General features: G+C 41.7%; 2 protein-coding genes and 1 long non-coding RNA gene across 17 annotated transcripts in view; 2 read left to right on the forward strand and 1 right to left on the reverse strand.

Moving 5' to 3' along the window:
- The first annotated feature begins 1,038 nt into the window (after positions 1-1,038).
- nedd4l (NEDD4 like E3 ubiquitin protein ligase) lies at positions 1,039-60,118 on the forward strand. Of its 15 annotated transcripts, none has more exons than XM_036140277.1 (33): positions 1,039-1,396; positions 5,211-5,284; positions 11,542-11,623; positions 12,976-13,014; positions 14,602-14,655; positions 25,434-25,469; positions 26,245-26,295; positions 29,263-29,324; positions 29,525-29,645; positions 31,935-32,089; positions 32,288-32,423; positions 32,510-32,701; positions 32,870-32,947; positions 35,570-35,629; positions 38,221-38,358; positions 39,124-39,312; positions 44,781-44,978; positions 45,218-45,295; positions 46,897-46,911; positions 47,941-47,995; positions 49,774-49,832; positions 50,072-50,137; positions 51,553-51,782; positions 52,452-52,573; positions 54,993-55,063; positions 55,184-55,279; positions 55,380-55,453; positions 55,548-55,608; positions 55,726-55,785; positions 55,999-56,106; positions 57,137-57,233; positions 57,946-58,018; positions 58,115-60,118. In XM_036140277.1, exons 1-33 carry the CDS (start codon positions 1,049-1,051, stop codon positions 58,215-58,217), a joined length of 3,381 nt encoding a protein of 1,126 aa, XP_035996170.1. In that variant the 5' UTR covers positions 1,039-1,048; the 3' UTR covers positions 58,218-60,118. The 15 variants fall into 15 exon arrangements, with proteins under 15 accessions (XP_035996170.1, XP_035996171.1, XP_035996172.1 ...); XM_036140278.1 differs by having other exon boundaries at positions 29,543-29,645; XM_036140279.1 differs by lacking the exon at positions 25,434-25,469.
- Positions 60,119-64,144: 4,026 nt separating this feature from the next.
- On the forward strand, positions 64,145-67,321 carry LOC105930643. The gene is made up of 2 exons (XR_001166458.3): positions 64,145-64,588; positions 65,077-67,321. It is a non-coding gene; the product is annotated as an uncharacterized LOC105930643 (long non-coding RNA).
- Positions 66,729-71,633, reverse strand: part of alpk2 (alpha-kinase 2) — a 16,638-nt gene continuing 11,733 nt past the window's right edge. The window contains exons 8-11 of the mRNA XM_021319710.2: positions 68,630-68,718; positions 68,323-68,540; positions 68,199-68,247; positions 66,729-67,693 (exon numbers count right to left, since the gene is read on the reverse strand). Coding sequence (XP_021175385.2) covers positions 67,486-67,693; positions 68,199-68,247; positions 68,323-68,540; positions 68,630-68,718 — 564 coding nt within the window. The 3' untranslated portion in view covers positions 66,729-67,485. The remainder of the gene's footprint in view (positions 67,694-68,198; positions 68,248-68,322; positions 68,541-68,629; positions 68,719-71,633) is intronic.

Genomic DNA, 71,633 nt, shown 5'->3' on the forward strand with positions numbered 1-71,633 from the left:
CTTTTTTTCCCATTTTATTTTATTTGTGTTTGTCTGACATTAAAATTTGTTTGATGATTTGAAACATTTAATGTTGACGGAAAAAAACAACAACTATCTTTTAAGGGGCAAATCATTTTTCATGGTCCTGTACCTGGAGTCCTCACGCCTTTGCCACGGGTTTCTTCTGCAGATCCTCTCCCTTGGCAGTTTGCCAACTTGCAACAATTTACACCTACCTACCCTCCACAACCCTCAGTACATCTCCTCCTGTTGGAGATGTACTCTCTCTCTCTCTCTCTCTCTCTCTCTCTCTCTCTCTCTCTCTCTCTCTCTCTCTCTTCTATAACTACTCTCTATATTATAGACATAAGAGATGATATAGATATATATATTATATATATATATATATAATTACACATATATGAGATATTATATATATATATATAGATATACACATACTACATATAGGTGATATATATATAATATATAATAAATAGGGGAAATATACAGACACAGAAGATCTATGAAGATAGATATATAGATAAGATGATAGGATACATAAGAGAGATATAGAGAGAAGTAGATAAATAGAGTAGAATAGAGAGATATAATATATATAGACATATAGGTAGTAGGTATATATATATATATATATATATTTATTACCATAATCTATATATATATATATATATATATATATTTAGATACATATATATATATATATATGTATATTATATATATATATATATATATATATATATATATATATATATTATTTTAACTTTAAACAGATTTTAGGTTTTACCACATTAATCTGACAAATATGATTTTTTTTTCTTTTTCCTTATTTAACTTACCAAACCTGCGCTATTATACCACTTTAGAAAATTGATAGAAAAGGCTTCACAGGGGCAGCCTCCAGGTCACGCCCTTTTTTATTTAATTGGATGGGCAGGGATTCATTCGGGGATTCTTATTGGCTGATAATTGAAGCAATCAGGTCAACGCGGGCAGGGATTGGCTGCACGGTCAGAGCGAAGTCAAGTGTCACAACATTCGGGCTTTTATGCTTAGAGTTGAGAAAAGCGAACGGTATCAGCTGAAAAGCCCCGAGATATACCTGAATACATCACCCCCACCCCCTGTACGTCTAAATTATGTTTCGGATGAACCACCCTGGCGCGGTTTACGTTGTCCGGCTGTGAATCCGCCTCCCGATCCGTGCCGAGGATTAGATATCGCCGCGGACTTTACCACCGCCTGCACGACAGAGAGAGAGGAAAGTGGGACTTTATTGTCAAAGGCTAGCCAGCTAGCTTTTCAAAGCGGCTCGTTTGTTTGTTTGGGTATACCTGGGACCGCAGGCTATATGGCAACGAATTACGAGCCCATATATGGACTTTCAGAGGACGAGGTAAGCTTCGTTTGTAATTAAGGCGTTATCGGAACGCGGAGTGGACTGGTCGGTTGTTGTGAGGGGCTGAGATGGCTAACCCATTAGCCGTTAGTGGAGCTAACAAGCCGTTACCCACGGCAGCGCTCAGGTAGCTGTCACCCAGACCTACATCTTTTAGCCCACCTACATTTGTTTTAGTTAAACACCAAAACGAGGTGTTTTTTTTTCCTCCTCAAGTTTTAAAACGAAAAGTGTCCCAATTTACAGCCTCACAGCATCCCCCGTTACACCAAAACGTCGCTGCTGGGGTGGGAGAAGAAATAGTCCGTTTTTATCTCCAAGCTTGAAAAAGGGGCGAAGAATACAAGCGAGACCTAAACACACCCTGGCAGGTGGTAATCACCGCTGTTAGGCGGCGAGCTGACCGGAGAGAGGCATTTGCGGTCGTATGAGGTCACCCCCCCGTGGACACGTTATCTTTAACTTTAGAGCTACGTAAATACACAGCGGTCACGTTAAGACGGCGACTAGGCTGTGGTTTTACACGTATAGCTGCATCACGACCACGGGAAGAGCATCGCTCCATGCGCGGAGCAGCTGTCCCGTCACCTGGCTGACATGTGGAGCGGCAGTCACAAGAAGCAGGGAGTTTGGAGGCTTTATATATATATTTTTTGGCACGAAACTCATCAGCCAGTCGGAGTTATCAAATTCCGAGCTGTCGGACATGGTCGGTGCCCCAGGCGACGTGCAGGGATGCTGTTGCATCTATGTGTCAAATGCAGATTTTGGAGGAGGGGGGCGGGGGGTATGGACTTGATTAAAAATGGATCACAGTATTTTATGGAAGTTTTTGCTATGGCAATCAAAGTACACTGCAAAAAGGCAGCTAAAATGAACATTTTCTTGAAATGAGTGTATATGTCCTTGATTTGAGCAGGTAAATTAGCTTGTCTGCCAGTGGAATGAGTATTTTAACCCCTAAGAGAAGGCGATCAGATACACTGCACTTGAAATAAGATGATGGATATGAGTTGTTCCTATTTCAGGAGCAATAATCTTATTCCATTGGCAGATCATTTGAACCTGCCTGCTCTAATCGAGGACCAAAACACTCATTTCAGGATAATCTGACTTACCTTTAGTTCAATTTTTTTTGTTTGCAGGATGGCAATGAAACAAAAGTATTTTAAAACTGTTCGCAGTGTTTCTGTTTTATGTTTATCACTGCTTACAATCAGAGCATCATAAAAAAAAAAGGTCTAAAATTCAACTCACCAATGATCAAAAAGCCGACTCAACTAGAGCAGTTCCATAAACGGTGCACCCCATCCCTGTTGTCAAACCATTGTGAGTTGACCTGTTTAGTGACAATTTTGGAATGGATGGAAAAAGGCTGCTTCCTCTGGGTTCATTTCAGGTAGTAGTGACTTTGATCCATAAACAACTTGGTTTTCTTTATGTCCGTGGCTAAAGCTGCACCACCCACACCACCTTTGGCCTGTTGGAAGGACTTTTCACCTTCCTCGATCCCCATACCGTGTGCATATTTTTACCGGCTGGGACGTTAAACGCTGCGAAGTGGGGTGGAGACTTTATGTCAGACATATCATCATTGCGATACCATTTTTTATTTTTTTTTTTGTAATATTAACATGTCAAAAGGCTGTTTAGATTGCAATGTGTTGTGACTTTTTAAATTCCAAGTGTCATAAATGTAACGTTTCGCATGTTGCAAACCTGGCCGATAAGGGTGGCCAAAATGCTAAAGGCTGCAGAGAAAGATGGAAGCATCGTGTTGGCAGACTGGAGAGAAACGAGCGGGGAAAGCACGGTTTTGCTGCAACTGATATGGTTACGGCAACCTTGAAAAATACCACTGCAGGTCGCATGATTTCCCTATATTGTGCAGGCCAAGGTCAGTTAGATTGGGATCTCTCCCACTTTATACAACAAAGTAGCTCCTGTCTAAATGCTAGCTTCACCAAACACCACAATAGTGTAAAGACATTTTAAAAACAGTATGACAACAGCTTTTTTTTTTTTTTTTTTGTAATTGATAATTCAATAACAATATATACCGACCTATAGACGTATATGGATGATAGAAAAAAGGGTTAATAAAAAGTCCAATGGAATAAGAGTTTTCCTTGCTTATACATTCTAGGCATGTAGGTTAATATTAGCCATTACATCCTCCCGACCAATCACAAACAGAGACCCAGGAACGCTCCGTCACCAAGCTCCGCCCCCATCAAAGAGTTCAGAGAGCACACTTTCTCTTTTTTTTTTCTTTTTTAAAAAATTGTAGTTTTGGTAAAAACTTGGTTGAATAAAGGGTTGAGTTTGAATTCAGTGCTTGTGTGTTCTGCATCTAAAAATAGGTCGCTAAGCAACAGCATAAAATGCCCAGGGCTGAACTTAAAATACATGTTTTGAATTTGTTGATAATTATCGATATCGGCCAATATAATTTCTATTTTATCGATATGCTTTCCCCCCCCCCATATCGTCCAGCCCTAGTTCCACGTTTGACATGAATATCTCCAGGTTCCAAGTTAGAAAAATAAACTGCAAACCCTCCTGATGTCAGCATTTCAAACAGAAATGGACGAAGACCTTTTATCTGCCGCAGTCTCAAAATCCAATATGGCTGCCACGCGTTACTGCGGCTGTAACAAACCATTTATTAGCGCTCTGAGTCATACCTGTTCGAAGCGATGGTCAGAGTCCATGGACTTCTCATCTCTGTGGCTCTTCGGGCTTCTTAGCTCCGCTTTACAGCTAATTTGCTTTCATTTTATCGTGTAAAATGTTGACGCCAGTGTATCCTCTGAGCGCCACCAAAGGAGCAACAGTGGTACTCGTATGAGAACAATTTAATTCCAAAAAATACTTTATTAATCGCAAAAGGGAAATGAAGTGTCGTAACTCTCCCCATTCAGGTTCTGGCAAAGAGTTGTAGATGCTGATGGCAGGAAGGATCTCCTGTAGCGCTCCGTCTTACAGCGGGTCAGAAGAAGCCTCTGTTGCTGTAAAACTGTCTGCTCAGCATCTAATGGGTTCTAACTGTTAACGCAGAGATGGGGGGACATCTCCATCTTCCATCGGGGCAGATTAAAACGTGTTAAAACCCTGCCAGTGCAGAGACGGTAGAATATCGCCTCCCCCTAACATTCTAGCCGTTGCTTTTCTGTGCTGCTGCACATACACATCGGTTTTTACTTTCCTCTTTTTTTTTTTTTTTTTTCCTTTAGTTTCACAAAGTTAACCTGAGCGGAGGTGTGTCTGTTTTAAATGAAGTCCATGTTTGAGTTTGGCAAAACAGCCTGGGTTTGCATCAAGTTCTGGGTACGACAAGAAAATCTCACATGTTGATCAAAACCTGTTCAGGAATCGTCTATGGCCTAAATATTCTGTTATATTACATATTTACACTCTTAATGGACCCTTTATTTGCTCTGGTAAGTGCTTCCTGTGATTAAAATCCTCTTTTTGCCAACGTTCACTACTCCTTTCATCAAAGCCGAGCTGATAAAGAACTCTTTCACTCTTTCTTGGCCGGGATGTGACGAGGCTCTACGGCGCGTAACACAACGCATTGATTGTAGCTTGGAAGCAAACGCTTTAAAATGCAGAACAACAGGTCCGGGCAAACGCCTCAGCCGGCCGGGACTCCCGACTAGCTCGGCCTCGTTTAGAACCGGCAGAGGTTCTGCTAAGTCTGCCGCTGGCCGATTTTGAAGTCCGACACATGGCTCTACCATTAGGTTGTGAGACAATTTCCTCTGCCAATCAAATAAAGGATCTCTGTCGTCTTCTTGTTTTGCAGCATGAAACGCGAGTGCTGCGGGTCAAAGTCATTGCAGGAATCGACCTCGCGAAGAAAGACATCATCGGCGCCAGGTAACTGCCACATCCTGCCCGTCTTTGCCACAGAAGCAGCTGTTTTCAGTGCGAAGCGTTTCTCATGGACCGCACGTTTCGCCTGCTGCTGTTGTTGTTGTTGTTGTTGCCGGTAATCGCTCAAGTTCAACTTGTCCGATTCCTCTTAACTCTTGTCTTTTTGAAATTCAAACCAGTCCTTTACTCTGGCAAGACGAAACAGGTGTTACCTTTGTTACTGTAATAGTGTGAGGGCTATGTCATAACAGAAGTCATGGTTAAAACAAGCTTATCTGTTGTGTTCAGCGTCCCGCTCTTTGACCTGCAGGGGTCTCCTGATTGTTTTGTCTTTTCAACCTTGGACAGTACTTTATGAACCACATTTTTTTTTAATAAATTATTGTTCCAAAGACCTTGAACTCTCCAGTGTTAATCAATGATTACCCACCTCTCTCATCCTATGCATAATCCACCCCAGCTGCACGTTTTCTGGACAGAAGACTTCGACTAATAATTAAACGCGCCACATACTTTCACACATGCAGATGTTAAACTGTCTTTGAGGACGTTCGTCCATCTGTGTCCTCGGTCTGTGATCAAGCTCCATGTAACGTACGATATACCTCTGTGGATTTGCATCTTATCATGGTACAACCACAAGCTTCAACGTGTTTTAAGTGGATTTAAATTCAGCCCAAATGTCTCTGATACCCTTAAAAAAAAAACAGTCCGTATTTGTGCGTAGCGTTATTTCAGCTGTTCTCTGATTGTTGTTTAGGTTTTTTTTAGAGAACATTAGTGAACAAACAGCATCATGAAGATCAAGGAACAGAGCAGGCTGGTGAGGAAAAGGGTTCTGTTTCGAGCGTATTCAGTCAATCATCCAAAACTGGAAAGGTTCTGGTCGCCCGCCTAAGCTAATTTCGGTGCCACCGCGCGTCAGATATGCCCGAGGCATTCCCGCACCATTCTTTTCAAGACAAAAATGCCGGATCCGTGGTGTTGGCCGAGAAACAACGGCGTTGTTTTTCTCACCTTCTAACGCCTGTCGTGGGAAAGGATTTCTGAGCGTCGTTTAACCAGGCTGGCCGCGTGGCGTCTATATAACGTTCGTCGTCATTCCGTCGACTCGAGGCTGTGTCCGCCTCGTTATTTCCACCAAACACATCAAGATGTCAAAGACGTGTCTTGATCCTGCTTGGAAGGGTTCTACCTCTTGAGGAGATGGAGGGATTCGCAGCACAGGTGGGGGAAGCTGTCGACATGAGAGCTGTTAATTGTGTCCTCTTCAAATCGTGTGAAAACCTTAAAAGAAAGACCTGCAGAAGAAGGCGATTTATTTATTTTTACCTTCATTCAAAACGTTAAGTTTTTGACAGCTAACACCTTACATCACTTTGAATGCACCCCCTCCTACCCAGCTGTGGAACATGATGGTGGCACCATCATGCCTTGGGGATGTTTTTTCCTTCAGCTGGTCAGAGTTGAGTAGTTGGGACGATGGAGTTGGGTAAATACGGGCGGTCCTGTGAGAAAACCTGGAAGGGGATGTAAAGAAATGAGACCGAGGCTCACGCTGAAGCACCTTCATGAGTTATAATCTACATTTTTTTTTTTTTTTTTTTTTTTGCTGACCAGATAAAAATCCCAATTGCATACGTTGAAGTTTGTGACAAAATGTGAACCAGTTCAAAGGTATAAAGACTTTTTCAAGACACCAACAATGACTTTGTGCTTTAACCAGCTGCTATCAGTAAAGCTAATGTTTATCTTTTTAATCAAGTAATAATTATAGGTATGATCTCTGTGATGCAGGAAAATGGTGCCATCATTGCAGAACCATTTTAAATAGTCCTTTTATAGGGATTCTTTTGATTGCTTTTTGTTTTATTTGGGTTATACATGTGTGCTTTGTGAAAGCTGTAAACTGTAACTTTAATAGGTGACCAGCGTAACGTTTGAACCGGCAAATGGATTAAAACGAGATTTAAGCTTTTTCAAATCCCGGATTCGTCATCCGAGCTGCGCCTGCAGCGCTGTGGCTGTTCTCCAACTCCCCCGAGAACACATTGAATACAACAGATTCTTAGAGAGCAGCGCGTACATTCCAGCGCTCGAATGCCTGAATAGGTCCGTACACGACGGAGCGATGCAGACACACTCTGCAGTGATCAAAGAATTGCTGAGAGAGTTGGCACTCTTTTTTTACTTTGCCGAAACTGTAAACATGAACTTTGCCAACATAGAATAAGAGACTAGTTACATTAAAATACTCTATTTGAGCAGAATACGCCCCCCTTCTATGGATCTTCTATGCCAGCTCTGGCCTGGCTGAAGGCCGGAGCTGGGCTGCTCTGACAAAACACCGAATCAGGTCTGATGTGTGGCTAGCTCGTGCAGACGGTGCTGACTTGGCAGTCTGTCACCTACTTGAGAGGCTCAAGCAGTGCCAGTTTGTTCTTCTTTTTGCTCCAAAATGTCTTTCTGTACCTGCTGTATTAGACCTACTCTGATTATACAAAGCTCTTCTCAGTTATTTTACTTTTATTGCGTTTTAGAGGCGCTGATAGAGTCTCGATGATGTTATCTTAGCTTCATTTTGAATCCAGCAGCTTTTATTGGGTTCAATTGATGTTTCCAGATTTTCTACGTCTGCAGGGCTTATTTTACATTTTTTGTGAATATAGAAAAGCAGAATAGCTGCCTCCAAAAAGAGTTGAGACACTATAGGCTCACTGCTAATGTTTAGTCACTGCACATGACAGAACCACCCAAACAGGCAATTAGGGACTGCGGGGATCCCGGAGATGGCAATTAGCAATCAGGCAGCAGCATATTTGCTTATAAGGGTACATTTTCCGCTTGTTTCCTTCCATGTCTGTGCTCCTCTTTCCCCCGTTTTTATCTTGTGGATGAGAGGCGGCATTCTTGCGGGCGGGCAGGATATACTTGGACTGGAATTTGATTTCTTTTCAGGTCCAGCTGGGATGGGCAGTCAATCCAGTCGAAACGGATCACGGCAAATCAAATTTGAAGCATATTCCCAATGGTTGTAAAATGCGTCCAAATCAACTTTTGCTGAGCGAATGCCAACCGCAAGCTGTGACTTGGGATCCGGGAAGGAGGCAGCTGGCCTCATTTTGACCTAAAACTGCAGCGAGGATGTTCACCCAGGTCAAGTCAGGATACTGACAAATCACATTTGTGTGACTAAAACCATTTGTAGCCAAAGATACTCTGTTCACAAGCAGTTAGTAGTAGTTTATTTTAGCTTAAAGGAGTAAATGTTTGAAGGACCCAAAGGGTGTAAAATGTGGCCACAGTTACAGGCAGTTAGTGTGTTGACCAAATGTCCCTTCTACAAATGTTATCTTCCCACGCCACAAAAATGCTGTGGGGCGGTGTTTGTGTGTAAATTAGCGCTGCGTCATACTAAATCATGAAGCCACTCTTGCTTGAAGAACAAATGTTGATATGAAGGTTCTCATGTATTGGTGTGATAACAGATTTAGAAGTGACCAACACCCTAAATGACACACTTTACTTCAAAATGAATTTATAGAAATGTTTAATCTTTTCTACATCAAAAAAAGAATATGAGTAGTGATCCTTAAATCCCCAGTGTGTAAGATTTTCACACTTAGTGGTGCACTAAATGAATTACAAATGACCTTGACTTGCCGTTAAGGGTGTAATAACTAATCACAGAAGCTGCGGAGTATCCCAAATGTGACGACTTAAACATGTCCTTCGTGTATTAGTTACTGCTAATCTTGTGAAATGGTTTTTGGCATGGTGGCCAAGTCCGCTTTTTTTTTTTTTTTAAAGTCTTGGGCTCGTTTCTGAGAGTGCAGGCGCTTATTTGGGGTCTATTAAGCAAATATGAACACCAATAAAGAGACTCGCTTCTGCTCTACAGAAAGCGTGAACCGGCCGGCTGAAATATCCCTCCGCCGCTCCGGGTAGACGCACAGGAGAGAGATGAACACACGAGCCGTCTCCATCGGGAGGACAGAGTAGTTGCTGCTCTACGCTGCCCTGTTTCTAACATAAAGCTAGAATAAATGTCACTGTTATATTGAATTAACTTACCTGTCCAGCAGAAGCCTGGTAATAATAGCTGCACTGATATAGCCTCTCATTTTTTCCCGGTTAATACTAGTATGGATAGTTCTCAATTTCAACAGAAAACGTCAAATAGCATGATCTACGGTAGTCTTTTCATGTCTATACTCCTCCACTAACAGCACGTCCTCATATAGAAGGCAGATAGAGAAAACGTGTTTGGCTAAACGTTTGTCCCCTTTCGGCTACGGAAATCAGAAATAGCAACGCAACATGGTGCCTCGCAGTGGGTGCACCGACACCTATGTATTTATAAACGACTAATTCTAAGTAATGGGAAGGCTTTCATTTTTGATGTGAGGTTATTAGACTTTGTCAGAATATATATATTTATAAAATAAATACTTTTATGGATTGGATTCAGGCTTAAGCCCCTTTTTTTTTTGAAGGCTGAAGTCACACATTTTGTCAGAAAGGGGAGAGGGAGGGTAAGAGCAGCAGCAACAGCACTTTCCTATTTGATGGAACATCTTGCGGTATACACAGCACCACTTCGTATTTGAACATGTACGACAAAAATGAAATTGTTTGGATTTAAAGACAGACAAACAGATATAAATATGGTGCGATCAGTTTCTGTATCTTGCGGTCATAATTAATTAATTGAACTTTATTGATCTCACAATGGAGAAATTCACTTCTGCATCTTAACCCAGTGGGCTGCCACTGTGCGGCGCCTGGGGAGCAATTGGGGGTTAAGGGTCTTGCTCATGGACCCAGAATGGCAGCTTGTGGGAGTTGAACTCAGAACCTCTGGGACCGAAGCTCTGTGCTGTATTCACTAGGCCACCACTCCCCTATAGATAGAGTGGTGGCCTGGTGGATCTTTAGGTGGTCATATTAAATGCAGGTATAGGATCCATCAGTATCTCAGTGCATCAAAATACAAGCAAGACTTTTTGGTCAAGCCATGAATTGTTCATAGCCCCCAGAGCTCTAGAACGTTTTCGACGTGTCCAAAAGATGTCTGGCTCTGCTGGTGTCTGACGCACTGGGAGGCAGTGCTGGAACGGTATTTCCTCAAGGCAGTGTATCTTCCTGTTGAAACACAATCCGCACACATGCATTAGTGTGAATGTGGGGGGGAGCTTTTAATTTGCAAGCATTGACATTGATTGTGTCTCACGAGAACAAAAAGTCTGCATTAGTAAAGTGGAAACGCTAAACGCGCAGCAATTCAGAGGTAATCAAAACCTTGGTCGCATGGTGGATCGCACAAGTGATGAACTAGCTCTTTATGTGGAGAACCACCAGCAGTGAGATCCCATCACATGTAGTCCCTGAAAGCTGGTACCGGTACAATAATGGAAACGCTCGCTAGTGGGCTGAGTGGAGTGGAAAGGGGGCATTAGTAAACTGCTTGATGTATGCTATATAGTTCAGCTGAGGGGTAGGTTTTTAACTAACCAATCATAAATTTATTAGTTTTTACAGTTCAGGGCAAGGTTTCGCATTAACTCAAAACGGATTATTTTCTGTGTTTGTGTTGTTTCCCTCCTCCCAGTGTCCAAGCAACCTGGTCAAGCTGGTCTGCCTCTCTACGCAGATCTCACCTGAGGTTTCTGCCCCGTCAGCGCCTTCAAAGTCACATCACTCTCTTCTAACGATTTGTGTTCTCACCTCAAAATATTTTGCCGTTTCTATTTTTAAGCACCCCGCCAATACGACACTAGAGGCTTATCTCGCCGTTCCAAAAGGCCAGCAGTTTTTATCTGCTGGGCAGACTTGGGTTCGGCTTTAGGCGTGGAATAACCTGCGTTATAACACCGGTGTGATCCTCCACTATCTGTACGACGTGTTTGCAGCTAAGATGAAAATGGACAAGGCACAGACAGTTTTAACGCTAGTTATCCTTGCAGCGACTTTAAATATGATCTGACCTCTTCACTTTTTGCACCTTTTCATTATTTTCTTGCACCATTCCCAGCAGAAGTTACCCAATCCTGTAAAATTTTTTTTTTTTTTTTTTTTTACGGCACCCTTCAGTGAAGTGTTTCTGATTCTGATGACGCAAACGCTAAAGGTTCAAGCCTGATGCTTTGTGTTTCGATTATATAATTTCTTGCATAACTTTAAAAACATTTGAGAATGTGTAAAGTGGTAATTAATTGTGCTGTTTTTTTTTGTTTGTTTGTTTGTTTTGTTTTTTACAGTGATCCTTATGTCAAGCTTTCCCTCTATGTTGCCGATGAAAACAAAGAGCTTGCCTTAGTCCAGACGAAAACTATTAAAAAGGTAAGTCCAACAGAGACAAAGGTTAAATCATGTGACACTCTGCTGTCCGGAAGCCTCTTGTCCCTCAGGTTAGATCGTCAGCCCAATTCACTGTGTTCACCATATGCTCCCAAGACACCCGCCTTAAAAACTGCCACTAGCTTTTTGTATGAATCAAGGCACTTGTTTCATTGTATTACAGAAGAAAGCAGAGAAAGGCAGCGGAAAACAGTCCTTCCTTTTTTTTATGTTCAGTGAGCTATTTTGGGGAGGAGATCGTTTTCACAGCAGGGGGGAGCTGTCAGTTGATATTAATTTTAATAGTGTTTAGTGAAGCTTTTAACTGCAAATTAGTTTTTTTTTGTTCATAAAAATAAATTTTTAAATCATTCTTTATTATATTATTAATTTCCAAGCGCAGATATTTCTCAGGATATGTGCTGTAGAATACAAGGGCCAAAGAGTTGATGTAATAGCCCGACTTGGCTGTCAATAACACCAATATTTTTGCCAGTATTTGTCATGTTCTTGTAGCCCGAGTTGGCTAGAAGCAATCCTCAAGCAAAAAGTCTCCGTAGGAGTTGGACAGCTCAGGCCTCCATGCAGGCAGACATATGCTGCCAGTGGCTACGATTTCTTTATGGGATATAAATAGCTTGACAATACTCTGCTGCGTGGAGCAGGAAAAGAAGTATCAGTGCTCGGGCTCTTCTGCAGGTTCTTTGTTTCTTTAAGTGGGACACGTTTGATGGCATCGTTATTGTTGGAGCAAAGTGGATGGCTAGTGGCTGAATGATATGAAGCAAGATGGAAAGTATGCCGCAAAGCGGAAGGACCTGATCCGGCTAACGTCGGTGTCAAGAGTTTGCCCTAAGGATGCAGGGCTTTACACAAAGCCGTGATGATTTAGGATGCTGCCTGCAGATTTTAATTTATTTATTTTTTGTTGCATCAATTTCAAAATAAAAAGATGTCAATTTGCAGGGAGTCCGGTGGTCATTTTTATCACAATATATTTTTTATTGCTGCTGTGAAAATGTTCCGTTACTTAAGCAGAGTAACTCTGGAAAATTCTGGCTTCATTCATGTTTGATTGTTGGAGTCATTTAAGTTACTCAAGGGATTTTAATGGGTGAAATCAGAAATTAAGTCAGAAATATGGAAGGCAGAAGGAGATTCTAGGACATTTGTGTCTGCTCATCTGAGAAATACATGAAGCTCTTTATGACTGATAATTTAGAGCTGAAATGTTCACTAATTTAATTGAATTTGATACCAGTTCCTCCTCTAAAACATTTCAGAATCACTTACATAATACTGTTGCTTGATACGGCAACAAACTGGTCTAATCAGATTCAAACCTTGTATTTCAGACACTAAATCCTAAATGGAATGAAGAATTCTACTTCCGGGTAAGTTCAGCTTTTAAATCTCCAGTGTCCTGTCTTGTTGTGGGATTGGTAAACCCTGTCTTGTATGCTGACGCATAGAAAAAAAATGTGTTATGTGCATCATAATGGGAGAAAGATAGGGGATTGTGTGGAACATAAAGTCCAGTCACATCCTTGTAGTATGCTGTGTCAGGGCATGGTACTGTTTTTTCCTGTTTTTCTGTCAAGTCGTCTGATTTTATGCTTTTTCATACTAAAAGATCAATTGAGAAGGACAATTCAGTGCCTTTAATGGTCATATAATTATTAGCCTAGTTAATAACAAAGTAGAGCAAGCAGTCAGTCTCACTTTGTCTTTCAGGTATCCAGCATGCTGAGTTGAGTGAAGCATCTGGAAGGCGACTACATTGTCATTTTTTGATCATTGCTGAAATGTTTGAGTCGCAGTTGTGCCCAGGGTCCTCACCAGGATTTTTATTTTTTTAATTTTTTGGGGTGGGGGTACGACAACGTTGGAGCATGTATTCATTCATTCATTCATTAATTCATTCATTCATAGAACCCCGTCACTGGGCTGTTCCTCAAGCTAACAACAGCTAACGTTAGCTTATGCTGTCTAGGAGGTTTACAGCTTCGCTGATGCATGTTCAAGAGCTTTATTTACCTTTTTTATGTTGCTCTCAAACTTCCACGTCGAACTGTTAGCTTAGCACGTAGCACCGTCACGCTCCGTTAAAATGGAATTTTAATGGAGCTGAACCCAGGTGCCAATTCTGTTACAGTGGTGGCCATGTCCAGTAGACATGGTGTGTTAAAGCTGCGGTGCTCATATGATTGTACACTCAGTGTTTAGTACGTGGTAAAGTGATCTTGGAGACTTATGTCTCCATGGCATAATTTCTTCTTTTGCCTTTTGAAACAAAATGTAGATGGGCAATAATTGCTAAGGGCATGAGAGCAACTCTTTCACATTTTGTGATGTTACCACCACAAACTTCTATTTTACGTATTTATTATCTATGTATAGAGCAGAGCTTTATTTGATATACCAACACAGACTGAAGCGGAGTTATAAATTAGAAGAAATGATGCATGGCTTTCATGATCTTTTACAAATGGAAATGCAGAGAAAGTGTGGCATATGTTTTCTAGCTCCACTCCCTTGTTTCATTATAGGAGTGGTGTGCAGGTTAATATGTAATATTAGTTTTCCCAGCGTGAGTCAAAAGCTTAAATTTTGCTCTCGTTTGACCAGAGAACATTCTTCCAAATATTGCTTTATTTCCTACATGGTTCAGGGTTCCTGCCAGCGCATTTCAGCGTAACGGGCCGTTATTGTTAAAACATTGAAAACCATGATTCATTTTTCTTCCACGTCACAACTACAGGCAGATTTGTATTGGCCTATCACGTAAAATCCTAACAAAGTACATTAAAGTTTGTGGCGATAAAATGTTAAACATCCCTTGCATGGAATTACAGACAGATGCCTTCAAAGGTTGTTGTCAATCAAAAATGAATTTGTACCTGACGTAAACTACTCCAATGACAATGATAAATGTCATTGGCGTGATGATACTCATCACTGCTATTTTGTTACCAACACAGGTGTGCCCACAGAACCACCGGCTACTGTTCGAGGTGTTTGATGAAAACCGATTGGTAAGATTGACCCTTCTTCCTCATACGTCACTCTATTTTGTGCTACCAGTTTGCTGGAGCTTTAATGTGTTTTGATAGCATCAGAGGCCATAGTTTTGGTAATACTAGACTTTTTGATAGAACAGTCTATTATTCTTTATTGTCAGGTATTCTAATATTTTGACACTAAAATAGAATGACTGTAGAATAATTATGTCTAACATTGATTTCTTGGTTGTTTTTTTTCCCCCGTTTATGTTAACACAAAAATAATGAACCATCTACAATGAACTCTGTTGACATAATCCTTTCCCCCTTGTGTTTTTCTCATTGCTAAATGACACAGATTGAATATGAAGATTTTTAGCACTTTGCAGAGGCGGATTTATGCACCGAACAACTAGCGGCTTGTCTGCTTGTTTTATCGCTACAGCAGCGTCTCGCTTTAACGGCTCCTGCTCGCGTCTGTGGTTAAATAGCAGAGTATTTCCCTCCCGACAAGAGCAGATTGATTTCCTCCACTTGTAAAAATATCCCAACAGTAGGCCCTCAGTTGCCATAACGACTATATAAATGTCTAGTGCCGCGGCAATTAGCATTACAAGTAGGTATCGATGATGAATTTGGTAATTGATGCTACTGTGGAACGCTTGACCTCGCTGAAATGCCGATGAAAGCGGATGGAGCAGTGAAGTGGTTTCTGACATCATGAAAGACTGATCCCAGGGTGTTCCCGAGTGTTTATGTCTCCGGAGCAACTCCCAAGATTTGGATCCGGAGCGTTTTTTTGCTTTGATGAAACAAACGTTACATGCAGCCAAAGTTAATTTTTATGTTCCGTTTCCAGATAACACACCGTGCGCCGTTTGTGCGCTTCTCACAAATCCAGGGCTATTAGAGCACGCAGAAATCACGGCGTAGACCTCCTTATAACGCGATCAAATCAGGCAGTTTTTATGCCTAAATCTCCTTCACCGATTTAGTCGGGTGACAAACTGGGAATCCGTTGGTCTGTGGTGCAGAGGCAACTCGTTGGTAACTCTCGGTAAGCTTTAATTTATTCCTCAGTGCAGCGAGAGCTCGCTGTGTCTCTGGAAAGGGATGACAAGAAAGCACGGCGCAGACAGCCTGAAGCGCAGTTCACTCCTTATAAGTCTGAGGAGGTGCCTTCGGTCTGTCCCGAGGTGCTTGCCAAGGCAGCTCCTCCACCTCTGGCCTGTACTTTTTTTTTTTTTTTAATGGGGCCGCTTGCTGTTTTATATCCATGGATTTACGCTTCTGTTATCAGATGGCTTTAAGTCTGTGCTACATTGAGATAGCAATGTAGCACTTAGGGTCTCGTTATACTAAATGCCATCTATTGTTGGTTGCTGCAAAACAGCACACGTGTGACTTTAAAAGAAAGGTTAAAAGAAAGTGGTTCAATAGATCTACAGTACAGCATAAAGTTTAATTCGAGGAAAGCAGGTTATATCATTTTTTTGCAAGCTGTGCTTGCTGCCATTGGACCACACATTGACATTTCCCTTTCTTTATACAGATCACTCGCCGTAACATTTCACAAACTCATGTATTGACTGTGCCTAACACTGCAGGCAGTGTGTTATCTCTAAGCACGACAGCCTGCCAAGACACAATTTCTTCTTGTACTCTAGCCTCTTTCCCTTTTTTTTTTTTCTGCACTCTTTTCCCTCTTTTTTTGGTTTGTTTTGTTGTAACAGAACATCAGCGGCTAGTTTCCAGAGCAGATTAGCGCCCAGATTGAATGGTCACAGGAGTTAAAAACAAGGCAACTGCTTTCCAGGCATGAATCTCTAAAAAGGTCAAACGATGACTGAGGTTTCGTCGGTTCCCTGTGTTCTCCTCCACTCATGCCAGCTCAGGAAAAGCAGTCCTTTCTTTTCAGCACGCTGATAGATCGGTGAATCACATCGCTGTTGAGCAAAACAAAGCACTCCTTATGAATGTACGGCCTGCTATTAGAGGTGCTTAAGCATTATTTGAGAGTTTTATGTCTTTCAGTATTAGAGACAAGGATCACAGATGAACTGTATACTGGCCGATTCTTATTTTTTATTTTTTGGGATGCAAACAGAGCGGCCTATAAACCAAGGCAGCCAGTTAAGTGTCTGTCTCTGTTCTTGGGAGACTGAGTGTCTTTTCCGTGTTGTGTAGCTGGATCTCCAGAGACAACCACGTTGTTTGTCTTATCAGAGCTGCAATCTGTCAAGATAGTCTCTTTGCTTTCCTGGTGCTCTTTTCTCTGCTCCGTTTTTAGTAACAGTTTCCTAGCAAACCCTTATCTGGTTCCGAGCTACAAAAAAAAAAAAAAAAAAGTTTTATCTCATATTTAATGTTTTGTTTTTGTTAATTTTTTCGGGGTGAAAAGGGCATTTAGTGGGTCAGTTTGTAGGGAAATTGTCTCGTTCTGTTAAAAGAAAAAATGGATTGCGCTTTATGTTGTCTCCTCCTGGCGAATAGAGTGAATTTCTGATAAATTACTCTTTATTTTCTTATCTCTGATCATAGAAGTTTTTCTTTAATTTATCAACTCCTTCTCCTTTGATCTAGCTTCTTAATGAGAAATGGGTGTAAAACGCTGGATGATGTTAGGGATCACGTGTCTGAGGAGAAGCTTGGACAGTTGCTGTAGTGCTGTGGCTTGATGGGCGGGGCCGGGGGGGGGGGGCCTTGGGGGTCAATGTGCTATCGTAACCTGAGGTGGTGGGCCATTTGAAGTCACGTGACTGACAGGCAACCCTCTGTCACCTCGGCAACCAGGAACTGTGCACGCTCTCACCCTATCATGTCAGGAATGCTGGCTGTCACTCGACCAAGGCTATTTCTGCTGTCTGTCGCTAGTGCCTGGTGGTCCTAATAGTTCGCTATACAGGGATCCTCCTTTTTTTTTTTTTTTTTTTTTTTTAAATATATAGTTGCCCTTCCTCTTTCTGAACTCTTATTTTCCACCTCGATTTTTGAGTGTTCTGCTGCTGCTGTTGTGTTTTTGCGGTGAGACGACTCTGGTCTGTGTGCAGTTCATTGTGGGATAGGAAAGTTGTGGAAGAGACTGGGACTGAGGGGTGGGAAGGAAGGGAGGGAGGGGGAAGAAAAAAAAGGGGATAAGTCATCGAGCCAGCCAGCCAGCCAAAGGAGAAGTGGGCGACACAAGGAGAGGAGGGAACCGACAGCAAGTGAGAGTTTTAACAGTGCGTGAGACTGAACAGAAGCTACGGGACATGAGGTGAAAATGGCTCAGCGTCTGCGTTTGTACTTTGGATCTGGCCGCAGCAACACGGCCCCGGAGATGCTGGAAACGGACTCTGAGGATCAGCGAGGAGAGGGCGAAGCGGAGAGGGGGCACTACGTTGGGCCTCCTCCGTTACCCAGGCCTCCTCAGGAGTCGGCAGCGCAACACATCCCGTCTGGAGCTTTTGGCTTGCGCTCGGAGCCTTCACTCAAAAGGAGCTCCTCCATGTTCATACCACAGCTGACCCCCTACCCGGAGCCTCGACCCACCAGGAGCTCGTCTGTGCAGATCTCCCTCCAGCGCTCCAACGGATCGCTTAACAGAGATTCTAGTGGCCTTGCTGATGATGTTCCACCGCCTTGTTATACTCCACCTGGACCTGCGCCTGCATATCCTGAACCACAGGTTCAGGAAGACTTTCCACGGCAGCCGCCTCCTCCATACTACTGTCCCGATTCTTTAAGCTCCCAGTCGTTGCTGAATGAACCAAACCTTCCCAAACGCAGAGTTTTTAGCATTGGCCCCAGTGGCTATACTACATTTAGTGGAGGTCAACCCGGTTTTAGTGTTGGTACCATTTCTATCCAGAGGAGTTCTCCTGAGATGTTTGATGTTCAGCATTTCAGGATTCTTCCTTATGGTCGAGATGGCCAGCAACAGGGTCGAGAGTCATGCCCTGGTGTTAACGGTGCAACGCAGAGACTAGTTTTCCAGCTACAGCAAAACCAGGATCAGACCCAGGATAGTCTGCAGGCTGCGGCGTCCCAGGAGGGCTTCGGCCGAGACAGCCCGAGAGGTATCCGCGCGGTGCGTTACCCCAGAATTCGACTGCACAGGAGCTCCTCTCACCCGAGGCTGCTGCTGGAAAATAAACATCAGAAAAACGGGGCAGATTTCCAGACCATAGAGGAGAATCAGACTGATGTGGAAGTGGAAGCAAAAGATGGATCAAAATGTTGTACTTTCAAAATCAGTGGGGAAAATCCCAGAAGGCAGCCGCATTTCAAGATATTCTTTACCCAGAGTGGAGGCGGAGATCAGGATGTGAGTCTTGGCAAGAAATTTACAACAAATGATCCCAAGGTAAAGATTATTCCAGGCAGACCGTAGCCTGTTTTTTAAAAGTTTGGAGATTACTTTCTTTTTTTTTTTTTTACGTATTGCCTTAGATTGGAGGTTGTTATAGCATTCTGACGAGAAGAGACACAGTGATCACACTCCCTGTTATTTCTTTCTTAACTCAACAACCACAGGCATTTGAAATTTAACCCACATCAGCCAATTAGGCTGTAAAAGAAAACAGCAATAACAGGGAGTTTGTCCCTGTACACTTGCTGTCTCCTATGTCTCAGAAATCTAACACTCAAGTTTTGATAAAACTCCCAATAGCAGTCGGTGTGCTTTAAGTGTCGGCTGTTTCTATCTTTAGCCTCCTCTAAGCGCTGGTGTTGAGTTTAAGAGCAGGCAGATGGTTTTACTTCTCTGGCTCCAAGGCAGTGTGGATCACTGTATGCATCAACTGCTTTGCAAGCGATTGAAGGTGTTGATACAGCCAATTCATCAATCGGGAAATCTCACAAGAGTAATCAGTATTTACCAGAAACCATTTTGTTGAACTTTACCCCAGTGTCTAATTGGCCTCCTTCCTCAAATGTGTTGCTTAGATGTAAGGTGATTGGCGAATGTTTTTTACTGGTTGTGTTGCTTTGCTTTTTAATGATTTTTGCCAAAATCTCTATAGTAAGTACTTCATGCCAGAAAGTGAAGACTAGAATATTCAACTTAGGAGTGAAACAATGTTACAGAGATCATTGAGGATCGTCAACCGTTTTTAAACTGATCGTGTGCCAGTTCATTACCTGCGGGGGGTTTGACAAGAGTTGTTCTATATTTTACTCAGAGTTTACCGTAAGGAAATGAGGGTTATCACAGTTATAAAACAAAATGATATCCTCAGGAGGTAGTTTTGGGACTAACTATTGGCAATACTTGTTTTCTTTCTAATCTAGGAGTCGGTGGGCCCAAGCAGGAGTAATATACGTTGTAGGTTGCCATCTTGTGAGTAGTGGTTTAGGTACACGGTGGGGAATTGTTTGTTTACTGGTTGAAATGGCAGCAGAAATGGGAAAAGTGGCCAAATGTGGGTACACTTGTATAGCGCGTCAAGTCCTGAGTAGCCGAAGCACTTTACACGACAATCAGTCATATTCACTCATTCAGCTGCCCTGGGGTAGACGGACAGAAGAAGGGGTGCCATACAAGCAGCGCCACCGGGCCCTCTGACCACCGGCAGTAGGGAAAAACGGATGACATGTTTAGATTAGAACTGGCAACCCACCAGTTACAGGACAAACCCCTAGCTCCTGCGTCACTATTGCTGCATCTGCAAAGTAGGGAATGAACCTGAACCCCAAATGAGGGTCACCACAGTAGCCAATTTCACTCTGCACAAAAGGCTGTCTATCCAGAAACTGCAATAACAACAGAATAATGACTCCAGTGGGGATATTGTTGCACACTGTTTAAATGTGTGATTTTCTATGCAACTTTACACTCCCATCAGGAAATTTAGTTAATGTCTAATCAAAAATTCAAATGTTGCTGTTTTGGGAGCTGATTCCCTATGCAGGAGGAGATTTTCCTGATCTTCCTCAACTGCTTAGAGTTGGAGGAAGAGAGGAAAAAAAAATAAAAGTTGGATAACAATAGAGCGTGCTTATTGGTTTGTGTATCTGTTCGCCAGACTAACTGGTTGCAGAAGGCTATGCCAGAGACATCTACCCTTATTATGGCTCTGCCGTGACGCCTGCAGAAGCCTATCACAAAGATCTCCTTATGACCAACTGCAAAGGCTATATTTACCTGAGACAAAGAGGGGTGGGGGAGGGTTTTGTCCGTGGCAGGGGTTCTCTTTTTTTATTTTTGGCCTTTGGACTGTTAAAGAGATGCAAATCATTGTTGTTGTGAGGGGCTTTTCTCAGTCAGCTCCCATCTCTCCAGCGGGCATAGCTTTGTAATTCAGTTGTGTCAGCACTGGGACTGTTGAGTATGTGACTTTTGACACCCGAGCCGAAGCCTGACTCATACCAGTTTACCTTGAATGGTGAAGTCTGTTATCACCTCTTTTATGCCATCTAGTCATTTTGGGGAAAACTTTTTCTTTAATCCTTCCTTAAGGCATGTACATACTCTGGGTGTTTTTAATTTATTAGTTTTGTTTCACAGCTGCAAAAGACCTTTAAAGTGTTAGGACATGGACAAGACTATCAAAGACTATTCTGCGTTGTCTACTAGTATTGTCTAGTTAATGTCCAAAATTATTTATACCCTCATTTTTGAATATTGCCAACATATTTCTTCTGACTGGAGGTTATGTTAAGGTTTCTGGGTGTCCCAGGCCGTCCGTCCGTCCGTCCGTCCGTCTTCTTCCGCTTATCCGGGGTCGGGTCGCGGGGGTAGCAGCTTCAGTAGGGAGGCCCAGACGTCCCTCTCCCCGGCCACTTGGGCCAGCTCCTCAGGATGAATCCCAAGGCGTTCCCAGGCCAGCCGGGAGACATAGTCCCTCCAGCGTGTCCTGGGTCTTCCCCTGGGCCTCCTCCCGGTGGGACGTGCCCAGAACACCTCACCAGGGAGGCGTCCAGGAGGCATCCTGACCAGATGCCCGAGCCACCTCAACTGGCTCCTCTCGACGTGGAGGAGCAGCGGCTCTACTCTGAGTCCTCCGTGGATGACTGAGATCCTCACCCTATCTCTAAGGTAGAGCCCAGACACACTACGGAGAAAACTCATTTCAGCCGCTTGTATCCGGGATCTCGTTCTTTCGGTCACGACCCAAAGCTCGTGACCATAGATGAGGGTAGGAACGTAGATCGACCGGTAAATTGAGAGCTTTGTCTTTTGGCTCAGCTCTCTCTTCACCACAACGGATCGGTACAGCGCCCGCTTCACAGCAGACGCTGCACCAATCCGCCTGTCGATCTCCCGCTCCATCTTCCCCTCATTCGTGAACAAGACCCCAAGATACTTGAACTCCTCCACTAGGGGCAGCACACCCTCCCCAACCCGGAGAAGGCACTCTACCCTTTTCCGGTTCAAGACCATGGTCTCGGATTTGGAGGCACTGATTCTCATCCCGGCCGCTTCGCACTCGGCTGCGAACCGCTCCAGTAAGAGCTGTAGATCACGCCCTGATGAAGCCAATAGGACCACGTCATCCGCGAATAGCAGAGACGCAATCCTAAGGCCACCAAAACGGATCCCCTCAACACCTTGGTTGCGCCTAGAAATTCTGTCCATAAAAGTTATGAACAGAATCGGTGACAAAGGGCAGCCTTGGCGGAGTCCAACTCTCACCGGAAACGAGTCCGACTTACTGCCGGCAATGCGGACCAGACTCTGACACCGGTCGTACAGAGACCTGACAGCCCTTATTAAAGGGCCCGGTACTCCATACTCCCGGAGTACCCCCCACAGGATCCCTCGGGGGACACGGTCGAATGCCTTCTCCAGATCCACAAAGCACATGTAGACTGGTTGGGCAAACTCCCATGCCCCCTCTAGAATCCTGCTGAGGGTATAGAGCTGGTCCAGTGTTCCACGGCCAGGACGAAAACCCAGGCCAATTTTGTAGTTTGTCCTGACAGCTAAAGATTAGGGTCATGGGAAGGAGGCCTTTCAACCTCAAAGACTTGGAGCTTGTCAAGATAGATCGTACGAATGCCAGTGGAAACAGGAAAAAAGGTGGTCAGCAGTTAAAGGAGACATTTTTCTATTGATTATTAAGAAACGTACAAATAATTTTCCACTTGTAATTTTTTTAAATAAAATGTAAATGAAAACAAAAGTTCTTCCTTTAAAAATTACTGTCCTTTCATATTTTATAAAACAATATAAAAGGATAGTAATTTCTTAAAGAAAAGGCTACATCACATTGGTATGTTGGGAGTTGGTAAGCCAGGTCAACACCTCGGACAATGTCTTTTACGAGGGATCCTGTTGCTCTATGCAGGCATGTAACTAGTCTGTAGAAAGGTTGGGGTTGGTGGCGAGTGTCAAATTAACAACTGTGTGAATGCCAGCGTGCAGATTTTTCCAACAGAACGCTGGATGAGCAATAGCACACACCTCTACCTTTCAGTGGCTGTGATGTTTTGGGTGATTAGTGTTCTAATCTCTAAAAGCAGACCTACCTGCCCAAAATGGTTGTTAGTGTAAAGATAGTGTTTGGTTAAAGTGATCTGTTTGTTTTATTGTCTGGAGATGGCCACCACAGGTCTCAGACATCTTTGTTCGTCCCTCCTCTACCTCTTGGTTGCTTGAAGCAAACAGCTACTGCTGGTGAAACCAGTTTCTGGTTTCAGTTCAGAAGTGGCCCTTTAATGACACTGCAACTTGATCCTTTGGCAAAGAAATCACCCCTGTGTAAAGTTATTATTATGGTTAAAGTGAAAAAAACAAAACAGCCCTGAATTAATATTTATTCCAGAAGACTCTGTGTGAAGCAATAGAGACACCGTTGGGTAAACGGCAGTATGTTATATCAGATAAAATTCCCTGGTTAAGCTGTCATACATGAGCCACAAATCATTTCATTATAATTTCCTGTATAGTGGACTTGAGACATTTCTCTGTACTTTCTGAACATGTTTGAAGTCTTCTTGCTATTTAAATTGGCGACTAAGTATATATTTAACCCAATTATTTGCTTTTAATTATTTTTCTTATATCCCAGAAGTTTGTTTCTGAAATCCACTGATTTTTATAAAATAATGTAAAAAGGGTATACTTTCTGAATGAAACAAACTTGCGTTTTCTACAAAAATGTATACCCTAATTTAATAACAATATATCTTTTATATTCCTAAATAATAATCAAAAAATTATTCTTTAACATCTTTTTGTGTTTCTTCTGACTTCATCTGTAATCACCTCTCTGCTCCTAAAAATAATTAACTTGTTGTCGTCTTCACTCAGTAACGGCGTCCACACTGAAGAGTGTTGTCGGTGTTGGTAGAGCGTAGGTATGTTTAGTTCGCTGATCAGAAAAAGATCCGATGTCTGAGTTCTTAGTCGGCTGGTCGCAGGTCAGTGGCGGTCCAGCTGAATTATTTCTTAGACAAATGATTGACTTTTTATTTTTAGAGGGGAAAATAAACTGTTTTACTTTGTGAATTGTTATGTTCAGTCTTAGAAGTTGCTGTGGCTCTGGATGTTTCTTTCAGCTATCTCTGTTAATGTCTAACTGTTTTAAATCACGTGAAAGTTGTGTAAGAAGGCAGTTATTGGTCCTGGTGGTTTGGGAATTAAAAGCAAATCCTGATGTCATTTTAGATACTTTTCCAAGAATAGATCACCGGGTGTGCCTGTGTTTGCGTGTGGGCGGAAGTGCGTGCCTGTTTTTATGGGACACACTTACATACAAATTAAAGATTCCAACTTGTGTAAATTGTGGAGGGAGGCCGGTGAGCTCACTCCCCCAAAGGTTGCTCCACTTTTTCCTTCTTATCAAACCAAAATGATGTAGCTGCTTAAAATATTAAGCTCAAACCAGCAGGGAGAACTAGGCCAGTGGTGTTTTTACTCCCAGCCTATGAAAACTATAGGATCTGTTGTATTGGTTTGTTTTTAGATTACCTTTTTTCCCCTTAATTTGCCACGTCACATGACCTTCAACGAAGGGACACCCATTCAAAAATTAACCAAGGACCATTTCACAACTTTTTCTGGCATGTAGACCTCCTTAGATCCGAGCTAGATGTTGGACAAAATAATGGTATAACAGATCTCAAGCTGTGATTTTTAAGGAGTTTTTATTTGCCGTTGAGATAACCCAGTCCAGGTTTAGCATAATAGAGCTGATTCAAGTTTGTCCAGATGATGAAGAAAACTGCAAAGGTCCTCAACTACACTGATGAAACCAACTGATGTTATACTCCAGCAAAGTTAAGGTTTTGTACTCAAACGTCCGGAATGTTATAAAAACTGCCAAAAACAATATAGACCTCAAGTCTGGCATTTTGAAGTGGAACATTTGTAGGAACCCTGTGGATCCAGGTGGAGATGGAAGCAGGCCCAAAGAATGAAAGCAATGATTTTCCACATGCAATACATTTCTTTTTCATATCCCCTTGAATATAAAAGGTTCACCTGGATTAGAGTTGATTTGAACATGTTACCATTTGATGCTTTAAGGGACATTCTTTAGCATTGAAACAGCTTTTATAGATGCTAAAGCATGGAAGTTTAACCTTACAGCTTGAAGAACATAGAACTATTCGTAAAAAGAAAACTTGTTTGAACTTGTAGAGTTTTATTGCAGGCTGTAGGGATGCTTTTCTTTAGTTAACAGGTTATTAAAATTGTTGTTTTGACTTCTTTCTTTCCTTTATCACCCCCATGATCTACATGTTTCGCAAATCAGACTCGGATGAGTTTTTCAAGGATCAGTAAATAGTTTCAGCCCAAGTTCTTTGTCAAATCCCTTACAGCAAACAAACACTTTTGTTAGTCTGTGCCAAGTGTCTAAAAAAAAGTTGTGTCCCACACACAGGCTGCTTCCAAGAATGGGCTTTTTCATCTGGGACAGGTAATCATTGCTCAACCGCGGGCAAATCTGTGGGCCTCTGCAAACCGAAACACAAAACCTTTCCTGAATCTGCCCTGTCGTCACATCTGTCCTTCTCACCCTCCTTCAGTTGACTTGGCTTCTACTTGGTGGCAGTGGATGTTGTTGTTTTTTTCCTTGCTGGGTTCACACGGGTGTTTTTTATTTTTTTATTTTATGCAACTCAGAGGTGGTTCTTAAAAGCCTGTCCATAAATAAAAACCAAATCTGAGCCTTGTTGGACACCTGTGGTATTCTATAAATTTGGAGGAGACTGTAGGCCTCTCATTAGGTTTTCCTGGATATGAATGTCCAGATTTTAGGTAATCTATAGCCAAAATCCTGCAGGTACATTCCATTTTTTTTTACCAGAAATATCATCCAACTAAGAATTATTATTTTTTAAATCAGTGATCAATCGTCATGCAAGATTATAAATTACCTTTATGAACTCTGAAAACCATGTTTTTTTTTTTTTTTCTTCAGATTTCTACAGGTGTTCATACATAAGGCTAGAAATTATTTCTGGATGGCGCTGCCCTTAATGTCAAAACCAATCAGCCTTTATCTCTCTATCCGATTAAAAACACTCAAAAAACATAACTGTTTTGACTCTTTTGGTGCACCAGGCAATTTCTCTCAACATTGTGGTTTCCCCCTTTTTATCCCTGCTGGAAATTTGGGCTTTCAAAAAATAAAAATAAAAACGTGTCATAGACTTCTCTAAAGTTTCTCTTCTATATCCCCCCACCAATAGACAAGAGATGACTTCCTCGGACAGGTCGACGTTCCTCTCAACCATCTGCCGGTGAGTTACACCCGTCTCTGCGTGTATACGTGCACACTGGATGTTTTAACACTACTGAGGACTCAGCTATTTCTTATCGTTCAGCTTTGCTGTGGTGCTTGATTAACCCCCATGAAGCTGTGTGTGTGTGTGTGTGTGTGTGTGTGAGAAAGTGCCTGCCCCGTACCAAGCTTGTTGTTGTAAAGTCAAACAGCACTCTTCTGGGTAGGACTGGAGAGCCGTCACTGGACAGTGTCAACAAAGTGACTTTAAGTTGTGAAACGTCACACAGCCGATGGAAAAAGCTGCACATGTTTTCGCCCTTGAGTCCCAGGATGTTGCTGTTGTTTAAAAACAACGTTTAGAATCACTGGTTGGCACTTTTTCTAGAAATAAATTTGTGAAATTCACGCTGATGACTGTTCATCATTCAAAATCCGTTCACTTAATTAAACTGGCTTTTGAAACATGAGTTAAAACTGTGTTGTTGTTTTTTTCCCCCCACCCTTGTTAGATTAGTTTTAGTTATGCTAGGATATTCTCAATTGAGTCCTGAATTGGATTCTTCATTGATTGCAGATTCTTTTAAACACAGTTCTTATTTTGTGGCAAACATTTATTCTATTTGCTTAATAGTTGCTCATCCATTGCAGTAGTGTAACTGTGCAAAACCAGCCCTGCTTTGCACCATCTTCATTCACTCAGCTGGGAGACGGAACGGTTCTTAATCAATGCATTGTCGTCTTAAATTAAGCATCTACAGAGATGCATATGACTTGTGAAAGTTTAGCCGGAGTTATGTTTTGTAAATTTCCTCGTTATTTGCAAAAGACGCATGGTGTTTGGACATCAATAAATTAAAAGCCCAAATAAAAACACTGTCCAAGCATAACTCAGTTTAGAAATAAATATAAGGAGATCCTTTCCACAGAAGTACAATGATTTTAAAGGGTGTTAAACCACTTACAGTGATGGTGTTTTTATTTATCTTCTCTTGATTTGTGATGTATATGTTGTTTTTATGTGTGTATTTAGTTATTTGTTTATATCGTTTGTCATATTGTATATTATCGATTTGTAATTTTTAAGTCCTAATTAAAACTATATATGGGCTGTTTACCTTCATCAAACTAAACCAACGTTATGGTTTCAAAATGGCAAAAATGTACCCGTCATACCATTTCTACGCTTTATAGATGCTACAGAAAAGTACCAGAGCGACTGGAGTCTTCTGCTTCTGTCAATAAGCACAGAATAATGCAGCATTGCCCCTCCCCCACTTGTTGCTGCACGCTTCCAGGCAGAATAAATGGGAATTGCATGCTTAACCATATAATCTATATAGTTAACTCTATTTCTATATATGAATTGGATGCGTCTGCCTTGTGAAAGTGTCTTAAAACACGCCGGATGTGAATTGTTGCTCTGTAAATGGACTTGATTTGAAGACAAGAAAACTACCAAATGTCGCAGTTGAGAAATATTTCCGGTCATTATAAACTTGGGCCCTCATAGTAAGGAATATAAACGAGCTTTATATCACACTTATGATAAAGTAACACTGTTTTCAAACTACAGCTGGTAAAAGATGACAGGGTGGTAAGGCAGTCAGCTGCAGGTTGGCTGCCCAAGTCTATAAACAACAATATGACTTTAATATTCTGATTAAGAAGTATGTTTACTTGAAAACACTTAATTCAGTGAATATTTACTCTATATTTCTGCTTGAATTTGTTTATCAAAGAAAAAAATCATAACTACAAAAAACAGTGTTATATTACTCACCAGCAGTAGGAATAGTTAATCCGTTTCTTTTTTTTATTTAAGCAGATAGACTTTGGTTTTTAATGTTTTTGTTAATGCTGTTAAATTCAGTGTGGTGATTCTAATCAAGTCTATCAGTGTATGGGAATCTCATACCCGTCCATGCCTAATGCAGACCAGAGACTTATGGGCCTTCTGCATGTTTGACAAGTCTGCTGTCAGCTTTGGTTGTTGCTCACTAGGGTTTTATCTTGCTTGTCAAGCCTGAAAAGCCCATTAGCGGACATTGTTGGGATTAATTATTAATGTCCTAGTTGTGTCCCAGCGGTCCGGGAAATTCTTAGCAGATAAAAGCCACAGCTGACTCACGTTGAAGTGAAGGAAGAGGACGTGTTGCTACAACTCAGCTAATACTGCATCTTTCTTTAGCTGGTTATGTGCGTGAGGCCGACTGAGGGAGTATAGCGCTTCTTCTACCGAGGTGTTTTCATACACTTCATTTATGATATACGTTACTGTAAGCTGTCTTATTCATAGTTCCTGGACTTCTGAAGTCATCGTCTTCAGCTAGTAGTTTGTAACACAGGGTCTGTTATGTGTCATGACATAAAGCTGACTCACGTGTTGTGGTTCGGCAGTACTCCGAGTCACCCACGTTTGCCATATATGCCTTTAGAAACTTCCAGCGCGTCTTTACAGATGGACACACAGCGTTCCATTTTTGAGGAAGTATACTTGTTGAAACCTCCTTCCCTGCAATCTCGTGAGATTTTTATTTACATTTCATTTAAAATATTATCAGGATCCACTTTTTGCGAGTTTGATCACTTTAAAATGTCGTAAAGAACGGTTCTGATTCTGATAGCTTCCTCAGATATCTGGTGATGAATGGGCATTTAACTGTATTATGGACAATCCTTCCAGTTTGGTTACGCAAGCTGACAGTTTGAGTGAGTGGCTCCTTGCAGAGCAGCATATGGTGAGCAGCCAGCGAGGACTGGCTTGGCCCAGTCACGGAGGAGTGTTAGATTGCTGTGAATTATCTGCGACCTTTCTGCTCCTCAGTATGAAACAGGAGAACCTCATTATTACATAATGACCGTGGGATGGGTTCACAGGGAGTGGGGGGGGGGCTGTGGCTACACTTTAAAAAGGTTGATTGTGATGATTTGTTTGTGTCTAAGGTCTTTACCTCCCCCATAAACAATTCTCTCCTCTCTGCAGACTGAGGACCCTGCGATGGAGCGTCCTTACACATTCAAAGACTTCCTGCTTCGGCCAAGAAGGTTAGTTTTTGCTGAAAGAGTGACAAAAACCCACAGAGCTCAGTCAGAGGAATGAAAACTGAGTGGTTTATCAACACTTGTCATTAGCAGTTAACAGCAAGGCTACGGCCATCAGACTCTCATTAGACCACTAAATCTAAAATAACATCGTGGGCTAATGGTGTTATGTGGAAACTGACCTACATTTCCAACATGTCAAGCTCATGTCGTTGTTCCAGTCACAAGTCCAGGGTGAAGGGTTACCTGCGACTGAAGATGGCCTATTTGCCCAAACAAGGAGGACAAGAGGAGGAGGCTGGAGAGATGAGGGAAGAGGCTGAGGTAAGGTCTCAGACACTATTGTTGTTAACTCAAATGGCTGACTCTGCATTACCTAAGACTTTTTTTTTTTATTTTATTTTTAAAACTAACCAGACAGGATCTTAGTTTCTTTCCTTTCTTCCACACAATGACAGCATCTCTCTGAGCTGAGAGTAAATGTCCTGCTTCAGGCCAGTAGGAATGTCTGCTTATGGTGGGAGGAGGAAGGACAAGTCGATTTTTTTTATTCTTTTTCCTGAGAATTTGGGAAACCTCTGGTTGCCAGAATCTGTAAAGTCTTTTCCAGGTTGAGGTCTGGAAAAATCATTTCAAATGTAGACTGATATTTACAGAAACAGGAGCTTTGTCTCTTGTACTTTGAATGTCTGTTCTTCTATGTACTGCGTTTTAAGACGGTGGAAAGTTTTTTTACTAGGTCTACGAAAAAGTATTCACACTCTTGCACCGTTTCACATTTTGTACCTTTTAAAACCAGTTAGTTTCATCAGACTTTAATGTGATAGACCTGTACAAAGTAGTGCATGGCTGTGAAGTAGAAGGAAAAGGAAAAAGGGCTCTCAAAACTTTGCAAATAAAAATCTGAAAAGTGCGGAGGCCATTTGTCTTTAGCCCCTTCTCCCTCAGATACCTGTAAATAAAACCAAGTGCAACAAATTGCCTTCAGAAGACATCTGGCTTGAGTTCACCTAAACTGACTTGCCGAAAATGGAGAGCAGTAGTCAAGACTAGAACGGACCATGGAAACTTGGGAGGGGCTGCAGAAAGCCACAGCTTCCATTTTTGCACTATACAAATCTGTCCTTTTACAGAAAATCCTAGTAGGAAAAAAAAGCCAATTTTTGAAAAAGTCCTCTTTGTCATCTGCTGGAGAAGTTCATTTGGTCAAAGTAGTTGTCAAAAGTTTTGGCCTACATGCAAATTGGCATTTGTGGATGAAAAAATTGAAAACCTCTCTGAAAACCTATGTTAAAAGCTGCTAAAGACTTGAGACTGGGATAGAGATGGGTCCTCCAGCAGGACAAGGCCCTTAAGCATTCGACCAGAGCTAGAATGACCAGGGGTCTGAACCACCAGTCCTGGAAGACATCTGTCCTGCAACTTTTAGATGTGTTCTTGGTCCAACACACACAAATCGTATGACTAAACTGCTTGCACAGCAAGCTATCAAGTTCTACGCAGTCCCCCTAGTCATCTAGTTAACTGATTCAGGTTTGTTGAAGCAAAAATATCATCCAAAAGTACATACTGTTGACTCATTGGAGTTAAATACAAATGCGCTCCAAAGCTTTCCAAATGTTTAAGTCGTCAGAAAAGTTGACACCATGTATTATTTTTCTTTTGTATCACAAGTACGCACGTCTTTGTGTTTCTGTATCACATAAAACCTAAAACGGATGCGTTCACGTTGTAACTTGACACAAGGTTGTAAAGGTGGGGAAAAAAAATCTTTTTATCTTTCTTGTAATTTACCTTTCAGTTAACCTAATATTAAAGCTAATAGATTTTTCTTTACATACCACAGTGTGGATCTGTCTTCCTCTTCCATTATAGACAGCATACCCCATTCCCATGGGTGTGATCAGCTGTTTATCACGTACAGATTCGGCAACTTAGACAGCTTCTCTATGTATGTCCGTCTGCCTATGACATTACATTGATCGAGCAGCTTCTCGCATCCAAAACGACTCGGAGGAAAGGATACGCTGCCGTGATTATTAATCATCCACACAATATGTAGTCTGTCTGCGCAAATGTTCATGATTTATGTTGCTGCCTCTGCGCCAGACTTAAAGTGACTTCACAGGAAGTGTTTGTGGTGCTGCCCCGCTTTGACCCTTCGGCAGCCGCCGCTGTTTCCATCTAACTTTGCGGTACGAGTTTGGGTCGCTTGGAACTACATTTGAGGTCATGCAGAGATTAGTTTCGATTACAGGTTACTGCTTCTAATGGAGAAATCAGAAAACACTGAGCCCTGTATAATATGTCTGTATCGTACGGTGCCTCACGATGTGATGAAGAAGTCTTTTTTTTTTAGTCAGCCCGAGTTGATATTTAAAGTGTAATCACAGGTATCTTGCCAGATACTTTCCAGACAAAAAGCCAGTAAATGTCATGTAAATAATTTAAAATGCAATATAAAGCAGAAAATAAAATGTAACCAGTCACCCCTATAATGTTTTTCCATACTGTAATCCTCCTCCTTTCCTAAATTTTACTAAGATTATCTGTACCCATGAGATTGAGTCTGTGAATTTAAATATCTTGCGCCAATTGTGGATTTTATTTCAGGTTTGGGATGAGTCGGCAGATTCAGGCTCCCAGCGGCCCCAGCAGCTGCTGCCTCCTTTGCCTCCGGGCTGGGAAGAAAAGGTGGACAACCTGGGACGTACGTACTATGTGAACCACAACAACCGCAGCACACAGTGGAAACGGCCTTCCAACGTGTAGGTTTGATCAGTTTTATGAACTAAGCTGAAAAAGGAACAACTGTGGTTGCTGATTAAGACTTTTAGCCTTTGGTGGTGCCTCGTTAACTCCTCCTATGACTTTTTTTCAATACTACCATAATTACTAATTGTGTTGTGGCTTTCATTATCACATTTATATTTGCATCTCCACCGACATCCCCCGTCAATCTGAAGGGATGTGATCTCAGAAATTGAGAGCGACAATCAGCAGCGGCAAATAAATCAGGAGGCACACCGCGTTTTCCGTGCGCGGCGCCACATCAGCGAAGACCTAGAGAACGAGCGCCTGGACTCCAGGGACATCGACAATGTGAGAGAAAAGACTGCAGACGTTCTTATGGTACCAGCGCACAGGGCCATCGCTATCCATAGTGACGAGGTTTGTTTTTCCTTTAGTCCTGGGAGCTCATCACCGAAGAGGATCCCAACGACAGCTTCGACCTGCCACTGCCCGCCGCCTCTTCCGTTTTGACCCCACAACAGTCGCCGACGCCTGCCGCTGCTCAGGAGTTCTCTGAAGATTTAAATCTCAGGCTGTCGATCGCCCCCGAAACGAACGGTGAACTGCCAGGGCCCAGCTCCTCTCTGGTAATGATTTATTTATTTATTTATTTTTTAAGTCAGAATCTCAAGTGTGTGGCTCAACACTGACTAACTGTGTCTTTCTATCTAACCAGATGAATTTGCTGGGGGGGGCTACTTGTTCTTTTCCAGCTAACATTTCGTCTATCTCCCTCCCCCCCTTACTTTGAACAGAACCAGCTGTCAAACAGACTCCGGTCTTCAAGTATGACAGATGGTGTCAGTGATCAGGCCCAAGCCCCTCCTCTAACGGTACATACATCTAAACTCTTACACTTCCTACATCCTGCTTCCTTTATTCCTCCCCTGCTCCTTATGCCCTAAACTGGTCAACTTCTCCTGATTTACATGTGCGGTTGCTTCAGGTGCACCGTGTGTTTAATCTTTTTCTATCCCGCTTTTTAGCACCTCTTCGTACAAGGCAGTTGCAACCTCTTCTATCTTATCCCTTACGATGCAATCTCTGCCTGCTTTATTGCACTTTTCAGTTTTTGTAGGGTAACCGCACCTCTTCCTACGCACTCATTACTGTTCTTTTTGTGATTCACGTGCACCTGTGTTGGGTCTGTGGTGGAGATCTTAGCGGTGTGGCCGTGTGACAGAGGTGGCGTTCCAGTAGGAGCTTTTCATAGGTAGCAGAGATCGAGGACAGCAGCAGCAGTCCAACCCACAGAGTCCACTGAGTCACAACACCAGTGACGACTGGGTTTAACGAACTGTCACATGATCTGAGTCAGATGTTGGTCGCAAAGCTGAGTCACAGCGTTTTTAGATTTTGCTTTGTCAGGCCAATGAAAAGTACAGGTGCAGATGTCAGTTTTTCCTCGTGATTTATAATGTTTTTTCAAGGAAGATTCTGAGGAATCATTTAGGAATGTTCATTAAGGATGCCTGTCAGATTTCTAACATATTTATTTGGGTGTAAAGAGGATCAGGGTATGCTTGTAGAACCAGTTATTCTGAAGAAAACGTATATTTTTGAAGCCTTATCAGGTAGGCACATTCGTTAAAGCTCTAGTTGGTAATCCTGTTCAGAAACACCCTTTGTTATACAGGGTGAAATGTTCCTTCCACCCTGACAGTAGTAAATACATTAAGTATTCAGAAAAAGGAAATTAGATCCCTGTTAAAGCTGTGGGCCTGTAAAAACTAACCAATCCCTGCCGTTCAGTCCGAAGAGCATAGATTTGGTAGAGTTTTGTTCCTGCTCTCCCCCCCATCTGTCCCTCAGGTTCCAGGCGTATCAACTTATCTATTGGTTGTCCCACATGCCGATCATTCTGACACACTCAACACCAGTGTGCATGCTCTTTCCTTGTTAGTTTCCGCTTGCTGGCTGACAATGTACACTTCTAGTGTTTATGTATCTGGTTAGTTTAGCGGTTAGCATCTTAGCCGTTCATTGTAGCTCCACTGCTCTCACTGTATACATTGAACATGGCTGAGAGTTGCAAGAAGTGAACGAAGTTCAGGTTTATGAGAAGAAGAGGAATGACTGGAGGGGATTTGGGAGATTTTTTTTTTTCACGCGATCCCCCTGAAGAGCGGAAGAGCTGGTAAGACGGTCTTGGGCATGCGCAGTTTTTCAAAAAGGGACTTGGAGAAACTTCCAGGAAAAATTGCTGACTCTACCTTTAGTGTCCAACAAACAGTCCAGCAACAACAGCCTTGGTAGCACCCAACAATGCACCGATCAGAATTGTGTGGCCGATCTTTTAGTCCCCAGTTTTGCAATGCTTTGACCTGCAGATTTGATTTGACTGTCAGAACTTTAATATAAAAAGGAGATCAACTTCCTAAATATTTTTTAGCCTCCTTACCCTGAACGCTAATCAGTTATTTATGGTAAGAGCAGAGACGACATCGCGCTGCTGTGAGACTGAAGCCACTGTAAAGCAGAGTTTTATTGTTTTGAAATGAAGATGTACTGATGATGGAGAGTTTTATAAAACTGTTTTAGCATCTTATATTTGTGAGTAGTGCAGTTAGCACAGCTAGCGAAAAAGAGCTTTTTGTCAAACGGCTTTCCAAAAAAGAATAATGATACTTATTCCTCCAGGCGCCTGGTAAAACGCCAAATAGGTCAAATTAGGTTCCATTTGTTTATATAAAAGTGTTTGATGTAGCTTTAGATCAAAGAAGCTAAATTGCAGATCTCAGGTATTAGATCCAAATCTATTTTGAATGGCTTAACAGCATAAAAACAGTTGAGGTTTTTTGCTTGTTTCTGGATTTATGAGACTATTTGTTCGTAAAGGGATGGTCACAGCTGTTATGGTACAGAGACATCTTTCAGTCTTTATTCAAATAATATCAATATTTTGCTCTTTTGATTGTTTGAAAAAAACTAGATTTTTCTTTTTGGGATTATTTTTTTGAATACGGAGTCTTCAAAAAGAAAAAAAGAAAAAAAATAATCCGGAGTCTGTTGATAAATCACATCGCTGCTGTAATATTCTTTAAACAATACTTATTTTTTCCAGTAACTGGGGCTTTAGTTTACTTTTATTCTTAGTCTTGATTAAAGAAACTGCATCGGCTTCGAATGAAATCTACGCATCAGGGAAAATGCGTTCTTCCTTTTAACAGCAAAATAAAGCACAGTGCCAAACCGCCTTTTTTTTAAAAATAGTCCTTTGTGTTAATGAGTCACAGCACTTTCACACCCGCTGCACTTTGCCACCTTGGTCCATAATCCAACGAGTTTCCTCTTTTTCTGCCACTCCCCACCTTGCTTTCAGAATCAATTCCCCTCCTTCATCCACCCAGTTTCCCCCCTCACTCACTCGCCAATATTTCCTTCCTTCACTTTCCCTCTGCCTATGGAAACAAAGTGTAAACTAAAGATCATGTCCCCCTGTTGTCTACCACCAGCAGGGTCCCCAGACCAGAAGAACAAGAGCTCAAACAGTCTCAGGTGGTGAGGAGCCCATGGTAATATCTCAGTTCATGTCCTGTTTAAAGTGTCACTTATACACCTCCTTATTTCCCAACCCATGTGCAGGAAGAACTGTGTAACTTTCCCAACTTCACGAGTGTCCTATTAAAACTGAATTTCTATAGAGCAGAAGCCTGACTTCTAGCTGTCTATACTCCTAAACATGTTTCTTGGTTTGCAGTTTTATGTGGTTCATACAATGTTCACATTATATTGGCAATGTGCATAAAGCAACACTACGCACATTCTACCTAAAAGGAGCAGAAGTTTATCCTTCCTGATGGGAGACTTTTGTCATACCCGAACAACGTGTTTCTTTGTCGGTTCCCTTACTGTTGATGCCATCTGATATGTTAGAATGCAGTTCTCTCTGGTATAAAAGGACATCTGTGTGTGTTGTTATGGGATCAGCCATCATTGTCGAGCTTTAATGCCTTTTATCACATAAAATACCTGTTTTTGCTTTATTTATTTTTGTGATGTTTGTGCTACAGCCGTAATGACCAACGGCTTTGTGCGGTGTCTTGCATAAATATTCATTCTTATTTTATGAGAATGGGCAATATGGACTTAAAAATGTAATCTTGGGATATTGTAATACATTTTTTTTTTCAGAAATGATGAAAGTGATAAACTTTCACAAATCCTTAAGAGTTCTTGGCAATACAGCTGTGATTTCACATAGTCAGAGCCCCACAAATGTAAACAGCGCTCTAAAAATGAAACCTGGCCAGTAATAACAGGTCTGCTTCTGTCTACTGGATACATTTAGTGCAATTGTGCCACTGAAACTCACACAGTAAATACATCTGATGATGTGAGTCAAACATATTGGTATTTATTGCTGTTCTCATGGAAACCAGCGGTGGAGCAGATAGTTCAAATAGTAAAAGTAGCTATCTCCGTCACACTGGGAGTCTTTTGGGGTTTGCAACCATCACCAATTGGACTTAAATTACACTTATTATCATATTCTGCTTTCACCCCTGATAACTCAAAACCTTTGATAATTGCCCATCCTTATCTTTTTAAGCTTTCTTTTGACATTCTGTTACACTACAACCATAAACCTGAATGTATGTTATTATAAAGTTATGTAATAGACCAACACAAAGCAGAGCATACTTGTGAAAAGATAGGGAAACGATTGCCGTATTTTTCGGACCATAAGGTGCATTAAATATTCTTCCCAAGTGTGTAATATCACTCCGTCCCTCCCCCGTACACAGCTGTCTCCTGAGAGGGAGAGCTATCCGTCTGTCAGGAGGACAGAGTAGTTGGACGACACTGCCCTGTTTCTAACATAAGGCCAAAATAAACAGAACTTTCATATTGAATTAACTTACTAGGTTTATTGTTGCTAGCGCGTACTCTGGACCCAGCTGCCTTACCTGAATGCACTTCTAATTTCACGATTAGAGTCAGGCAGTCTTGTAGACAGCTATGGGGTCCGGTCAGGTAGTGACGCACTGTACCGTAATGCTCCGCATATCCATTAAGTGGCGCGGCTTTGTTGTTTACAAAAGTCGTGCTTACACATTTTAACAGGTTGTACCGCATAAAATCAGTCAGTAAGCAAAACGGTAATCATATATTTTTGAGGAAATGTTAGGATTTTCAGTGCGCCTTGTCTGGAAAAATACGGTAAGGGTTTAAAACAATTATTTAACAAATGAAAAACAGAAAGTTGTGGCATGCATTTCTGTTCAGGCCCCTGTTCATTTTTAAAGCTACCTTTTGGTTGTAGTACAGCTAAAATAGTTTTGGGGTGTTTTCTACTAGCTTTGCGGATCTAAAGGATACAGGCTTTGGTTAGCTCAAACTCAGAGAGATCGGCGGGTGAACGTTTGTGAACATCCGTTTTCAAGTCATGCCTTCTTCAAGATATTTGCTGTGTCCCCTGCATGGCTAGTGGCAAATTGGACCTGCTATTGCTTTCGTTCAGTATTGGGTTTCTTCTTGCCACTCCTGCACAAAGTCCTGATTTGTAAGTAGGCCAATAGTGATCCTGTCTAGATTGTTCTTAAATGAAATTACCACAGGTGGACTCTGTTTACTAAATAGGTTACTGGATTTTATTTAGGGGAATCGGAATGAAGGGGAGAGTGAGTCCAAAACTAAAAATGTGTAAGTTTTCTACCTCCTTTGTGATGATGTGCTTCTTTTTGTTGGTCTTTCACATAAAACCCTAATAGGTTTCATTGAAATGTGTCGTTCTAACTAAACCAAGTGCAGGAAAAATTTAAATATGAATATTTTTGCAAGGCACTACTTTTATTTTATTTGTTTAGTACGCAATAGTTTTTGTGTTTGTGTTCAAGTTTGGCATCAATGGCTTTTCTCTGTATTTATTAATGTAATGCTGTCTCATGTCTTCTCCCCTTATTTGGCATCTAAAGCAGGAAAGATGTCAAAGATTTCAAACAACGTGTGACTTTATTTGAAACCTCATTCTCTGTCAACTTTGAACAATTATTCGTTTTGCAACGATGCTGCATTAATTAAGATTCCCTGCATGTCTTCGGGTTTGTCAAGCCTCCGCTGATGAGCTGTTTTTGGTTTGCTCTGTCTCTCCACGCTCGATCAGTCCCCCTCGGCAGCTTCCTACGCCTTGACCACCCCCGGTCTGCCCGCTGGATGGGAGGAGAGGAAAGACGGCAAGGGAAGAACTTATTACGTCAATCATAACAACCGCACCACTACTTGGACTAGGCCAATTGTGCAGGTACAGCGGGTCTGAGGGCTGGCTGTCGGGCCGGCTATATGCATGGGACCGGACCGACTTGGTTCCTGTTGTGGCGTTTTTTGATCTGTGCGTCCCTCTGTCCCCCTCTGTGCCGCTGTAAACCTCTTCTCCTGTTTTTCCTTCTGTCTAGTTTCCTTCTTTGTTCAACTCTAATGTGTGTCTTCTTCCTCTTGTCCAGCTTTTTGCTTGATTGAAGTGCATCTCTGTGTTGGTCAGAGCTTTCTGACTCCTAGCATGGATCTGTAACTTGCAGCTCTTCTTCCCTTTCACCACCTCTACCCTGGTTTTCTGTCTGAACAGACAGCGAGGCCAATACTGAGGGACTCGGTGTGTTTTTGCTGATCATGTCGCTCATCTTTAATGATAACTTTTACCAAAAACACCACCAGCTGTCATATACATGTGCATCACCACTTTGACTCTCTTCCTTTTGTGAATCTCATTTCTTTGTGTTTTTGCTCAGAAAGAGAAGATCAAACTCTTTTTCCCTGTTTTCTCATTAGAAACTCAACTGTGTCTGCTTTTTATTTAGCAAGTCATAAATCATTCTCTCCTCTCGGGCCTAAATGACTCTTGCTTTTGAGATTTTCAGGAACTCATTTCCTGAGTGTAAAGTTGGCTTCCCGACTATTCCAGTGCAGACAGGCGTATTTGACGAGATGCCTCATGATTTACTCAAAAGGCAGCATCTATTCCTTTAATCCCTACCCCACTTAACCTCAGTAGTGCCGTTTTCACCAACAGCTGACTGAAGACGGAGCCAGCACCTCAGCAGCAGCAGCAGTAGCATCTGGGGCAGCCTCGGCCCTGGTACCCGCTTCCACCCCTTCCTCCTCCTCTTCCAATGCTTCCAACCACCACCTCCATGAGCCTCAAGTCCGACGACCTCGTAGCCTCAGCTCTCCCACTGTCACCCTTTCCACCCCTTTGGAGGTGAGAAATAGATACCTCTGCTACCTTCTGTCCTCTTTTTCCACCTCCCCTCATCCTCCCGTGTTATCTCTTTAAACCATCTACAGAATGAAGGTGGCTCTTTCTGGTTTAGCTTTTCCTGTTATTGCCAACCCAAGTGGAATAGTCAGTCTTTATATTTATATTCTCCATTTTTTCCCGGCATGGATGATTTTTTTTTTTTTTTTTTTAATGCCTCTCTTTTTTCGGCATCATAAATTAAGAATGTATAGATGACTGACATTGGCCCCAAGTTTAAGAGATTTATTTTTTTAGTCTCCCATGTTTTCAAGGTAGTTTTCTTGCAGGTCTTTGAATTGTTAGACGACTGGTGGCATTAACGTTGCAGTTGAGATGTGTATTTTTGTTGTCACACCCCTGATAAAGATGCAGAAATTTAAATTCATCATGTATTGCACTAATATTGTGTATATGAAATGGGTAGAGAAATCCAACCTTTAATTTGAGTGCATTTATTCAGCGTGAGAAAACGAAGAAATTATTGTTTTTTTACAGAATCGTTGAACTAAAATATGTAGCACCCCTGCTGTTTACATTTCTACTGCCTCCTTTGTCCAGTAGACAGCATCATGCTGCGTCCAGACCAAAAGCCTTTTGAGCGTCAAGGGCCTCAGGTTTACATGCGAAGTCTATGGTGGACGCGCCTCGGGGGCATTGAGAGATCATACGGCGTATCTTGTGCAGCGCGTTTTGAAGTGTTCAGCCTTTTGTGCTGCAAATTTAGTTTGCTGCGCATCAAGCGCCTCTAGGGCGACCGACGCAAGACTTGGAAAATCTGAACCTTTGCAGCTGGATGTGGGACGTCAACCAATCAGAGAGAGGGCAGCTCTGCTTTGTGACGTAGTGGCGGATTTTCCAATATGACAAATATTTTTACTTCGAAGCTCTGCTAAATAATAACATTGAGATGCCCACTAACGAGAGACAGATAGACGGATGCTCTTCAGCTGAAATGGGGCGCCTCTACCTGGTTTCCTGGCGGGAGATGCGGGCACCGATGCCTGTCAGCAGGTTGTCAAACTGGGCTGGTTGAGCATAAATAGCGCTGAAAGCGACCCTCGTCTACACGCAGCTCCTGCTGTAGGTGATGAAACTCAAAACACCTCTGAAATATCTAGTGAATTCAGACACGGCGCAGATTATATTGTATTATTCAGTAAGGCAAGCCACTCTCTCTTGATTTCATCTGCAATTTTACAAAGTGTCCGGCAGAGGAAAAGAACAGGGTAGCTCTTCCTAACAGGAGCCACTTTGTCAGACGCGTTGAGGCTCTAGACGGCGTGTCAGACATTTATGTGCACAAGCGTCCAAGTTGAGGCGTTGGACGCATTTTTGACGCTCAAAAGGCGTTTGGTCTGGACGCAGCATAAGTCTTCTACTGTAGCACTGGCTCCTGGTGTTCAGCATAACATTTAAAGATCCTCTTTCAGTTGTAACAAATGTAGAAGCTCTAATATTGCAACATGAGAAACCTTTCTGATGCAAACATAGCTTATATTTCATTAATAAAAAAGCTACTACTATGAAAGTGGCTACAGGTTCAGTACTAAAGGCACAGGTCCATAAAGGTTTGAGCTAGCAGCTAGAGCTAATGTAAACAGACCAAATGGAGATCATGAACATATACAAACTCATGCATGCACACAGTCTTGGTAATACTAATTGGTAAGTGAATTTTATAAATGCAATGATCTGTTTATGGAAAAACTTATTCCGACGTGTCATAAAATTTATAACTGGAAAAAAAGGCAAGCCGAGTTTATTTGTAGAGCACATTTCAGCAATAAGACAGTTTAAAGTGCTTTACATGATGAAAACATAAGAAAAGAAACCACACAAAGAAGATGGTAGTTGCTTAATAAAGGAAAAAATGGACTAAAGACTGAAATTAATGAAATTTTAGTTAATAGTTTAGAAAGAAAAGTCAAAGGCAGCTAAAAAAAAACCTTAGGGTTTAGTAGAGCATAAAAGCTGAATCCTTGCTTCTTATTCTAGGGATGCAGAGCAGACCTGAACCAGAAGACCTGAGTGGTCCCAGAGGTTGATAACAACAACAAATCTTTAATGTATCTTGGTCTGAGGCCATTAAGTTGTTTATAAACCAGAAAGTATTTTAAATTCTTGTGAGATACAGGGTGCCAATGTGAAGACTTCAGAACTGGGGTGATGTGCTCTACTTTCTAAGTTTTACTGAGGACACAAGCAGCAGCGTGAAGCCAGCTTAGTAATTGCCTCTGAAGGTTCAGAGGCAATTACTAAACCATCACTGCACCCAGATTTCTGGCCTGATCAACGGTTTCTAGCCATGCTACCTTGTTTTGCTGACTCATGAGCGCTCTTCCTTTTGGAGCAAAAGTCATTTCCAGTTTTGTATTTATTGAACTGTAGAAAATGTTGCTACCATTTACTCAACACAGTCACCTGGTGATACTGTTCACTTCTTCCAGAAGCAACCTTCACCTTAATGAGAGCAATGTCTGAACTCGTACAATGGAAGCCATTTACCAGCTCATTAACTGAGTTACATGACAAAGTCGAAGAATAACCTTGGATAAAGGCCTCAGTTGAACACTCCTTAAAAAGTAGTTTCTTTAAATAATATCTCCAATGGAAATGACATTTTCAAATATAACAGAAAAGTGGTCAGATCAGGCGACATCAGTTATAAACACCGGGGTAATGTTTAGACCCTGGTTTATGATCAAATCCAAAATATGGGCCTATTTGTGTGTTGGTTGTGTCAAAGGAAAAGTTTTAAGTTATAGTTAATAGAAGCTGGTGAAGATTCTCAGTCATCCAGGTCATGGTCATTCCAAAAAAAGTAAAAAAAACAAGGCAACTGGACTTGTTTTCCGTAGTTGAAGACGTTTCGCTTCCTCTCCAGGAAGCTTTCTCAATTCAAAAAGTCTGGAGTAATGTGGAGTAACAAGCTTTATACTACTGCCCAAACAAAGGCTTAGAATGGCTTAGATAACATGCGAATACAACAGAAACAGGTCCACCCCTTAGTAATGGGCGGTCGTTAAAGACATTAAGCCAGCAGATTGAACCGAAACTGGTCCACTCCTCTGTAACGAGGAGTCGACCGAGGATTGTTGTTGGCCTGGCTTAAAGGAACAATGTTTTGATCACCCGAATGAGGGTGAGAGTTAAGGTGATGATTGGCCGTTATCTACGACATTGCAAGGCCTTTGTTGGGCAATGGTATAAAGCTTGTTATTCCACATTACTCCAGACGTTTTGAATTGAGAAAGCTTCCTGGAGAGGAAGCGAAACGTCTTCAACTACGGAAAACAAGTCCAGTTGCTTTGTTTTTTACTTTTTTTGGAATAGTTAATAGTTGTTTTTTTTACCCCCTGTGTCTTGGGGGTTGGAAGTCTTCAAAAAGGATTAAACAGTCATGATAAACACATGTCATAGATAAACAGTCATTTAAATCACTGAAGAAGCTTCAGGTTTTTGAGGCCTGTACACATTCAAGCAGGGCCCTTTGCCTCGACAGCCAGATATTAAAAAGATTCAAATTTTCCCAAGCACCTCTTTTTACACTTTATTAATTCATGAAGCAAGGTTGCCAACCCCTCCCCCTCCCTTATGTTCCCTGCTCTCACTTAGAACATTATAATCGACAGGCATTGGCTCTATCACTGTAGGTGTCTCATAACATCAGGGTTATTTTCCGTAATAAAGTCATTTAATCAGAAAAGAGTTTTCCTGACCAAGATGTGATATTTAACAAAGCCGGTTGAGGTGACTCAGCGGCCGATATTATTTCTGTGGAAAATTGTTATTGACTGAATATTTTTTCAGGTCTGATTTTTGTCCACTGTTTCTTATGTTATCGCTTCATTTCCATACACAGCATAAAGCTCTTTATTTACTTCGAGTGAATTAATTTTCACGTCCATTGATGTTTTCTGGAGAAGTCTGTGGAAAATGCAGGCGTCTTGTACTGGTTTGTTTGTGTCGTTGTGAAAAGTGCAGCTACTCCTAACAGCGTTTCCTCCCAAAAAGCAATCGGTGATAAAAGAAAGAGCAACAAGCATTGCTCAAAACTCCTTGACGGTCACTGATTTTTTAAAGCAGTTCAGTCCACCTTTTTCTGTAGTTTTGACAGAAAGATGAGAAGATAAGAGTAAAGGAATGTGGGCAAACAAAGAGCAAGTGGAGAAAGCATTTGAGCGAGCAGAGAGAAGGGAGGAAATAGCAGAAATGGCCTCAAGGCCATACTTTGAATACCCCTGGATTAAAGCTTTGAGTTTTTCTAAATATTGGGGATGAGATTAAACTACTGCAGTAAAACGGGGGTTTATTTTAGGGCTTTTGACACATCTTTGCCTGAGGTGCTAATAAACATATGAATAATAAAGTTCAGATTGTAATGGCAGTAGTTGCTTTATTGTAAATTCTGTTGGTGTTCCTAACAAACTGAGCCTTTAGTCCGTAGATCATTGTTTAGCTGTGTTCTGTGCACTTGTTATAGTTGACTGAGCTTCTATAATCATATTTAGGAAAGTTAGATAAAAACTGAATGTTTTAAGTTGTTGTGGTTACTGTATATTCAAAACAACACATTTTTTTAAACTGGTTAAAGTGTTAATAATCAGTCAGCTTAGACGGTTAACGTGTGAGCCGCCGATCCCTGAAGTAAACCATTCCACTTTCACCTTCTTGTTTTGACCTTTTTTAGGCAGTAAGATCGGGCAAGACGGCTTTTTTTATTATTATTATTACAGCAGAAGGCTATACGTGGTCCTTTAACGTCTCTATATATAATATAAAGTCATTAAGGAAACACAGCTAATTAAAATCAGCACACCTTTTGGCCCTCCACCGCTCCAATCATTGGTGAGAATCCTTTGCTGCCACTGAGGGAGCAGACCTGGAAAAAGTTTAATTAAAGTGTGTTTGAGCACGCGGATGACGACGTGCTATAGGGGGAAGTTAGAGGAAAGAAAACACTCTCAGAGATTGGTGTAATTACAGCTTTCGGTGGAGGTGGATTAATTAATCAAACTTTTCTTTTTCTGTCCTGTAAAAAAAAAAGAAAAAGGGAAATCGTTAATTGACATTCACTGGTGGAATAACAACTGATTACTGAAGTTCTTAAGTCTGTCTCTCAGTAGTTACTTTAAATGTGTGGAAAAAGTTGTTTATTTTGGGCTTTTCTGCTCACAAAATATAAGAACAAAGAGATGCTCGTTTATTACTTCAGAGTGGAAATGTGTTTGTTTTATGTCTGTCGTTTTTTTTAAGCAGACAATGAAGGAAATCTCTCAGCTTCCTGTCGTCTGCTGCCTTAAAACGTTACTGTTTGTGTCAAACTGTCCTGTTATCTTAATCCGTCGTCAGCTTTATGTCGTCGGCCTCTGCGGAGTGACTGATTTCTGTAATATTTTGTGTTGTTTTTGTGCCCCTTTTTTTCCCAGGGTGCCAACAACATCCAGGTGCGGAGGGCAGTAAAAGACACCCTCTCCAATCCGCAGTCTCCCCAGCTGTCCCCTTACAGCTCCCCGAAATCCCAGCACAAGACCCAGCAGAGCTTTTTGCCCCCGGGCTGGGAGATGAGGATAGCCCCGAACGGACGGCCATTTTTCATCGACCACAACAGCAGAACCACCACCTGGGTGAGCTAACACACAGCATGGTTGGTTGTGTGTAGGATCTGAAACATATAGATGGAGAGCAGAGGGTTAGCTTTGTTCACAGTGACCTCTAGTGGCGTAAAAGCTAATTAAAACACGGCTTTCATGAGAAGTAAGCTTTGCACACGCAACAGTCTTTAGGATATCTAATGTTTTATCAAAAAACCTGACAATCAGGTTCTAGTTTATGTTTGTCTTTAATGTTCTGTTCCTTTTCTCAGGAGGATCCCAGGTTAAAGTATCCTGTCCATATGAGGAATAAGAACTCAATGGAGCCTGGTGAACTTGGTCCTCTCCCTGTAAGTCCCGTCACAGATTCATACGTATGTTGTTGTTTTTTTTTGTTCCCTTTTTTTTTTTTTTTTTTTTTTTTTTGGTCCCCGAACGCTCTCAGAAATACATCAGTTACCGCATCCTCTGTATCTTTTAGCAGCCCTGGTGAAGATGTGTGAAAGCCTTCACGTATATTCATCTTTTATTTAAGAAGCATGAGCTCACACAGAAAATTTTAGAAAAATCTTAAATGGGAGAGGATCAAATTCTTGAGTTTGACCAGAGTATCCTGTTTTTTTTTTGTTTTTTTTGCTCTGCTGTTCAGCTCATGCCACAGAGAAGAGATGTAGGGCTGAGATGGCCACGGAAGATCACTTTGGTTTAAAGCATCATGGTTCTGAAAGAGCTCACGATGCCTTGTGCTTTAAACGGGGTTCCTTGGGACTTTGGAAGAGAAACAGACCCAAAGCATTACTGAACCTCCGTCACACCTGGAAATGGGCTAATGTTGTTCATCCGTTGGTTTTAATCCTTGGTTTCAGTTCTAGTCTCCTCTGACCGAAGCACATGTTTCCAGCTAAATTCCCCATCAGGGTTTTTAACATGTTTGCGTTTTTGATGGATTTATTTCTCTGCCACCTCTTGCAAACAGCTGGGTTGGTCACGTCAGATAAAAGCTAATGTTAGGGCCGACTGGCTTAGTGGGCAGAGTAGGCATCTTGCAATCCAAAAGTTGTGGGTCCCATTCCAGTTTTCTCCTGCCACGTGATGATGCGACTGTGGGCAAAATGCTTCACCCTACTGACATTTTGAGCTCCACTGGGTTTAAAGTGCTTTGAGTGGCCAATATTACAGAATTACTATATTAATTCAATCTATTTTCCTTTTTTAATGGAGACTCGGTGACCCCGGGGTACTACTTTTTGCTAAATGTCACTAACAGCTGAAACTTCTGATTTTGCTATAAAAAACAACTCAATTATTTTCTTATTTATTTAAATCTCCTCTTTACCTTCCAAAAATCCTGAAACCAGCTGTATGAAGCTTTTGCTGCGCTCCACTACCATTATTTATTTTAACACACTTTTCTGTCTAACCTAGAGGTATTTATTGAAATAAAAAAAAGTATCCGTCTTATAATTTTCAGACTTTTAAAAATGTTTATTCTCTGTAGCTCTGTTAGCCTCTTGCGGTGATCCCACTTTGAAACAAATTTAGGTTGTAAGCCAGTTGCAATCATGTCCGATTCTCAAAGGCAGCTTTAAGGTCAGAGACATCTTTTAAAAGCTAAATCCATATTTTTAAAGTTCCACATATGTTTGCCATCCTTCCTGTGATGCATCGCATTAGCTCACATTTACTTAGCAATCTGGTATAGAAACCCCACTGGGACCTGTTTTAATGATGCTCAATGCTCTTTTGAGTAACCTGCTTAGCGCTGTTCATTTGGGTTGACGGGCCAAAGATTAATGAAGGCCAGTGATGTTAATAAATGAAAACTTTCTGAGTTTGTATATCTCACAGGCTTGTATGGTGTGTGTGTGTTCTCTTTCCTTTGTCTCTTTTCTTTCCATTCTGATGGATCTAATGTTTGCTACTTCTGCACCTGGCCATATCTGTTTGGCAGAACCTACCAGAGGAGGTTGGTTGGTGCCTCCCTCCCTCCTTCTGCCTGCCTGCCTACCTGTCTGATCAATCGCCTGCAGACAGCCTTGCAGATTTTCCTTTGTTTTTCCCCTGGCTCTTTCTCTTTTCTTCTCCGTCATGACCGGCATGGATGGATTGTGCCTCTCCTTATCCTTTCAGTATTTTGGTATCTCTCCCCTCCCTCACTTTGTCTTTCTGTCAGCGCCTGCCCTGCACCACCACTATACTTTTTTTTTTTTTTTTTTTCCGCCTTCTAAGCGATTGGTTTAGAGCTCTAAAAAGGCTCTTCAGCTTGCTCCATGTTTGCCTTCCTGTATTGGCATCTTAGGTGCAATAACACACGTCTGAAAAGCGGAATAAGGCAAGCTCCTCGAGGAATATATGGAAACAGAGGGGCGGAAAAAAGGAAGAAGGGGAAGGGGAAAAAAGGCGAGCGCTTTCCAGAGCAGCCGTAAATGTGTGTTCAGAGGAAGGAACAGGCTGTTTGTTGCATGTGTTAACAGCTTTTGTTTGGCCCCCACTCATGTAGCGGCGGCATAATTAGGAACACTGGGAACATACATCCTGTAGCAACACCCTGTCCGACTCCGTTCCTCTCTCCCGGCATTACTCTAAACCCGCTGCAGCCGTCTGACTGCCTGATCGCTGGTGCCGTACGAGTGTGCGTGGCCCGGGGCGCCGAGTGCCCCGCCGTGTTAGTGGTGGTACGCTATGCTGGCGTGAACCAGTGGCGATGGTCTGAGTTCATGTCGTGGTCACACCCCTGCCCTGCCTTGCTGATGCGTCTGACTCCAATAGGGCGGGAAAATCCTTTTATTTCTCTTGCTGTGTCTGATTGAGCTTGCCTCACCTGCAGTGCTGTGATCTCAGTGTTTTGACCTTTTTTTGATGATCTGGCCAGCTCAATTCGAACAACAACCAAGAAGGAAAAATAAATGGATGGATTTAAATTACTTGTCTGAGCTTGTGTAGTGGTGTCGTCTACCGTTCTCCTGCCTAATTGTCTCTTTCCCTTCTTTTCCAGCCGGGATGGGAGGAAAGGGTTCACACAGACGGACGCACTTTCTACATTGACCACAGTAAGATTACTGTCTGTCTCTGTCTTGATATCGTTATGCTTTGTTTTGTCTTTGACTCGCTAAAGGTCGCTGGGGTACATAACCCTGATCTTTCTTTTGCTTTCTGTCCAAAGTATAACTTATAATGCCTTACAGAAGTATTAAGTTGGCCTTGCATTTGTATTAAACCCCCTTCACTCAAATATCCTTAAATAAAAGTCTGTTTCACTTCTACCACTATAAAAGTAACCTAATTGATAGAGTCCTCCATAGTCTTATTTAATCTCAGTTTAAATACAGCCATTCTCTCAGGGCCTCAGAGCTGTGTTAGAGAACATTGGTGAACACAGAGCAGCACGAACACAGAAGGAGCTCAGCAGAGGGGTCAGGGAGAAAGTTGTGGAGAACTTAAAAGCAGGTTCCCAAGCTACAAACGTCTCAGAGGGCTGTTCAGTCCATCCTCTGAAATCGGAAAGAGTAGACATGGTCATCCACCTGGATTTACAAGACAAGCAAGGAAGCAAACAATAGAGCGGGAAAAGGATTTTCCCGCTCTATTGGAGTCAGACTAAAGGAGCTGCAGAGACCCACAGCTCAGGTAGGAGCCTCTATGAACAGGACAGCCCTAAGCTCTCCTCTCCACAAATCTGGTATGGCTGGCCAGAAGACAGCCAAACGGCAGCATGTATGCAGAAGCGGGTCCTCTGGTCGGATGAGACTATATTTGAGCTGTTTGGCCTACATGCAAAAACACTACAGTATTTTTGGACTATACGGTGCACTTAAAATCCTTAACTTTTCTCAAAAATTGATGGTGCACCTTATAATCCGCTGCACCTTTATATATGATTACTGTTGTGCTTACTGACTGATTATATGTGGTACAATGGGCTCATAAATCTGTTAAAACATGTAAGTACGACTTTGAGTGCAGAGGCGTCGTTGCTGACCAATTAACCTTCGGAGCATTACGGTACATTGTGTCACTACCTTATTGGACCCCTGAGCTGTCTACAAGACTGCCTGACTGTAATGTCGAAACTAGAAATGCTTTCATGTAAGGCAGCCCGCGCCCGGAGTATGTGCTAGCAACAATAAACCTAGTAGGTTAATTCAATATAAAAGTTACGTTTATTTTGGCCTTATGTTAGAAACAGGGAAGTGTAGTCCAACTACTCTGCCCTCCTCACAGAGACGGATAGCTCTGCCTCTCAGGAGAGCTGAGTACGCAGAGGGGTGCGCTGCGAAAAGGGAACTAAAAGTAAGTAAAATCTTCTTGAAATTAGTGTATTTTCCTTTATTTGAGCAGCTAAATAATTTGCCAATGGAGTGAGTATTTTTACCCCTAAAATAAGATAATTAGATATACTGCACTTGAAATAAGATTGAGATGAATTGTTCTTATTTTAAATGCAAAAATCTTATTCCAATGGCAAATAGTCTAATTTACCTGCTAAAATCAAGGTAAAATACACTTAATTCAAGAAAGCATTTCTTATTTTTAGTTCCCTTTTTGCAGTGTGAAGTGATATTACACACTTGGGAAGAATATTTAATGCGCCTTATGGTCCGAAAAATATGGTATCTGTGGTGGAAAACTAATAGTGCACCTCTGCCTACACATTATACCCACAGTAAAATGTGGGGGTGGCTTCATGCTGTGGGAATGTTTTATTTTTAATTCAAGGGTTATAAATACACTTGCACGGCACCGTAAGAAGACAATCTTGTAGGAGTTGTTTTGCCCTGTCTTGAGTCTGAAGCAATACTAACAGAATGTTTTCTGCCTATTTTCCCAGATACAAAGACCACTCAGTGGGAGGACCCCCGTTTACAGAGTCCAGCTATCACAGGGCCCGTGAGTAACTTTGTCTCTTCTAGCTCTTCCTGCATATAGGTCACAGCGGTGTCACCAAATGATGCAAAGCTAACATACAGCTTTTAATTAATATACGAACATGTTCATTTCATTTTGTGCAACTGGATACAATCCTCCCCAAAAACATCCATTTATTTGTTTAGTTTTTTTTTTACTATTCAAGGCTTTTAATCCGTTCTCAACCATGTTTTTTTAACTACTGTTTATTCTCCTTGCAGGCTGTTCCCTACTCCAGAGAGTTCAAGCAGAAGTATGACTACTTCAGGAAGAAATTAAAGAAACCGGTAAGAGGAGAAGCGTCTCTGGTGTCTTGCGTGGAAAGTTCAGAAGGATTGATCTGACTGTGAGCCCCAAACCCTGCTGACTTCTCTCTGCATAGGAAGCTGCCTTTCTAGGAATGGACTGACTTCCATTGCTCAGATCTGCCAAGGTTTTGAAAAGTTGCAGTTTCAAATCTGACCTCTTGAGGTGCCGGAGAAAATGTTGAAGTGACCCAAGGCTGTTGATGGCATAGAGTAACACTGCACACCCAGTGTCTCTGCTTCTTCCTGTGCACTGCCGATCAGCTGGCCGTGAGAATGTCGTCACACGTTCCCCTTTGCTGACAAGAAATGCAAATGCAACTGTTTTTGGCAATACGCCTGGTCCTGAAAAACATGGGTAGTCATGGCATGAAGACTAAAGGAGTGCCATCTATCTCTCATCAAGGAGTATCAGAACTATACTTGGTACGCTAAGAGAGGCATGTCTGTAGGCTCGCCATGTGAGTGGATAGCTCAACTTTAGAATCAGCTAATGCTGCGTTGGATTGGTCCAAGAGGTCAGAGCTTAAATGTTGGAATGATGAGGCACCAGCTCCAGACACCAGTTAGAGGTTGGAAAACCAGGGTGATCTGCTAATTGTTGTGCTAAGGACTTAGAGCAACCCTAGCCGATTACAAACAGCTTCTCTCTATTTTATAAGCCCCACCAATAGGGAAAGATGTTTACCAATACAGTGCATTTACAGTTATACAGCAGGATGTGTGCCTGTGGTTTCACGCAACACACACCACAGAAGAACTAAAAAAAAAAGTTTACACCCTTTATTATGTTTTTTTTTATATATATATATATCTAGTTATCATGAACTCTGAACTGGAAGGAGACCCCCGACTTTCCCCAGGGGAAATTCTGCCTTCAGGAGGCGTCCTGATTTTCTGCCTGGAAAATAGGGTCGCTGGACTTTCCAAGTGCGACTCAAATGCACCATAATATTAGCTTGTTATACTTGGTTGGTCTGTAAAAAAAGGGCAGTGGCAAAAAAGTAGGAATCTAAGTTTATCTGGTGTTGCTTAAAATATTTCTACTTCATGCAGTCAGAATTTTTATTGCAGTAAATGGGAAGTTGTTGAAACATATCAGATTGTTTAGTAGCTGCTAGTTTTATTGCTACGTCTTTAAAAAAAGATAAAAATTTGATATATTTTTCTTTAGAAATGTTCAGTATTACCATTGTCTTATTTTCCAGTCTTCACCTACTTCTTCACGTGCTTAACAGTACATTTTAGATAATAGGAACAACTTAATCAATCCTTGAGACCATTACCAGGTTTTTCTAACCTCTGGAGCTTAACTTTCTGATGTTTCATCAGTTCTAATCCATTTTTAAATGACCTTTCTTTAAAAATGTGTGTTTTTTTTTTTCTCTCTGTTCCAGGCTGATATCCCCAACCGGTTTGAGATGAAGCTACACAGGAACAACATCTTTGAGGAGTCCTACCGTCGAATCATGTCCCTGAAGAGGCCAGATGTTCTAAAAGCGCGGTTATGGATCGAGTTTGAATCGGAGAAAGGATTGGACTACGGCGGCGTCGCCAGAGAGTGGTTCTTCCTCCTGTCTAAGGAGATGTTCAATCCCTACTACGGCCTGTTCGAGTACTCCGCCACGTAAGCCTCTCCTCGGTTGTGTGTAGCTACGTCTGTAGAGGAAAACCTTCAAATTTATGCGACAACACAGGACACATACAACAGGACCGTGGTGTGATTAAAAATAACCTCTTATGTGTTTAGGAGACGAGGTGTACTCGTACTTACTGCTGTTCAGTTTTTCTTTCCCCATGAGACCTGTGAACGCTTCCTTGTGCTATGATTAACTTTTCCTCGTATTCAAAAAGCCATCCTGAGGCAAATGTTTCCCACAAACATGATAATAAAAGTGCCATATGTTCTGTTCCCTTTCTTGGCATCATCATCATCATCATCATCATGCACTGACGCAACGCTGCCTTGTTAAATAACAAAGAGGTTGTAAAGCTGTTCTTGGAAAACACAAGTTTAATTAAAGCTTCAGGCTTTGAATTAGAAGCTTTTAGGTTGCTTATCGACCCCGTCGCCTCAGAGCAGCAGCTTCCTGAACAGCAAATACAAATCATCTTGGTTTCTGTATGGGATCGGTTATTGTTAGATAAACCCAAGAATTTGTCTTTTCTCTTACCAATAAGAAATGAATGTAGAATGTAATCGTGTCAGTCTGTTGTTATTAGTATGTGATTTTAGCTTTAAAAAGGTGCATTAACGTGTATTTGTTCTCTGTGCTTGTCGCTTGTCTTTGTCCAGGGACAACTATACTCTCCAAATTAACCCCAACTCTGGTCTCTGCAATGAGGATCACCTGTCCTATTTCAAGTTCATCGGGCGTGTGGCAGGAATGGCCGTGTTTCATGGGAAACTGCTGGATGGTAAAAATGTTTATCTTACCAGCTCTTTATGGTATAAAGAAAAATCAGGAATCACCCTGATCAAGATCATTTTTGTAACTGATACTTCACGGCAAAAAGGGAACTAAAGGTACGTAAAATTGCCTTGATGAGTGTGTTTGTCCTTGATTTAAGCAGGAAGGTTTAAATCATCTGCCAGTGGAATAAGATTTCTTGCACTTAAAGTAGGAACACCTCAAATCCATCATCTTATTTGAAGTGCAGTATTTCTAATTATCTTATTTTAGGGGTAAAAATACTCATTCCATTGGTAGAAAATATCATATACCTGCTCAAATCAAGGACAAATACACTAGTTTCCAGAACATTTTACTCCTCTTTTGCAGTGTCGATACCTTATTGAAGTCAGTCTACAGTCATATTCAGTAACACATTGTAAAGATTAATTACACAGACTGACTCTTTCAAGCCTTTATTTCTGTAAATTATTATGGTTTTGTGCTCACAGCTGATGAAAGCACAACTTTGAAGATTAGAGTAATACATCAGACCAATAAGAAAAGGTTTTTTATTTAATAAGAAATAAGGGCTTAATGAAAGTATGTTTATTGCCTACTTTAAGGTTATTATCAAAAGGTATTTTTAATCTGACAAAACGAGCCTCATCTGGTTGTAGGTACTTTGTTTTTGCCTGAGACTCTAGAAGTGCTGTAAAATAACGATATTTTATCAGTATTACCCTCACGTACTCATAAATGGCGTTGGAGACACTGCAGTCTCTGTTTTCTCTCACAGCGATGTATACTTTGCCCCAGTTGGAGTTTCTGCTGATTAGTCTCAACATGCTGCAGCATGCAGGGGTTAACTAGGTTAGAAACCAATATAACTATCGGACAACCTAAAACATGCAGAGCTTTATTGTTTCAAAAGCAATGTGTGACTGGATGCGTGCAGATGTAGCTTTAAAAGAACTCCTCCTGGTGTTGGCATGCTTTGTCTCATATGCTAGATCGCCAGAGGAAGTCTCCCACCCGTCTAAAGTCATTGCATTTAGCTGTTCCCATCGTTTCCATGGCCACAGGTGTGTGACATCCTGCACCTAGAGATGCAGACTGTTTCTAGAAACATCTGAGAAAGAACTGGGTCACACCCAGGAGCTCTAGAGCAGTGGACATGTGCCGTCTCTGGATGGACGAATTGTCCCTCTGTCTGGCAGTCCAACGGATCGGTCAGAGTTTAGCATTTTCCAGGACTGCACTTGCTGGACTGCACTGTCAACTGTGATGTTTGAGATTATGGTGGGAGTGTGTTTCTCAGGAGCAGGACTCTGTTCCATGGGATGAACTCTTAATTCCCTTAGCACACCACCGAGACTGTGGATTTGATCATACTCCCAACTTGCTGGGAATAGTTTGGTTTTAACGCCTTCCTGGTCCAACACGACCCCAAAGACACGGATGAGCAAGTCAGGTGTGGAAGGACTAGACTGACCTGAGACGACACCTTTGGAACAAAGTAGAGGGGAAACATCTTGTTAATGTCTGAGCTCACGGAGACGTTTCTGGAAGAATGGTCACACATTCCCATACACCCCCCTCCTTCCACCAAGAGTCTAAGCTGTTAATGCTGCAAAGGTGGAGGGCCAACATCATATTGAAGCCTTTAGGTTAGGGCACAGATGGCATTCATTTCACTATTGCTTTCGGCAACACTGCAAAAACAGATCTAAAAATAAGTAAAATGTTCTTAAAATGTGTGTTTTTGTCCCAGATTGGAGCAGGTAAATGATATCTGCCAATGGAATGAGTATTTTGACCCCTAAAATAAGATAATTAGACATCCTGCACTTGAAATAAGATGATGGAGATGAGTTGTTCCCATTTTAAGTGCAAAAGTCTTATTCCATTAGCAGATCATCTTATTTACCTGCTAAAATCGAGCACAGATACACTAATTTTAAGAAAATATTACTTATTTTTAGTTCCGTTTTTGCAGTGAACCTAGTGTATTTTAATGTGGTTCTCGATAATCATGTCGCTTAAAGCTTGCAGAAATCGTCTCAAACCTCTCAAAGGGTTGTAAAAACCAAGAGCCTTGCTTTGAACGTCATAAACGTCGAAGAGTCGTGTTTCTGCTACTTTCCAAAGGAATGTGTAAAATAAAACTTTACATGCCGTGCACATAGAAATAAGCTGTGATGTAAAAACATTTTACGTGAAACGCGGCTGTGCAGCTCGTTGTGGGACCGAAAAGCAACAGAAGGATATTAGGAGGTGTTTCACCACAGACTCGATTCTGCTCATTTCAAATGCTTTGCTGGGACTGGTTAATAAGTATTAGTCCAACATGTGAAGAGCTTTGGCTGCTTGCTCATTGTTGTCTTTTAGCTTTTCTCCACACATGCTGCTGTATAGTACAACGTCGTCTTTCGTCATTGCAGGTTTCTTCATCCGGCCGTTTTATAAGATGATGCTGGGAAAACAGATTTCGCTCAAAGACATGGAGTCTGTGGTAAGACCTCTTTGTTTGGAGTGACTCTGTGTTCATCATGAAGCTTAAAAATCAAATCTGCGTAAAGCTGATGAATGAACGTCGTTTAGAAGCCCAACACACACGTACGTGTCCCCACAGGACAGTGAATACTACAACTCCCTGAAGTGGATTCTGGAAAACGATCCCACAGAGCTTGACCTGAGGTTTTGCATCGACGAGGACAACTTTGGACAGGTGGGCCGACGTCAAAACATCGTTGCTGCTGCCTGACATTGAACGCCACGCTGTTATGAATGCGGCATCAGTGGTATCTTGTTCGTGTTTTACTCCTCAGACATATCAGGTGGACCTGAAGCCCAGCGGCTCCGACATGGTGGTCACCAACGAGAACAAGAAGGAATACATTGAGTGAGTACCTCTTCTCTCGTTTCCTCGTTTTAAAAGATCACTTATTTCCTGCATGTTTTCCTTTCCTAACACATTTAATTAATCCGTCTTACAGCTTGGTCATCCAGTGGAGGTTTGTCAACCGGGTCCAGAAGCAGATGAACGCCTTCTTGGAGGTACTCACCTGCAGTGATTGTAAATGTCCACATGGGGGCGGCGTAGCGATGAGTTTTACAGTTATCCAGTTTTTACTTTGAATGTCTTGTAACTCGTTTTTTTTTTTTCCTTTTCAGGGATTCACTGAGCTCATTCCAATAGATCTGATCAAGATCTTTGATGAAAATGAACTTGAGGTATGGACACCTGCCTGCTTATGCCAAAACTATATTTGTTATTGTAAAAAAAATTTAAAATAAACAGAGGTTATTCTTTAATAATTCTTTAAGGTTGAAAGGGAAACCTTTTTTAATGGTTTGCACCAACCCTGCTGGGCTTTGATTTGTGATGTTAAGCTCTAGCATGTTTAGATAAAATCCATATTTATTGTGTTTTCTCCTCCTGTGAAGCTGCTCATGTGCGGCCTCGGCGACGTCGACGTTAATGACTGGAGGCAGCACACGGTTTACAAGAACGGCTACTGTCCCAACCATCCGGTGATACAGTGGTTCTGGAAGGTCGGTTCCACGCCCACAGATGAAGAGAGAGAAAAAAGATTAGCTCAGATGGTTTTATTTGAAAGACTCCATTTATTGTAAAACAACAAAACAAAGAGGAACAGATTAAAGGGCTACAATATTTTTTTTCTCACTGGTTAAAAGTTAATGGGAAGTGTTTTTGGATCTTTTGTTTTTTAAGTTCAGCACTACTGACCTTAAATTTGCCCTGCCAACATAAACAAGTGTTTTCCTGAAATATATTTATTTTAGTCATATTTTTCTATTTAGTTTTTTTTTTTCTTTTAGTTTAAAAAAACAGATTTCCTGTTTATTTTATTTAAAAATAAAGTAAAGTTAGCGCACCCTGTTGCAGTTATACAGCTTAGCCGCGGCTCTTTTCCCCGTAGACGAACTCCACTTGTTAGACGTTGTTTGCTCACTTAACTCTGACCTGCCCCAGGATGGAAATATCAGGTTATTTTATTTTCCCTTCAGTATCAACATTCTTGTGATTTCTTTCAAATATTATAAGTATAAGTTCAGATAGTGTACCAGCTTCTTTGCTAATGTTGTCGCCAAGGTTAGCATCCGGCATGAGGGTAAAAACGGAGCCGGTTGGCGTCGTGTCCCTGCGTGTTCGACCCGCCGGATCAAAGTCTGTTTGGAAGAACAGGCTTGTTTGCTCTGATGAAAGAGTCTGAAGTATTACATGCCCCACATATTATCTCTGCTTGAGCCGCTAACTCAACTTAACTCGCACACATCAAACGCACTTCTGTTTGATTTTTGTTCGGTCTCTTTTTGGGTTTTTTTTTCTCTCGTAAGGACACTTTGACATCGTTTAGATCCTAAACGTTGGCCGTCAAAACCAAATGTAGTTGACCCCAAAACGACTTAAAGCCCTGTCTCTCACACATGAACGTCAAATCTGTGCCCTAAGAGTTGTTTTACAGACTGTAGTAAAATCCTTTTTAATTACTTGGTGCACCAACGAATGATTTAATCTGTAAAATGTCATTAAGGGAGTTTTTGCGTCTTCTCCCATTAGGTCGTCCTGCTGATGGACGCGGAGAAGAGGATCCGACTCCTCCAGTTTGTTACGGGAACGTCACGAGTCCCGATGAATGGCTTTGCCGAACTTTATGGTAATGTATCTCATCAGATAGCTTCTTTTTTTTGTAACTTTCCTTCATTCAAACTTGTCCTAAAACTCTTGGATCTCTGTATTGACAGTTATTTCTTCCTGTTTGCAATTTAATAATCCTACTATTACCACCGTAAAAGGATAACTTATGGGATTTACTTATGATAACTTTTATAAAATTATGATACGGCTGAAGATTGATGGCAAAAAAACACCTTAATGTATAGTACAGAATAAATACAGGTGGTCGTTTCCATTTCAATATATTTTTTAAAATAAAACCCAATCAGAACTACTGCAGCCGGCATCATCTTTCTCAAATAAAGCAGTTCCATAAGCCCATAAGTGGCTCGTTTTAATGAATGGGATTTCCTAAATTAAGTAACAGACGATTTTAAGTTCAAGACAATAGACATTGATCAGAAGCAACATTTTCTGTAACACTTTGTTGAGATGAAAATGAGGAACTATATTTCTTCCCACAGTAAATGGATGCCGTACTCATTCTCTCAGGTCTTTTGTGAACCCAAAACAGAGAGACATTAACAGATATGGTTTATTTATTGCCAGTCTTGTCGCATAATGCATGTTCATTAAACTCGTTGAGTTTCACGTCCAGTTTCTAGGTGAAATCTTGTTAATATCAAAAGTTGTGATGCAGGTATTCGGCCTGCTCAACATTTTCACCTCACTTGTGTTTTATTTTCTTTTAGGTTCTAACGGCCCTCAGCTGTTTACCATTGAGCAGTGGGGAACACCAGATAAGTTACCAAGAGCTCATACATGGTACTCCCCCTCTTCACAATGTCTAGTTAAAGAATTATTTCCGCTTTCATTTTTTTGAACCTTACATTTTGGTCAATCTTTTGTTCTTCCTCTCAGTTTTAACCGCTTGGATCTGCCCAGCTACGAATCCTTCGAGGACCTGAGAGAGAAACTCCTCATGGCGGTGGAGAACGCTCAAGGCTTCGAGGGAGTCGATTAAAGCGCCTCCCCGACCTCCTCCCCCCCCCCCACACACACCCTTCTGACTGAATCCAAAATCGACGACGACAGCAAGAAAAACAAAAAAAAAAATGTTAATCCACAGGGACATGAAACCAGCTGCTGTAGCAGTTTTTGTGCAAGCATGTTGTACTGTAATGCCTGACTGTGAGCCGCCTCCACTGCGCGGCGGTTTAGCGACTGTACAGCGACTCGCCGAGCCAATATGCCTACGTGTTTCTATCTTTTCAGTGCGGGAGGGCTCACTCCTTCAAGGTGGTGGGGAAGACAGAAGGTAGCTGTGCACTGCCTCAGTTCTGAAATGTCTTATCTGCAAGCAGACGTAACCAGAGCTGGAAACCCCCCCCCCGATCCGCTATTTCGTCCCCTCATACACCACCCTGCGAAAATCTGCAGCGTTGGGGGGGGGAAAAAATGTCGATGCATTTCAATGGGGTCCCACTGTAGCACGGTGTTTGAGACCCTTTCGGGTGGAGAGCTCTTAGCATGGCCTGAACTCGCCTCCTTCGTGCACTATTTCTCCTAAGACGCTGCAGAGGCACTATGACCTTAGATCTTTTTCCAGTCTATAACCCAACACCAGGTTACCTTAGGAATGCTAGCCAATCACATTTCAGGAAATCCGACACACCCCTCCGTAGAGCTTTGTCTGGGTCACGTGATCAGATAGCGCTGCTGCAGCCTTTATAAAATAAAACATTCTCATTGTTTAAGCCACTAATAAAGATTCAATGGGGTGGGACATAACTACCCCCCCCCCCCCCCCTCCCCGACATGATTTCCAACCCCCCCTCTTTTTGATATATAGATAATTTTGTGGTCATGCAACAGAATTTCTGTTATTAATCGTTTGTATAACTCTGGCAGGACAACATGTTATGTATTTGTACTGATGGACAATGTTCTTTACTATTTCAATGACGGCGTTTGACATGACGTCTGAAGTCGAGGTCTGGTTGGTCTGGGACGAGAAGAATCCATATCATTTGTTACGGTGATAGCAAATGTGTTTGAAAACAATGTTTTTACTGTAGTGCTTCAAAAGCAGCATGAAACCGTGCGTTGTGTTTGCTTTTTTGACTACATACTAACTTGGAAGTGTAATCGCTCTTGAGGTCATGAAGGGAAAAGTCAAATTGTGGCAAGTTTCTGTGATTACCTTAATGCTCCGTATGCCTGTTGCTGTTCATAATGCTGTAAAATCGTTCTTTTTCTCTTCTTTTTTTTTTTTGGGGGGGGGGCATTTTAAGTTCTGAGATATGAATATATGTATTACATTTAACAGAAGTATTACTGATCAACACTAAAATGAAGCCGTGCGTGAGTGAATGTTGGAGTGAAAAGCTGTGATTACCGCTGAATATAAAGCAGCATGTTTCTTACAAAGAAAAACTGATGTTTCTCTTTTTCTTTTCCTTTCTTTCGTCTCCTGTTTTTCTAACACAACTGAACCTAAAGGGCACTTTATAGATAACTCTGAGGTCATGTCGCCTGATGTCTGTCTTTTCATTTTACTTGAATGTGGTTCTTTTTTTCGTCTTTCCTTTCGGAGCACTTCCTGGTGCAATATGAATAATCTGTAAAAAATAAAAAATAAAAATCTGGGCTGCTGCTACGATAGAAACGGATAGAAAAACAGACACTTCCTACTCTTAAGTTCATATCCTGTTTGGAGCTGTTTCTGGCTATTTTCCTCGTATGTTTCTTACCTTGGTGATCTCGCAGTTCTTCTGACTGACCTGTTTGTTTGTTTGTTTTTTTAAATCAGGTTTTCATTTTTTAATGGATACTGAAAAATATAATTTTTGTTAATGATTCCACTACTTTCTGCAACTCTTTGTGGTTCATTTAACTTTAAATAAAAAAAAAAGATACTTCTTATATTGTCCGGCTTCAGTTAATTGCAACACAGCTTTTATGTTCCAGGCTGAACCTTCGCCTGCTTTGTTTATCCTCCAGCCAGGTTTGATGTGTGTTTGGGACAAAGATGCTCCAACGCCTTCAAGCTTGAATGAAATTTGCTGCTACCACAGTGGACAGGCCCAATGTCTTCTGGGGAAATGGTTTATAGTCAGACAAATATTGCGATCACAGAGGATAAAAGTGCTTGGAGGAGTTGAGATGCAGCTCAAGTCTGAAAACCCTTCAGCTGTGGGTTAAATTACAATCATATTGCAAAGACGCAGTGATAGAAAAGACTCATTGCCAGCACTGATCGCACGATTACAGCTGTTTTTTTTCACAAGGGACTCTAAGTTTGTGTTGTTCACATCATAAATGGACTCATTTGGGCACTAATTTTGCATTTATCAAGTTATCTTTTTTTCCCACTGTTATTACCATTTATTTGATGATCGGAAACACACACACATATATATATATATATATATATATATATATATATATATATATATATATATATATATATATTCGGATGCTCACCCCAAACCGTTCAAATAAATATTTAAAAGCCCCAGACTGGTACGATACTCATTACCATGAAGAGTGTATTTAAACTAGAGTTATGACTCTTTGAACTTTAGCCTAGAGACAATGTTTAACTACAGGCAGTCATTGCTCAATGAGTTCATTTACATCATGTCATATTTTCACGCATCAATAGGTGAGGTTGATATTTGTGTTTAAAAATAAGAATGAAACGTGAGCAGATTTATAAATACAGCTGAAGAAAAAGTGAGTCAACTCACAGTTAAACTAGTTTTTCTCCCAGGCGGAATATAAAGAGATTCTAGCAATAGTAATTTGAATTGAAAATACAGAAAATAAAATCCTTGTACATATAATTAGCATTTTTCTGTCCCGATATCTCCATTGCACTACATGGATAATACTAAACATATGTTAACTCACTGATTTTATGTGCTTAGATTTACTTGTGATACCTTAATGGTGGTACTTTGGATTCCTTCTTTTATTAATTTTCTGTTCACGTCATATCGTTTTCTTCCTCACACTAAACGCATCCTGTCTGCACCCATTCAAGGTGGATAATAATGTGGATAATAATGAGCCTGTGCATGCGGTTCGGTGTGGTGAAGGGACCTCAGTTCATTCACACAGGCAATCTGAGAGTTATCAGCTCCAAGGACGAGTAAATAAAAGCCAACCGGCCCCTCTGGGGACATTTTATCAAGCTCTCCCATTCCCTCCATCTGGTCACAAACAAATCAAGAGCCAACTTCTTCTTGGACTATTTCAACTACTCACGTGCTTAAAAAAAAAAAATAGAGCGCTTAAATTACTGTCTTACGCATGAAATGATGGAACCGTCTTTGTAGATGTCCGGCTGCTTCTTCACGGCTTAACAACGAGAACTATTCATGTTATTTATTTGTCTGAAATGGTCTCATTTTGAAATTTGCAACTCCCGAAATGGGCAAGCAAACCGTTTCTGGAGAGAGATTTTATGGCCACACAATACAAAAATTGGCAAATTTAGCCCCATGTGCTAAAAAGTGTGTTTGAAAGAGTCAAAATGAGACTTTTAGACTTAAGAACACTAACAGCTGACCAGCACAGTGGTGGCAGCATCATGGTTTGGTGCTATTCTGTTACAAGAACTAGTATGTATTTAATAAAGTAGTAAGATTTTAAACATACAGTTCAATTAACATGAATGAAGTTAGAATGTGCCTTAAAGTTGTTTGAGATAACAAATAACTTTATATTAACGCTGATTGAAATATCTGCTGTCCAAAACCTAGAATGGAGGGGCTAAAGGAGGGAAAAAAGAGGGCAGCAATGAATAAAAAGCAGTCAAATTTAAAAATTTCAAAAAGGTTTGGCTGTGAACATCTGCAATGTTATAACTTAACTCAACTCCGCTTTATTTATACATCTTAAGATACAACTCAGAAGGTCAAAGTGCTTTACACACGCTAAAAAGCTAATAATTCAAAATATAACAAAGTAAAAAGAAAAACAAAACAATAAAAGCAAAAACACAAGAAAAAGGTTAAATAATGATCAGATTCATAAAAACAAACAATAAAACCACAAAAGCCAACATCATTTAAGAGAAGATTAAGAAACAGGAAATTAATCGTCCTGTAAAGACAATTTGGTCCATAGTTTTTGTGAGATGACAGAAAAAGTATTGCCACCTCAACGCTCTTTGATTTTCAAGCGACCGATAAAAACTGTTTTTCCTGAGCGAGCGAAAGGGAGCCTGCAGATATTTGGGGGCCATGCCATGTGTGTTTCATGAATAACATTGCAGTGAGGTTTGTACTCTCCAAGAACTGTGAAAGCTGTTTAACATTTTAAAGCCACTCAGAGAAGAACGAGCACGGCTGAAAGTCTGAAGGTACAGTGCTTTGCCGAAGTATTCATGCGTCTCAGTCCCATTACAAAGACAAATCTCTATGAATTAAACAAAACTTTCAACGCTTCACAAAAAGGCGGTTAAGGACGTCTTAATAAATAAAAACAATACAGTGAGCAGAGGTTTTTTCAGCCCCCTGAGTCAGTGCTTGGTGGAAGTTACTTTCATTGCAATGTGCAGCTGCACGTCTTTTTGGGGTTTCCCCCTTTCAACTTTGAACACATACAGACTAAGACTCCCCCATTGGTCTTTGCAAATATAGCTCAAACTAAGCCCGATTGGCTGCAGGTCACCTGGGTGCATCAGTTTTCAACAGGGTTTATGTTCCTTCTTAAGAAAAGTCTTCCCACCGCATGATGCTGCCACTGCCGTGTTTCATGGTGGGGATGATGTGGTCTGGATGCTTTTCCCCAGAACCTCTTTTTCAAAATGTACCGTGTGCCCTAGATGGGTGTGGAAAACAGAAAACTGATTTTTGTTTCTTATGGATTTTCTCTTCCTACTCCACAATGGACAGATTAGTGGATTGGACAACTAATAGTGACCTGGTCCACAGATTCTCCCACCTGAGCTCTGGATCACTCCTGCTCCTACTAAGGTAGGCTGCTTCCTGTCAGCTTAGGTGGATCGCCGTGCTTTGACAGGTTTGGAGTTTTGTTTCCTCATTTTCAGATGATGGATTGAACAGTGCTGAACAAGATATTCAGAGCTTGGAAAATTGTTTGTATGGATAACTTTCTCCCTGACCCTTCAGATGTGCTCCTTGGTCTCCATGATGCTTTTGGTTCACTGATGCTCTCTAACCCAGCGGCTTACATACCGGGGTCCCCGGATCCCTGGGGGTCAGCGAACCCTGGGTTTGGGGTCCATGAAACACATGTAGTCTGGCGTGAGGAGCTACTGTCGAGAGGTGTCGGGATTGAGCTAAGTAACACAATGGACAAATATTTAACTGTCCACTTCGTCAAGTCAGGTAAATGCCAAATCAACTAAAATTAGGAAGTATGACAACAGATACATCGGGTTTGGCTTTATCGAGAATGTGGCTGTGATCTCCACCAACTCTCTAATATTAGGTGTCTTTATATCTATATTTGAAAACATACATAATTCCTAATATATTTAACTGTACAAAAGGTTGTTTAAAAATACTTTCACCATGAGGAATCTAAAGGGGTCCTTGGAAAAATGTTACCGCTGCTAAGGGGTCCCACCCACCTCCGAGGCCTTAGCAGAACAGCCGGGTTTATTCTGACATTGAATTACACAAAGATGGATTCTGTCGTCTGATCGGGAGTCTTTTGAAAGACGATTGGTTGCCGTGGATGTTATTTCGGTGGGTCTGAGTAAAGGGAGCTGAACACAGGGGCAGGCTACAGCGTTTCGGATCGTAAACATGGTTACCATTTATCCTTCACCTCACATGTCACGATTTTGCACAACGTCGTCTCCGTCTCCGGCACACATTTCCAATGACAATAGCTTGTCGTTGCGACGAGACAAATTGTGGAAAAGAATGGCAGGGCACTGCGTTTTTGGGCTTCTTCCTGTTCACCTCCTATGTTATACTAGCCCAGCTCTGCCTTTCAGCACCTTGATAGTCGCAAGTATCAGTGTGCATGTTTCATCTTCTTTAGGGACCTTTACCAACCCGTCGCTTGGGTCAATGTGTTAAGTTCAGCTCGTGGTGGAAACTCAGGCAGCTTTCTGGTCCCCCCCTCCTCCTCTCCATCCTTCACCCTCTGGTCAGGGTCGATCAATACTTCCCCCGTAGCTTATCACTAATGTGCAACTGGCTGTTTGTCCAAACTCTGCTCTGTCTACATAAAGACTTGGACGGGACGGCTCCTAACCCAAATGCACCACGTAGTACCCCCCGTGAATCCAGCAGCTCCACTGGACTTAAATTTACAAAGATACAAGGAGCGGAGAGCAGAGGGCGGCAGGAGAGCCTCGGCAGCACAGGCATGGATCTGTCTGGAGAGGAGAGGCCATTCAAACACAAGGTAGGTTTGCACTTTAATACTGTTTTAGACTAATGTGTTTATTTGGAGGTTTCATCAAATTCAACAGGAGATTATAATTAAAGACAGAAGTGACAGATCGTTCTGGATTTTGCTGTAGTCAGTAAATCTTGAGGCACGTGCGAAATCTTTCTGGACCATCTATTATTATAACATTTACATTTTAGCAAACCTATTCCCCCTCTCGGATCAGCCCCCCCTCTCTCCCGCACACCTCCACAGGCTCACACAGCTGCAGCCATCCCCACAATCAGTAAACAGGAGACACCCGGCTGGACTTTGGACACTTTGGATAAGCCTGCTAAAAGTAGACACTTGTTTCCTCTGTCGTTATCCGTGTTTTTACCCCACTTTCTTAGGTTTAGGACCCACATGATTTGCACAAAGGGCTTCCGTGTGCCAGATCCTCCTCTGCTGCTCTTCATGTAGTCCACAGATTAAACTGCCATTCTTTCCTTTTGTTCCTCCAGGGTCTCCTTTCCATCCCCCCCTCACCCCCACCCCTCTGACCGCTCTCCATCTGCACACCTGCAGCAAAGCTTGTCCTCCAGAGCTATGGAGTGTGACAATGGTGTTTGTTTCCTCTCTATCAAACGCCATTATCACACTAAATAGCTACAGTGCGGAAAGGACCTCAGTGCCTTCCCTTCACGTTGGGGTTTGTGGAGCTGATTTATTGCGTCCTAAATGTTCTGCAGCCTCTGTGCTTTCCATTCTTCCAGCTGTGGCGGACGAAGGAACACGCATGTGTCAGAGGTGGCGACAGCATGGGCCACGGTACCCCGCAGGAGCGGGGATGGAGATAGACTTAATTTGGGTTGAAACCTTTTAAGTGACCCTGGTTCTTATTTATTTATTTCATTGTTATTTTTGTATGTAAAGCCTGAATTTTAATGTTTTTGTTCGGATTTTTCTTAGGGATATATGTTTTTTTGACATGTAAGCAGTATTTATTTAATAATTTATTCACCGATTATGTAATCGTTTATAAATCAATTAATTATTTAAATAGATAATAAAATCTTTGTTTCATTTAATGTTCTATTTTGCGGTTGTGATTCCAGATAATAAAATAAAATGGATGTTCAAAGCTTTTTTCTGAGCAGCAAGTAATGCACAATGTTCACATTTTCTCAGCTGTATAAACTCGTTCACAATGGCGGAAGGTTGTTTAAGCGCAGATTGACTCTAATTTATCCTAATCATGCTATTATGGCAAAAGCAGACTGAAACAGGGTCAGAAAAGGCATTCGGGAAGTATTTGAGAGCAGCAACAGAGTGTTGAATGCACACGTCTGCAGCTTTGCTCGAGTCAGAAAAGGGTCAAACACATGCAGAGGCTCCTAAAGCCTACACACCCCAGTTAAAACTAAGGTTAAAAAACATTTTTATAAATTTTCTCACCTTTAATTGGCATATATCCAGAACAATTCAACTGAACAACAACCAGTTCAGTAAGTCTGAAAATTTGCATGGGATTTTAAATGTGAATTGAATTATTTGCAATAGAACAGGTGTTAAGTTTTAACAAATACCATAAACTATAACATTTATAGCCTACGCTAATTTGCGACGTCTGACCCCTGCTGGGCTTTTGTCTAAATTCAAAAGAAGTTATTAAGTAAATAAATAAAAACATGATGCAAGATTTGAAACCTAAATACAAAACCCAATAGATGCATAGAACCTATTAAAACCCATCAGAGAAATAATGAGTTATATTAAAAATGTAACATAAAACTTGAAAAAGCCTGGTTGCATAAGTGTGCACACACATGAAACACCTTTGGAGATTTTGACCTGCACAACCTTCAGCGTTACTGTCGGCATCTTTGCAGCCTTCTGCTCCTATTTTCATCCTGTATCTTTCTACAAAGACACCTTTTTGCTCGCTACTGGGACAACTGACCTTTATTTTTGTTGTTAAACGGTTGGTGGGATTAAATACCTAAATGGTTCTCCAAAAAAGGATGATTTTATCTTTGGTTTTTCATTTGAACTGTTCAGGATACATGTCACTATAAACTTGGAAAATGCTTTAAAATGATCCAATATGGGCCCATTTCTTTCATCACAAAAATGTGTGTACAGTTTTTATGTCCCACTATAAATAGTAGAAATACTCAACAGATAAATGCTGATTTTATATCATTTTGTACAGAGCTTTTTTTTTTTTTTACCCCATACGCTGACAATCTCAAGCCTACCCATCTTCTAAAGTCAGACTGACCATTTCAAACTGATCTTACAAGTAGAAAGGACTAAACCAATTTAAGCACAAATCATAAACACACACTTCATAAACCTTATCAAACGCATAACGCTCATGAAACCTAATATGTGCGCAGAAGAAGATTCTTAGTTTTTAGTCCAAGTTTCACTAAAGTAAGAAGTCAATCAAATCAGCTTCGCCACTGGACATGTCAAAGAAAGAAAAAGCTCCCACTCATACCGTCTGCTAAAATAAAAAGGTTTTGAATCCATAAATCAAAGTTAGAGGACAAAATGAAAAATATATATATATATATATATAAACCGTTTGTAAAGAAAATAATCCGAAGCCAGCCAAGCGGTCTAAGACATGACAGTTTATCACTAATTAAGTATCATCTAAATATATCACAGGTTTTCAAAGAGTTGAGCGTCCAAAACACTAGGATACACATAGAAAGTGTCACAAAAATAAATACAATGGCTCTTCTCAACAGTTCTGATAAAAAAAAACAGTCTCTGACTGTATCACAATCTGTTCTTTTAGGGTAAATCGTCTCTTTTGTGGTCAGACGTCTCGCAACGCCAAACCGGTTTCTCCCCCGCAAGCTTTGCCGTATGAGGTCCAAAGAAGGCGAAGAGACCTTCAGCCCAATGTCCTGCGGATGTTACGACTTGTTCTTCACTGTTGGCCCAAATGGCTTCTTCTTAGGGACAGCAGAAGGAGGGGGTTTGGGCTTTGGAGCGGCTGAGAACTTTTTGGGTTTGGGCTGGAGGGATTTGAGTCCCAGGATCTCACAGAACTTGTTGCACTGGTGCAACGCTTTGAACTGGTCGATGAAGGAGGTGGCACAGTTTCCTTTGAATCCCTTGTACCTGCAAAAACAAATCCAGTTGAGCAGGGGCGGTTCCAGACGGGGGCCAACAGGGGCCAGTGCCCCTGTAGAACTTGTCCTGACCCCTGTTATGGCCCCTGTACTAAAGACATGATATTACATTTCTTACGATGATATATGCTGACAAAGGTACTGTGACTCATTGGTGACTTGGATCAATTGTATTTTTTTTACGTTTACAGTTTTACTCTAACACTGATTAAAAAATTAAGCTGTGTCACGTTTAGCTCCAGCCATATTGAGACAGGATCAGGGATCTGCACCCTGCAGTTCCAGAGCCACAGTTGTCTCTTTGGCTTACTTAATATATTAAATTATGAAATATTTACCTCCTTAGTTTTTTGATCTGTGCTCTCGTGAAAAAACTTAGGCCCCACCCTTGCCCCCCTGCTAAATTCGGTCAAGAACCACCACTGCAGTTGAGTCAGCAGCTTAAGCTATTTAGAAGAGGAAAACACACATTTTAAGGAAAAGGAAATGCTCACCCTTTCTTACAGGTTGCTATCCCCACATCAGTAAGCTTCATGCCCACTCCTGAGGATAAATGAGACAGACTTCAGCACTCACACCTCATGATTTACGACAGAGTTCTTTGCAGGGATTACTGACCTTGCATGTCAGTAACCAGCAGATTGCCCTCCGTATTGTGGTAGACCCAGTGCTGGAAAGCGCAGCATTTCTGCCCTGCCTCCGAGTCCCGTCTCATCACGTTGATCTCTTTGCCGTCCTTCACCGAATACTTGACAAAGTCTCCAATAAGCTCCTCTTCTAGCGTTGCGTAGGGGATGTCGTTGGACGGACGGTGGACCAGGTAGATGGGAATGATCCTGGCGGAGGAGATCGAACAGGGCAATGTTAGTCCACTCAGAGTATGGATGCTAAGGGGCGGCTACAGACGGGTAAACCTGTCGCTCACTCTGGGACGTCTCCGAAGGCTTCGACAGACCGAGCCGCTGACGTGTAAGCCTTGATGTACTCCCTCGCCGTGTTCTGGACCTGACACTCCTGCAGGAGAAACGACCAACACTGTAACACCTCCACCCATAAAGGCAGTCGAAGGTTTAGGTAACATGTAACAATGTCCACCGACTCAAAATAAAGAGAGAAACATGAATCAAGCAAGCGCGAAAATATGAGGATTAAAAATGAATATTGATAATAAAGTAAAAAATTAAGGAAATTAAAGCCGAAACTAAGAGGAAGCCTATTTAAACAAGCAAATTAATAATTTTAAGAATGTATTATATAGACAATTTTATCTGTAGCAGATTAAAAAAATATTTTACTTTTATGTATTTTATGAAAACATTTAATATTGGATTTAGCTGCAGTGTATAGACACCCTTGGATTACTTGACATGTTTTATTGTGGTACTAATATTTCCACATTTTTAGTTTGTTATTATTATTTTACCTTTACATTACCAGGCATTTATCTGCCTATTTAATTAAGTTGCTTTTCTAGTACCAAGTTTAAACTTATTATTCAATTTGTTAAGAATGTCTTTTATCATTGTTGAAAAAAATAAGTCTTTTACATTTAGTTTGACCCACATATCTGCGTATATGGCCGAGGTAGTAAATGAAGGTTATATCTATTTTCTAGCCGTTGTCACCACTTCAAGTGTTTTTACTCTGAAGCAGGGGTCTGCAACATTTACGAACCAGTATTGCCATCAGTCCAGGTAAAATAAAATAAAAACAAAAACTTGTTTAGAACCATGAATACAGTATTACAGAATCTTTGAAAATATCTACAAAAAAAAATAAAAAATCAAAGAACCACTATTTTATTTATTGTTTTAGGTTTTTAAAATAAAGAAAAAGAAGAAAATTATTTGTAAAAAGAGGAAAAATACGTTTCCCTCCAAGATTGATTTTTCGTCCGTCAGTCCATCCGTCTTCTTCCGCTTATCTGGGGTTGGGTCGCGGGGGTAGCAGCTTCAGTAGGGAGGCCCAGACGTCCCTCTCCCCGGCCACTTGGGCCAGCTCCTCAGGAGGAATCCCAAGGCGTTCCCAGGCCAGCCGGGAGACATAGTCCCTCCAGCGTGTCCTGGGTCTTCCCCTGTGACTCCTCCAGGTGGGACGTGCCCGGAACACCTCACCAGGGAGGCGTCCAGGAGGCATCCTGACCAGATGCCCGAGCCACCTCAACTGGCTCCTCTCGACGTGGAGGAGCAGCGGCTCTACTCTGAGTCCTCCCCGGATGACTGAGCTCCTCACCCTATCTCTAAGGGAGAGCCCAGACACACTACGGAGAAAACTCATTTCAGCCGCTTGTATCCGGGATCTCGTTCTTTCGGTCACGACCCAAAGCTCGTGACCATAGATGAGGGTAGGAACGTAGATCGACCGGTAAATCGAGAGCTTCGCCTTTTGGCTCAGCTCTCTCTTCACCACAACGGATCGGTACAGCGCCCGCTTCACAGCAGACGCCGCTCCAATCCGCCTGTCGATCTCCCGCTCCATCTTCCCCTCATTCGTGAACAAGACCCCAAGATACTTGAATTCCTCCACTAGGGGCAGGACATTCTCCCTAACCCGGAGAAGGCACTCTACCCTTTTCCGGTTCAAGACCATGGTCTCGGATTTGGAGGCACTGATTTTCATCCCGGCCGCTTCGCACTCGGCTGCGAACCGCTCCAGTGAGAGCTGTAGATCACTCCCTGATGAAGCCAGTAGGACTACGTCATCAGCAAATAGCAGAGACGCAATCCTAAGGCCACCAAAACGGATCCCCTCAACACCTTGGCTGCGCCTAGAAATTCTGTCCATAAAAGTTATGAACAGAATCGGTGACAAAGGGCAACCTTGGCGGAGTCCAACTCTCACCGGAAACGAGTCCGACTTACTGCTGGCAATGCGGACCAGACTCTGACACCGGTTGTACAGAGACCTGACAGCCCTTATTAAAGGGTCCGGTACTCCATACTCCCGGAGTTCCCCCCACAGGATCCCTCGTGGGACACGGTCGAATGCCTTCTCCAGATCCACAAAGCACATGTAGACTGGTTGGGCAAACTCCCATGCCCCCTCAAGAATCCTGCTGAGGGTATAGAGCTGATTTTTATTTTTTTTTAAAAGCACATAGTGCAAGAAATATAATTCTAAAAACGTATTACTGATTCTGTTGTGGACTTTTATCACAATTATTGTATGAAAAAACTACATTTGTTACTATATCTCTATTTAAAAACAATAGTTGGTCATTAAGAGCCATTGTGGATGGTCCAAAGAGCCATTTCGGGCTCCGGAGCCATAGCTTGCAGACCCTGGTTCTAAAGCTACATTCAAATGTAGATTGTTTTTTTTTTTTTTTTTTTTTTTTTCCCCTTCATTCAAATGTAGATTGGTAAGCAACTTGAAAATAAATGCTTTGCCCAAGGGCACATTGACATGTGGGAGGGACGAGGAAGCTGGAGTTGAACCCACAACTTTCTGTAATGAAATTATTTGTTCAGCAGGGTACACACACTAGTATTACCACACCTTTACAGTTTAGGATAGCCTAGGTCATGATTCCTGGGATTTCCAAACTTAGGTTGATCAAAAATGTTTTAGTCAAATGGTGGCACACCTGTGAAGGCGGCGACACCTCAAACACGCTGTTTGCCTGTGTGACCTCATAGAAACGGCAAAAGAAAACAGGCAAGATATCAGGAAGCTAATAATGGTGGACCTCTAAAAGTCTATTGAGTTCATCCTTGGGTACGATTTCCAAACGCCTGATGGTACCAAATCCTGGACATTCATCTGGATGTCCGGCCATCACGCCTTTCAGGGAGAAGAAAGGCTCTGAGATAAACAGATTTTGGTGTGAAATATACCAACCCCCAAAACAAAAGCAAAAGACCAGAAGTTGATCTGGATGGCGTCCTTATCCAAAGTAAAACAAGTCCTGTACCGACATGGGCTGAACG

This window comes from Fundulus heteroclitus, chromosome 8, assembly GCF_011125445.2.
Source record: "Fundulus heteroclitus isolate FHET01 chromosome 8, MU-UCD_Fhet_4.1, whole genome shotgun sequence".
Lineage (NCBI taxonomy): Eukaryota > Metazoa > Chordata > Actinopteri > Cyprinodontiformes > Fundulidae > Fundulus > Fundulus heteroclitus.

Coding starts and splice junctions, on each gene's coding strand:
- nedd4l (XM_036140267.1), top strand. CDS start 17,885: ATGGCTCAGCGTCTGCGTTTGTACTTTGGATCTGGCCGCAGCAACACG. Junction 49,833..50,071: donor GTCCAGCTATCACAGGGCCC/GTGAGTAACTTT, acceptor TTCTCCTTGCAG/GCTGTTCCCTACTCCAGAGA. Junction 56,107..57,136: donor TGATACAGTGGTTCTGGAAG/GTCGGTTCCACG, acceptor TTCTCCCATTAG/GTCGTCCTGCTGATGGACGC.